At 43.8% G+C, this 61,032-nt stretch overlaps 4 protein-coding genes across 5 annotated transcripts in view; all 4 read right to left on the bottom strand.

Annotated features, from left to right (window-relative positions):
• Positions 1 to 11,588: 11,588 nt before the first annotated feature.
• On the bottom strand, positions 11,589 to 16,130 carry LOC121868570. The gene is made up of 2 exons (XM_042369322.1): positions 15,896 to 16,130; positions 11,589 to 13,111 (listed from the first exon to the last, which is right to left on the bottom strand). The coding sequence occupies exon 2, from the start codon at positions 13,108 to 13,110 to the stop codon at positions 11,905 to 11,907; it is 1,206 nt and encodes a 401-aa protein (XP_042225256.1). The 5' UTR covers position 13,111; positions 15,896 to 16,130; the 3' UTR covers positions 11,589 to 11,904.
• LOC121868566 (nuclear factor related to kappa-B-binding protein-like) lies at positions 13,278 to 40,473 on the bottom strand. Of its 2 annotated transcripts, XM_042369317.1 has the most exons (3): positions 40,376 to 40,473; positions 28,452 to 28,740; positions 13,278 to 14,333 (listed from the first exon to the last, which is right to left on the bottom strand). In XM_042369317.1, the coding sequence occupies exons 1-3, from the start codon at positions 40,456 to 40,458 to the stop codon at positions 13,470 to 13,472; spliced, it is 1,236 nt and encodes a 411-aa protein (XP_042225251.1). In that variant the 5' UTR covers positions 40,459 to 40,473; the 3' UTR covers positions 13,278 to 13,469. The 2 variants fall into 2 exon arrangements, with proteins under 2 accessions (XP_042225251.1, XP_042225250.1); XM_042369316.1 differs by lacking the exon at positions 13,278 to 14,333 and having other exon boundaries at positions 27,383 to 28,740.
• On the bottom strand, positions 25,731 to 30,056 carry LOC121868568. The gene is made up of 2 exons (XM_042369320.1): positions 29,997 to 30,056; positions 25,731 to 27,091 (listed from the first exon to the last, which is right to left on the bottom strand). Exon 2 carries the CDS (start codon positions 27,088 to 27,090, stop codon positions 25,882 to 25,884), a length of 1,209 nt encoding a protein of 402 aa, XP_042225254.1. The 5' UTR covers position 27,091; positions 29,997 to 30,056; the 3' UTR covers positions 25,731 to 25,881.
• A 15,431-nt stretch (positions 40,474 to 55,904) lies between the features above and the next one.
• Positions 55,905 to 61,032, bottom strand: part of LOC121868567 — a 5,799-nt gene continuing 671 nt past the window's right edge. Inside the window, exon 2 of the mRNA XM_042369319.1 lies at positions 55,905 to 57,316. Coding sequence (XP_042225253.1) covers positions 56,103 to 57,311 — 1,209 coding nt within the window. The 5' untranslated portion in view covers positions 57,312 to 57,316 and the 3' untranslated portion in view covers positions 55,905 to 56,102. The remainder of the gene's footprint in view (positions 57,317 to 61,032) is intronic.

Genomic DNA, 61,032 nt, shown 5'->3' with positions numbered 1-61,032 from the left:
ATATAGACCGGGTCCTCTGCCACGCCACATATAGACACACGCCAGGGTCCTCTTACTGCACGCCACATATAGACACACCATCCTCTTACTGCCACGCCACATATTACACGCCAGGGTCCTCTTACTGCCACGCCACATATAGACACACGCCAGGGTCACTCTTACTGCCACGCCACATATTATTACGCCTATGGCCAGCACCTTACACCAGACAGGTCCTCTTCTGCCACGCCACATATAGACACACGCCAGGTCCTCTTACTGCCGCCACATATAGACACACATAGGTCCTCTTACTGCCGCCACACACACGCTAGGGTTCCTCTTACTGCCAGCCACATACAGACACACGCTGGGTTCCTCTTACTGCCACGCCACATAGACACACGCACGCCACTGCCACGCCACATACAGACACACGCCAGGGTCCTCTTACTGCCACGCCACACATATAGCACACCCAGGGTCCTCTATCTGACCACGCCACATAGACACACGCCAGGGTCCTCTTACTGCCACGCCACATATAGACACACGGGGTCCTCTTACTGCCACGCCACATATAGACACACGCCAGGTTCCTCTTACTGCCACGCCACATATAGACCCACGCCAGGTTCCTCTGCCACCACATATAGACCCACGCCAGAACCTCTTACTGCCACGCCACATAGACACACGCCAGGGTCACTCTACTGCCACGCCACATAGGCACACTGCCAGGGTCCTCTTACTGCCACGCCGCACATATAGACCACGCCAGGTTCCTCTTACTGCCACCACATAGACACACGCCAGGGTCCTCTTACTGCCACGCCACATATAGACACACGCCAGGGTCCTCTTACTGCCGCGCCACATAGACACACGCCAGGGTCCTCTTACTGCCATCACCCACATATAGACACACGCCAGGGTCCCTCTTACTGCCACGCCACACAGACACACGCCAGGGTCCTCTTACTGCCACGCCACATATAGACCCACCCAGGGTCCTCTTACTGCCACGCCACATATAGACACACGCCAGGGTCCTCTTACTGCCACGCCACATATAGACCCACGCCAGGTTCCTCTTACTGCCACGCCACATATAGGACACACGCCAGGGTCCTCTTGCTGCCACGCCACATATAGACACGCCAGGGTCACTGCCGCGCCACACAGACAACACCAGGGTCCCTTATGCCACGCCACATATAGACACACGCCAGGGTCCTCTTACTGCCACGCCACATAGACACACGCCAGGGTCCTCTTACTGCCACACCATATAGACACACGCCAGGGTCCTCTTACTGCCACGCCACATATAGACACACGCAGGTTCCTCCTACGCCAGGATCCTCTTATCACATTCTCTGGGTCGACGCCTCAAGAGATCACCCCAACTCGTCTGTTTATGAAGTAAGGCGGTGGTTGTGCGAGTCACTCCCACCGCTTGAAGAATAATGAATGACGTAAACAACCCCTGATTAATAACAAAGACGTTTCAGTTAAGTTGATGCGGATGACTTTTTATGACGTCCAGTGGTTATTGAATAAGTTGTCCAGACCAACTGATGTACGATGACGCCAGGAGAAGTTATACGACGTTGCATCATATTATGGTAATGTGGTGAGGATAGTTTGTTTACGTGTGAGGAAAGTACGAGGGTGAAATTGATTTAATATATTAAGTGTACATACTGCACTTAAACTAACGTAACTTAACCTAACTTAACCTAACCTACACTAACCTAAATTTCACCTCACTTTACCTAACTGAACCTAACCGATTCTAACTTAACCGCACAGAGCCTAAGCTAACCATCCCTTAATGTAACCTAACCTAACCTAACCTAACCTAACCAAACATTCACCTAACGTTCCCTTCCATTACCTCACCTTCCTCTACAGTAAATAGGTCAGTCAACCTTTAGGTGGTCAGGTTATATTTCATCAAGTAAGTTTTTTGCCTGACGTCATAACCTGACTCGCTCCTAGCAGTTCTTTTTTTGCCGTTCCCTTTCCAGTCTGACACGGGAGGAGTGTCATGGCCATCTGACACTGGAGGAGTGTCATGGCCATCTGACACTGGAGGAGTGTCATGGCCATCTGACACTGGAGGAGTGTCATGGCCATCTGAAACTGGAGGAGTGTCATGGCCAACTGACATTGGGGATCAGTGAAATGGCCATCTGAGTCACCACACCACCAGATCACCACCACACCACCAGATCACCACACCACACCACACCACACCACACCATCAGATCATCAAACTACTATTAGTCTGTTCACTGTAAGCTTATAACAGAGGTCTAGGGTCAGTTAGTATCAAGGCTCTCTGATTGGCAGGCGGACGGACACAGGAAGAGCCATTACAATTCTTTAATATTTTATTTATCGTATTTATATTCTGATATTTTAAGGGATAATAATTGTTTGTGATGATCTCTGATAATCTCCACTTTCTCTCGTCAATCTCAATGTAATTTTTTTCCCGTTCACAAAAAATGCTTTTTTTTAAATTTGCTGAACAAACCACACCCAAAAACCTGCTTTGTGCTTACATACATGTGAACCTTGACCAGCGTGGTATATCAAGCATAAGCTACTGAGAAATGTAACAACACTTTCACCAACACTCATGAATGATAAAGAAAATGATGATGAGGGTAACGAGCTTATCAGTTTGATACTGTAACGTTTTGTAACATGTTAAATGCAGCTTGAAAACAGACGCACCACAAATACAAAAGTAATATTATTCTGAATATGATGTTATGGGGTTAAAATGAAGAAAAAATGTTCCCTATAAATTTACAATGACCAAATATTAGTTCCCTGGATGAGAAAACATAGGATTTGATGTTTGATTCATCTAAACATTCACATTACAAGCAAAGTTATGACCAAAAATGGTATATACCCATGTTTATGGTGGCCATCTTAGATTTCTTCAAATTTTGCAACATTCTCAATAGTGCAAAGGTGACATTCATCGGATGCTATACCAGGTGCCTCTTAAGATAAGTCTGTTAAAATACATTGGACTACCAACAACTAAAGGCTGCTGGTCGGGTTTTTTCATTAGAACCCTAAATACTTTATTATATTTTAGGACGTACAATATATAGTACAGGAACCTAAACTTCAGCAGGAATAGAATATGATCATTGCGAGAAACATTTATGTTAGTCAATAATCGTCTAAACATAAGATGATCTAACGTAAATTATTAAGTTATCGCTGAGTGTCTACTTCACCTGTCAGTGGCACTGGCACCACGTGGTTTTTGTTCTATTGTTTCAGTAACACCATGACACTCACTGTGGAAGTATGCCTGTTTCTCGTCGAGCACTGCATCAAGAATGCTTCCTTTAGCAAATGTCAACTCGCATTTCAAAGTCGTTTTGGTGTTTTCCCGTTTATTGCCCGTCCTAAAATATAATAATCATGTCGGGTTCTCGAATAAAACACGACCCTGTGTAACCTAACCATCATGACTAATACAAAATATAACTTAGTTTCAAATACTGTACTTACCACTGATGCTTCCGCCTCTATGTCATCCTCACTTGTCTTGGGGTTAAGTTTTAACCTGTGAAAACATAAACCAGGGTTAGAATCAAAGACATATTGTACCATACAGCAGTAAGGGCTGGCGTGTTACCAGTGAGGTGTGAGCGGTACCATACAGCAGTAAGGGCTGGCGTGTTACCAGTGAGGTGTGAGCGGCCTCTACCCCCTCCCCATAATTCATATCTAGCTCTTTCTTCTCCCTATTAATTAGTCCTGATGAAGAAAGATTTGGATCAGCCATTCTCATTAACTTCATCTCTTGCCCTCGGACCACCACGGACAGACACAATAAATGATGCTGGGTCGTTCCTGTTGGATCATCGTCACCTACAGGTCCAGCCGCATTACCTCCCGTACTTGCAGGCAGTGTGCCACCGATGACTTAAATAACATTGTCAGGAATCAAATATATTACATTTTAAATCAGGAATTCAGTAACCAAGACCTATCCAGGGGCAGACTGTGGGTCAGCCCAGGTCCCAGTAATGAGTTTTGTGAGGCTAAGACTTAAAAAATAAAGAGAAAAACAATGCACAAAAATAAATGGGATTTAGGGAAACTGAAAACAGGAGAGAATATGAAACTTAAACTGAAAACAGATTATTATTAGTGCTAGAAGACTTTGGCGAACATGAACCGGGACCCTCCCCCCCTTTTCATCAGAAAATTCTAGTACCTTTTCTTTAATGTAGTATTGTACTCAGACATTTTTGTATAGTAACAATTAATTATTATTGACTTCAGAATATCTCCTAATATCAAGTGCACATGGCTTCAAAATGGCCTCAGAATCCCATGATATTGGTCAAATTTAAAAAAAAATTCAGGGGGACTTACAGCGTCCCCCCCCCCTCCCTATAACCCCCAGCTGGGTAGGTTCACTGCGCTCGTCATGCTCACCACCCACAACTTCTTTTGATATTCCTGGATCCGCCCCTGAGATTAGCTACAGACAGTCTACTACAGGTCAAGGAAATTGTTGCTTACGTTACTGCCGAGTATAACGCCGCGTGTTGTCCAGTTTCTCACAGGTGCCATGACATCAGTACCCACTTGACGCGGTAGCATGGCCGGGCATTTACTTGAACAGCTAAACTCGAGGCCGCCTTCTACTAGAACCCCCAAGACGTGTATACGAGTTGTGAACTGAACACACACTTGAACCTTAAAATAAAGATAATTATACAAATATTTTGTTTCTAGAATTAACCAGGTATTGTATATATATATATATATATATATATATATATATATATATATATATATATATATGAGGTTCTAAGTTGCTTTCGTGTACCTCACACGAAAGCGCTAGAACTCTGTGTTTTCTTCTTGTTGTTATCAGCATATACCTAGGATCACGCGTACCTACAGTGATTTATTTATATATATATATATATATATATATATATATATATATATATATATATATATATATATATATATTTATATATATATATATATATTTTCTTACGGGGATTGTTAGCCCTGGACACAGTACACGACCCACATAGGGGGCTAGCACATAATACACACAATAATAATAATAATAATAATAATAATAATAATAATAATAATAAATTAAAAACATCAAGTGAGAAACGATATACGAACAGTATGTTGTGTTGTCAATACTGTAGTAGGAGAAACAATTGAGACGCTGCAAATATGTAAATGGGGCAGAACGTCAGATCATCAACCTGGGACTTGGTCACATATGGCAGCAGGGTCTACCATTAGCCAACACATTATGCTTCCAATATCTTCCCAGGCGGTAGTACCTCCCTGTTTGGTAGTTGCCTACTACCTATTTTTCATTTAATGTTTATATCACAATAAAAAATGATTTTTGACTTTGTTTAAACTTGTACTTTGTTTATAAACATTCAATTGGCCTTACCTTATAACTAAGGGCAAAAATAAACAAGAAAATAATGCGTGTTGCTCGACCAGCTCCTACAGGTCTCCAGTGTTCCTTCCCCCGTGTATCAGTGTTCCTCCGCCACGGGGTACGAGGCATAGGCATTTAACCTTAAAGATAAATTCGACACACTGTAAAAATTCTAAATCGAATAAATATTTCAACAATTACAGGTTTAAACCCAACCAATTTCTATATCTCGAGAAATTTATTTGGCGGCGGTAGTACTACTTGTCGCAGCGCATTAAGGCATTGTTAAAAAAAGTAGTCACACGTTTCTTCAGGAGCGCGGTAAATATAAATGACTGGATGTACCTATAATAGTGTTTGTGTACAAGCCTTTATGTTTAGTTAACAATACTAATATTTATGTGCTCAGTTTCATTAAATACAATGGACAGACAACCACAGGTGCCCTAGTTATGGTATCATGCATGTTTCAATGATGTGCCTTCTATAATAAATAACAGACTTAAATTGATTCCAACAATACAAAATAAATGACACGACAAATGTTTTAAATAATAATAAATAGCCATTAAAATAAATGAATTAATATTCTCGGAGAAATATATAGGTTTTAAATATATAGATTACTTTTCTGACGAGTCAATAGATAGCTTTAAGGCGGCGTCACAATAGCTCTTTTTGTGACCTGTTCTAACATAAATTGTCGTAAGATGGTAATTTTTTTCTGAGCGCCTTGTAATATATTCATAAGAGAACCAACCCGCCAGTCATTCCCCATTAGTCAATTGCAGTCCTAGTTGGCGCTACTATTGTAAGGGAAAAAAATATCACTAAAAATACAGTATATCCACTTAAGCAACATATTAAAATTTATAACTTTGAATATTTTAACAATAAAACTGAGTTATTTTACGTTGCTGGATATTTTAATTAATATAACTATCCTCATGACTATGGATCTTGACTTGACCAGCTCACACCAAGATGAAACAGTTGGTGTGAGCGAATGTTTTTTTGTCGGGTGGAAAGACAATTAGTGGAAAAAAAAAACATCAGAAAACCGGAGAGTTTATTCCGCATCAATAGTGTGTGACAGGATACGTTCAGAAAAATTTTAATTCTAAGGAAAATGGTAAAAGAAAATGACGATACTTGAAGAGAGGAGAGAGAAGTGACTGGTAATGGTGTGGATAGAAATTTGCTTTTAGAAAATTTGTGAAAAAACTCCATTAATATTTATTTGCACCAGAAATAAATAATAAGTCTAATGATTGTGTTTTAAGTCTTTGTGTCTGTAATATTGAAAATTGGAAACCTGTGGATAGCCAATGGACGAATATTAACCGTCAGTAATCATTGTAAGTGTTTTTAGTAGTTATTTAGCAGTAATAGTAACATTTATCTCATAATAATATATAAATTTTTTTCTTCTTATGACTGTTTCTGTTTATTAATACATTTATGGCCATAATTTCCTTTTTATGTTATCACACCCATAGTCTACAGTAAAGTAACTGTGAAATGAGTTTTGTTAAATAACATTCAATGACATTTGGTGATGTTTTGTATTTTACCAAAAGGAAAGATTTTGACACTATATTTTTCATGTTTAAGAAAGTGGTCTCGTGTAACGTGTATGTTAGATGAGGTAATTAGAAAGATCGTTAATTCCTACTACACGGACGATTACCTCCCACTTAGGTTAATTTGCATAAATGGGCCCTATCGCAGCCTAAATCGCGCAATATTTCGGTAACCGTTCGTTTCCGACGGAAGTGCCATAGAAGAAAAGTGACTTAGAATAGTCTGAACTATATGATTTTAATTAAAATCCGCAGCACACCACGATGTAGTATTTTTTCCATATATAAAAGACCTCGGTTGCCTGTGAAACCCTTCCACTGTATATGTGTAAATTTAATCCTAAATGTGAATGAAACTGAACTGGTGAGAGATAACCAACAAAAACACCACATTAACAGTTTCGGCAGCCTTCTGTCTACCGATTCAAGTGAGGCAAGATTTGTCAAGAACAGCGCAGTGCAAACTAAATGTACTTGGCAATAAGAAGTTCCGTGGCAGTAATTACAGTAACACATTATTCACTTACAATAAACCTGTGTATACTTTGTCTCTTGGTACATCTCTCTGTTTCTCGTACGTCTCCCACCATCTCTCACGTCTGTCACTATTTCTATTACGTCTCTTATTATTTCAAACTTTTTTCACTATCTCTCACACGTCTCATTGTCTCACACACGTCTCACTGTCTCTCACACGTCTCACTAGCTCTCACACGTCTCGTCATCTCACTCTCCTGTTCTCACTGTCACGTCTCCTCTCTCACATCTCCACTATCTCACACGTCTCATTATCTCACACACGTCTCACTGTCTCTCACACCTCTATCTCACACACGTCTCACTCTCTCACACACGTCTCACTGTCTCACACGTCTTCCCACTGTCTCTCACACGTCTCACTGTCTTCACACGTCTCACTATCTCACACACGTCTCACTGTCTCCCACATCGTCTCACTATCTTCACAAACGTCTCACTATCTCTCACACACGTCTCACTGTTCCCACACACGTCTCACTGTCTCACATCTCCACTGTCTCTCACACGTCTCACTATCTCTCTCTGGCTTACACCCGTCTCACTTGACTCTCACACACGTCTCACTGTCTCACACACAATCTCAATTATCTCACACACGTCTCATTGTCTCACACGTCTCCTCTCACTCACTATCTCATTATCTCACACACGTCTCACTGTCTCTCACATCTCTTATCTCTCACACGTCCCCACCATCTCACTATCTCTCAATATCTCACACACGTCTCCACTGTCTCCCCTCACACGTCCTTCACTATCCTCACACGTCTCACTATCTCACACACGTCCTGTCTGTCCTGCGCTCACCATACGTCTCCCATCTCTCTCACACGTCTCACTGTCTCACACACGTCTTCACTGTCTCACACATCTCACACTCTCACGTCCCACTTCATCTCTCACTCTCACTGTCCTCACTGTCTCCATCTCTCTCAGCACACACGTCTCATTCCTCCACCATCGTCTCCTGTCTCTCGTCTCACTATGTCTCACACACGTCTCACGTCTCACTGTCTCTCACACGTCCCACTATCTCCTCACACACGTCTCACTGTCTCTCTCACACGTCTCACTATCTCTCACACGTCTCACTGTCTCTCACACGTCTCACTGTCTCACACACGTCTCACTGTCTCACTCCTTCACTCTCTCTCACACGTCCCACTGTCTCTCACACGTCTCACTGTCTCTCACACGTCTCACTGTCTCACTCTCTCACACGTCTCACTGTCTCCTCACACGTCCTCATCTCCTCACACGTCCTTGTTCGCTCCACACGTCTCACTGTCTCTCACACGTCCTCACTATCTCTCACACGTCTCACTAGCTCTCACACGCTCACTGTCTCTCACATCGTCTCACCATCTCTCACACGTCTCTCACACTGCCCCACTGTCTCTCACACGTCTCACCATCTCACACACACGTCCACATCATCTCCTGTCTCATCTCACTATCTCTCACACGTCCACTGTCTCTCGCCGTCTCACTGTCTCACACGTCTCACTGTCTCACTGTCTCACGTCTCACTATCTCACACTGTCTCACACACGTCTCTGCAATCCTCTCACACGTCTCACTGCTTTCACATCTCACTATCTCTCACACACGTCTCACTAGCTCTCACACATTCCCCTCTCACCACGTCTCATTGTCTCACGTCTCATTGTCTCACACTCACGTCTCACTGTCTCACTATCTCCTACACACGTCTCATTGTCTCTCTCACACGTCTCACTATCTTCTCACTATCTCACACGTCTCACTATCTCTACACACGTCTCACTAGGCTCTCACACACTATCTCACTCGTCTCATCTCTCACACGTCTCACTTCTCTCTCACCGGGTCTCTACGTCTCACTCGCTCTCTCCACGTCTCACTATCTCTCACCACACGTCTCACTTCCCATTCACACACGTCTCACTGTCTCTCACACGTCTCACTCTATCTCACACACGTCTCACTGTCTCTCACAAACGTCTTACTATCTCTCACACACGTCTCATTGTCTCACACACGTCTCAATTTCCTCACACACGTCTCACACGTCTCACTGTCTCACACACGTCTCACCATGTCTCACACACACGTCTCACTATCTCTCACACACACTATCTCACACACACACGTCTCACTATCTCATCTCACTATCTCTCACACGTCTTCACTGTCTCACAAACGTTCCACTATCTCTCACACACGTCTCACTGTCTCACAAATGTCTCACTATCTCTCACACACGTCTCACTGTCTCACACACGTCTCACTATCTCTCACACACGTCTCACTGTCTCTCACACGTCTCACTATCTCTACACGTCTCAATTATCTCTCACTAACACGTCCTCATTTGTCTCTTTGACACGTCTCTTACTATCTCTATCTCTCACGCGTAAACCCACAAGCACGTCATAAAACATTGATGATTTTCTCCAAGATGGGAAAGTTCTTCTTGACTAATTGATGATGCAATGTTAGGTGAGTTGCCAAGGACCTGTTTATGAGTCTTGTTTGTTTGTTGGTGTTTGTGTATGTGTGTTGATGTTTGTAGATGTTTTGTTATTTTCTGTTTTTTGTTTGTTGTAGTGTGAGTATGTTTGTTTGTTTGTTTGTTTGTTTGTTTGATATAGTTTGTTGTGTATGTATGCTGATTTTTGTTTGTTTTGGTTTGTTGATGTTTGTGTGTGTGCTTGTTTACGAAGACGAGGGCTGACGAGACGAGGCAAATAACATATAAACAAGTCATTAGTTTTCTACAAGGTATAAAGTTATATATACAAATGGCTATATATATGGATCACTACTTGGCATTTAAATAACTTTATATAGCCATGTTAAATATATATTAATTATTAGTATACAGTATATAAATTGGTTTAGATTTCTGATGGCCAATATACCGCTATTTATATACAGTATATCTTAAGGTAATAAATATTCTAAATTTTCTTTGTTTAATTAGTTTTTATAAGACATCAATAACTATAATACCAGAAGCTCATTATAATAATACTGGTTTCTTCACTAAATAATTACGTCAAGTTATAAAATTTATTATTTATGTGGTAGAATTTATGGCTAACATGTGTATAATCTGACAGTTCCCCTGACATGATCTTGTACCGCTGACATACAAGACATCGTATATATACCTGACAGACTTGAGGCTCACTGCCACTTCTGACAGTTCCCCTGACATGATCTTGTACCGCTGACAGACTACGAGACATTGTAATAGGACCTGACAGTCTCCCCTGACATCCTGTTGTGCCTCTGACAGGTCAAAGGTCACAGAATAAAAGTCTCTTCACTCCAAGATAAGTCAGTTACTGATGGAGACTTGGTCACTTGTCAGCCTCCCTGTGAAAGATGTGATGCTATTTGATGTTATGTGATGCTATTTGACGTTATGTGGTGTTATCTGATATTATGTGATGTTATTTGAAGTTATTTGACGATATGTGATGTTATATGATTGCTATTTGACGATATGTGATGCTATTTGACGTTATGTGGTGTTATGTGATTGCTATTTGACGTTATGTGATGCTATTTAACGTTATGTGATGCTATTTGACGATATGTGATGTTATTGATTGCTGTTTGGCGTTATGTGATGTTATGTGATGCTATTTGACGTTATGTGATGCTATTTGACGTTATGCAATGCAATGTGACGTTATATTATGGATATTATGGGGCGTTATGGGATATATGAAGTTATGTCATGTTATCTGACGTTATGTTATGTGATGTGATGTGATGTTATGTTACGTGTGATGCTATGTGGTGTTATATGCCGCTCTGTGGTGTTACGATGTTATGTGATGCTTGTTGTGTGACGTTGTTGATGTTTAATGAAACGTTAACAACAGGTGTGTTTAAGGTGGCGTTAACAACAGGTGTGTTTAAGGTGGCGTTAACAACAGGTGTTTTTAAGGTGGCGTTAACAACAGGTGTGTTTAAGTGATAAGGAAAGACGTCAGGTTAAATAAAGACTTACAGACTGGATGAATATATAAATATTTTCTTCAAGACAAATGCAGTCATAAATACTATTAAAGAGACATGACGGGGATGGTTCTGTCTGTCTGTAGGAAGATATGCACAGTGTTTTTACTAATATATTCTAGACTTGTATCTGGACATGCACAGTCAACAGCAAACTGAGTCCATACTTAGTTTTCTCAGTAGTTTTATTGACTACAGGAAGGTGTACAAAATTAGTTCTCTTAGACACTAGGAAGGTGATCATATACTGTAGGTGATGGAGAGACAGTTTCTTAGGGGAGTACCACCTTCACCTCCAGGAGTCTTGAGTTAGCCCAAGGGGTTGAAGCCTCGGGAGGGCGAGGGGTAGTTGTAGCCGGTGTTACAGTCTGGCTGGTAGGTGCTGGTGGCCGTCACGGTGTTGTACTGCTGGTTGAACACTGTGGAGGTGACGTAGTTGGTCCTGTAGACCACGCTGGTCTGGTACTCGGTGCGGGTCTGACCCGGTAACTGCTGGGTGCGGACGGAGGTGCGGTACACTGTGGTGTACCTGGTCTCGGCGGGCAGGTTGACCACAGTTGGTACCACCTGTTGGCTGTAGATGGTTGTGGGCACCACCTGTGTTGACACCTGAGTGCTCACCACCTGCTGGGGGACGGTGACGGTCCTGGTGACGTACTGTGGCACCTGCTGTGTGCGGTAGACGGTGGTCACCTGCTGCTGTACCTGGGTGCGCGTCACGTACTGTGTCTGGGTGTTGGTGACCACCACCTCGGAGAAGATGGTAGTGGTGACGGGAACCACATTGGTGGAGGTGATGACCTGGGTCTGGCCTGGCTGTGTGACGGTCTGGGTGATGACGTTGGTCCTCACAACATTTTGTGTTTTTACCACGTCCTGGCCAGGTACTACCACGGTGGAGTAAATGGTGCTGTACTGAGTACTGTCCACGGTACGGGTCTGTCCAGGTAGCTGTTGGGTCCTGGTGACAAACTGTGTCTGGTAGACGGTGCTCACCACCTGCTGAGGAACCACCTGTGTAGAAACAACATTCCTGACAACAGTTGTTGGGACCTGCAGGATGCTGGTGGAGTATCTGGTCTGGTACTGTACCTGTGTCGTCACAGCTTGTTGTGTACGTGTGACGTAGTTGACTTGTGGTGGCAGAGTGACGACCTGTGTGCGGACGTTCTGCTCGGTGCGGGTCACAGTCACTGTCTGGTACTGGACGGAGGGCACCACCTGGGTGCGGACCACCTCAGAGTACACAGTGGTGTATACCTGCTGTGTGCGGACGGACGTCTGGGTGACGTATTGTACGTCGTTGTTGTAGACGGTGGAGGGGATGACCTGGGTGGAGTACTGGGTCTGTGTGCGGTAGATGGTGGAGGGCTGACATGGCTCAGGGCGGGGCGGCAGGTACCCTCCTAAGGATGACTGCAGGGACACTCTGTTACCAAGCACCTGACGCTGCTGACGGTCGAGGGACGCCCCCAGCGAGCACCCCACCAGCAGGGACAACACCAGTAACTTCATCCTGTGTGAGAAACATTAATTTAGTGTTGCATGAAATCTAAAAGTTACATGTAAATATGAATATTATATTCATATATTTTTAAGTAACAATGCTATTATCTGAATACTTACTTGAGAAAATCTTTTTGCAAGACTATGAATTATAATATTGGAAATGAAACAGAGAATATTATTTTTTGTGTATTTCTTCATTTACATAAATATCATATTTCTGTGTTGTGTATAAAGAACACAATGTTAACACAATGCTGCTGTAGTACATAAACTGAAATTAAATAATAATCCTCATGTTATATTAGCAATGTTGTAAGTTCAATTATGTCTGAAACCTAAAAGTTCTTGTACTACGAAGACGTTTCTTAGCTGAAGTTGAACGGCTTGGCTGGCTGCTGGTAGTTGTATCTGGTCTGGCCACAGGTGGCGGTGATGGTCTGTGTGACGGTCACCTGTCGTGGTTGGTTGACGGTCTGGTAGACCACTTCCTGTCGAGGTTGAGACCGAACCACCTGTTGGGTGATGACTCGGTCCTGGCCGGGCACTTGGACCACTGAGGTCTGCACTTGTTGCTGGGTTTGGACTACAGGGGCGGGGGTGACATACCGGGTCTGGACCACCGTCTGTACCTGAGTGAAGGGCTGAACCCTGGTCTCGTAACGGGTGGTGTAGATGGTGGTGGGCACCACCTGTGTTCGCACCACCTCCTGAGGGACCACCTGGGTCTGGACCTGTGTCTGGGTGACGACGTTGGTCCTGGTCACCACCTGTTCGCGAGTAACGTAAGTAGTTTGGTAACGCGTGTTGACGGAAGTGTATGGAATGACCTGCTGGCGCTGTACCACACTAGTTCTCACAACATCCTGTCCGCGGACGACACTCGTCTGCACCACCTGTTGTACGTTCGTCGAGGTAACGTAGCGAGTGTTACCTGGTTGCCGACGACTGACGACGGAGGTCTGAACGACGGTCTGGACGCGGGTCTGTACTACATCACGGCCTGGGACGGACACGACGCGGGTCTGTTGCTGTACCTGGGTCTGGTAGTTAGTGACGGGCTGCCTGACCGTCTGCACCTGTGTGCGAGTCACCTCCACAGGTACTACCTGTGTTTGTACCTGTGTGCGGGTGACGTAGCTGACCTGTGGCACGACGCGAGTTGAGGTAACATAACGAGTCTCCTCACGAGGTGGACTTGGCACAGTGTTTGTCACGACTCTGTCATTGACCACGTTGGTTGTACGCTGGATGATACTTGTTTCAATACGGGGTTGTGCTTTGACACTTGTGCTATAAATGGTTGTTGGCACGACCTGCTGCCTCAACAGTGTAGTGGTCCGGTACTGAGTGTCAACTCGATTCACGGTCTGGACGTTGACGGAGGTCTGGACGCGGGTGTCGTACACGACAGAGGTGACAGTTGGACAGACGGGATCTGGTGGAGGAGGCAAGTATCCTGCCTGAGGAGAGGCTGAGGCCAGGGCAGCCACCAGCAGCGTCGCCGTCAAACGCCACATCCTGCAAAGAGAAATTCCACAGGTTAGAACAGCGGTGATTGGAACCCCCGCGTCTCGGCAACTCATTTGGGAATAAAGTCCAATCACGCGCCGCTCCCTCTGTGCAATTTCTCTATGCTTTGTGGGCTGACCCGAGAGGACTTTATCGCCCAGATGAGCCGCGAACCGCTGACCTGGTTTTGTTGTTACCAATTCACTAATTTATATTTTTACCTGAGTTTCTGAGCTTATGGTAGACCCAACGGAGCTCGGCGTGCTCGTCTTGAGGTGGACTGTTACTGACGTTAATGTTTCGTCCATATACTGTTCGTATCACTAGAATTAACCAGGTTTATCGGAAACATGGTTATGGGAGCACAATACAACATATTTATTCTAATAATTAAAGTTTCTCTGCGTCATTATCTTTCAGATATAATATCTAAAATTAAGTGACAAAGTGAAAAGTAAGTCTAGTATAATTTTAACTTGACTTATCGACGTAGTGGCGCTTCTCACTTAACAGACAGTAACCAATCAACTTGCATGAATTGCGAGGGCTGCTCAGGACGCCACATGTGGATTGAACTTAGTAAATAATTGGACATCAATCACAAAGTTTTCATTCTCGTTTTGTTCCCAGTAGACTCTACGACACACCCTCGTAAGATGTATATTGACGTCATAGAACCTAGTAGATATATACCTGACAATCTTCATGGCCTCATTTCTCTCTCTACTCAAACTAACCCTTATTTCTGTCTCTCCTCTCTACTTATCTATCTCTCCTTCCTGGTGTACGATTCAAGGCTAAGAGGATGGCGCGAAACAGTTTTACACCCGTAGTGAATAATTTTATAGTTTGGGCCAGGTAATATGTGTTAACCTGAACAACACCAATGTGAAAAAAGAAGAGTATTACTTCTGTAGTCGAATGATTTTGAGTACGCACCTATAGACGCTTACACACACACACACGCACACACACACACACACACACACACACACACACATACTGAGAGTGAGTGCAACAGCAGCTATAAGGGACTCGTGTACACCCCTACTGTAAACAAGAGAACCACTTGATCGTAACACATTAACTCTCATTCATCTCTGTGTACACTCCGACTCTCACCTCACCATTCATCAGCACGAATATCCCTTTACTAATTTTCCTAACACAGCTTCATCATTTATTTCCTGTTGCCATGTTTTTCCAGACACTAGTGGACAACGAGTTCACAATACACCGTTCACAGTTAGGAGATGAAGAACAATAGGTCGAGATTACGTACCTTGTTTTCAAGAAGAGGGGCGAGATGGGGGTGGGTAGAAGAAGGAGGAGAAGAATATAGGGAGTTCTTCTCAATGGGGTATGCTGAGGAGTTATGTGGTCTTCCTCGAGCGTCACGGGGCTTATATATGGTGCAGCTCCTGGAGAAACTTCAACCTCCTTCACCACCACCCCCCCCCCCACTCCTCTAGAAGGTCGCCGGGAACAGAAAGGATAGCAAATAGTGTTAATCAAATCCTTGGTGAACCCTGAGAAGAGGCTGGTTAAACACGCCTCTGGTCTGAAAGTTGATAAAAGTCACTGCACTATTCTGTTCAGGCGCTGCTCGCTTGACCGGGCCTCTGTTGTGCCAGTCACATACACAAAGATTCGAACCTCGTAAGGGAAGATATGAGGCTGAATCTATCTTATATTCTTGTGTATAAAATTTAACATCCAAAATGGCTTCATAAATAGGTAGAAACATTTCTTTAACACCAATTAGGTCAAGTTAGGTTAGTGTAGATAAAGTTAGAGTAGGTTCAGTTAGGTTAGGTTAGATTAAGTTACGTTACGTCAAGTTAGGTTAGGTTAAGTTCGCATCTTGGATTTATTTCATAAAACTAATCACTTAGGATAAGTTCTATTCAAGTATCTATGTTAGATTTCTCAGGCTAATCTCTACTGAGGCTGAATCTCAGGTCAAGTTAGGTTAGTGTAGATAAAGTTAGAGTAGGTTCAGTTAGGTTAGGTTAGATTAAGTTACGTTACGTCAAGTTAGGTTAGGTTAAGTTCGCATCTTGGATTTATTTCATAAAACTAATCACTTAGGATATTTTTCAAGTATCTATTTAAATTCTCAGGCTAATACGGTTGCCATCTTCGTGTCGTGATGTAACAGACAGGTAGATACACCTTTAAGTTTCCTCTTAGGTGAATATTTTACCGTAAAAGTCTCTAGTGATCTGATTCTCTGCAATGTGTGTGTGTGTGTGTGTGTGTGTGTGTGTGGTTAGCGGGCGTGGTAGCACAGTTCCCTAATCACTTTCTTCCCTTAACTCACATTAAACACACCTGAGACAGTAAGACTCCTTATACGGGATCTAAAAGACACGAAGAAAGTCTTAGAAATATAAACAAAAGTATGATAAAGTATGTTAAGTATGTGACAGTACATGGAGAAGTATGCAGACACACAGACAGACAGGCAGGTAAGCAGACAGACAGGCAGACAGGGACATAGACACAGGCAGGTAGGCAGAGAGGTAGGCAGACGCTTGGAGTGAATGTTCTCAGCTTGACGATACAATTGAATGTGGAGCGATTGTCTTGTGTCAATATTGTGTGAGGGAGGGGATGGTGTGCTTCATCCAAGTACTTCAGCTACCCCAGGGTTATGAAGCATCGTTCACCATGTCTTAGTTTTAGGTGCTTCAATTACCAGGTTTATGAAGCACCGTTCACCATGTCTTAGTTTTAGGTGCTTCAATTACCAGGGTTATTAAACATCATTCACTAGGTCCTAGTTTTAGGTGCTTCAACGACCAGGGTTATTAAGCACCGTTCACTAGGTCTTGCCCTAAAAAAAAACCACTAAAAGAAACAGCTTTAAACTGATCACACACAGAGAGAGAGAGAGAGAGATGCTGTTACTATGTTACGGTGGCCGTGGTGTTACGAGCAAACCAAACACCGAAGATAGCTTACTCTTACATCATCTTGACGCAGATTAGCCGTCACGCTGCCTTGGCCTACCGTAGAAATCAAACAGAGAGAGAGAGAGAGAGAGAGAGAGAGAGAGAGAGAGAGAGAGAACAAAGGAAGAAGACCTACTGTGTCACTCAGAGATGTAAACAGAATGAAATGGAAAGAATACCACACAGGGTTTATCAAGACTGACTCACCATTACAGCTAAACTCATGGTACTGTAGTGTTGTATGCGTGTGAGTGAGAGAGATATTTACTGTCTCCAAGTGACTTTGAGAGATAGTAGCCAAGAGAGATAATTCCCAGAAAAAAAAATAATATCATCACGACGTCAGGGAATAAGTGAAAGTTGGTCTCATAGGCATAAGGGACAATGTTGGCAATAGCACCCTTTGACCCTAGTTAATAAGGGATGTCTTGTTTCACTTCCTAGGAATACCCGTTTAGAGACCATAGTTATTGAAGCACAGTTAATACATTATAACATCAACGATTGCAACATTCACTCGAGTGTCATCATAACCTCAAAAATCATCCACCGTGAACATTTATGATAACACTGACTCCTAAGATAACATAGTTCTTTGTTAATAGTTTAGAGTAATGACTTGTATCTCTCTCTCTGTCTCTCTCTCTCTCTCTTTATCTCTCTCTCTCTCTTAACTCTCTCTCTGATTCTCAAATTGCCTTTATTTCTGTCTGTCTGTCTGTCTGTCTGTCTATCTGTCTGTCTGTCTGTCTGTCTGTCTGTCTGTCTGTCTCTGCGGGGTAGGAAGGGGTAATCACGTTCCGTTATACAGAAGGCTGGAACTATAACTAGCCTATGTTAACTTAAACTAGCCCATACTAATCCGTACTAGCCCAGACTATCCCGTACTAGCCCAAACTATCCCACACTATCTACTATTTCTATCTGTTTGTTTTATTTTCTTTCCGTTTTTGTCTTTCTCAGTGTCTGTTTGTCTAACACACACACACACACACACACACACACATGAATAAGTAAGAGCACTGATATAACCCAGTTTGGTGAGTCAAAGATGATGAGTAAAGATGCGTAGGAATAAGTAAACAATGAGTAAAGGAAGAGAATGAGAGTAACCATGAATAAACGAGGGAATAAAAGCAGTAGATGTTGACATAGAGTAAACAGAGGAGATGACAAACACACACAAACACACATAGAGAGTGAAAGTCCTACTGGATGTTTAGAGGGAGAGTATGGGAGGAGGAAGAGGAATAACAGTATTATTATTATTATTATTATTGTTGTTGTTGTTGTTGTTGGTGTTGTTGTTATTGTTGTTGTCGTTGTTGTCGTTGTTGTTGTCGTTGTTGTTGTTGTTGGTGTTGTTGTTGTTGTTGTTGTTGTTGTTGTTATTTGTTTGTTGTTGTTGTTGTTGTTATTGTTGTTGCTGGTTGCTGTTGTTGCTGTTGTTGCTGGCGTTGTTGTTTGTTGCTTGTTGTTGTTGTTGGTTGCTGTTGTTGCTTGTTGCTGTTGGTGTTGCTTGCTTGTTGCTGATTATTGTCATTACTGGTCATTACCATTGTTGTTTGTTGTTGTTTTGGTGTTGTCGTTGTTGTTGCTCGTTGTTTGTTGTTTATGTTGTTGTTGTTGTTGTTGTTGTTTGCTTGGTGCTGGTTGTCGTTGTTGCTGTTGCTTGGTGCCACGGTTGTTGTTGTTGGTGTTTGCTGCTGTTTGCTTGTTGGTGCTTGCTGTTGTTGCTGTTGTTGCTCGTTGTTGCTGTTGTTTGCTGCTGCTGTTGCCGGTGCTGTTGTTTGCCTTGTTGTTGTTGCTGTTTGTCATTGCTTTGGTGCTGTTGTTGTTGTTCCTGTTGTCATTATTATCATTATTAAAGCCGTTAGTTCCAGGCTCATTAAACACTTTTCACCTAGTGTTAAGCCTACGTAAGAAGAGGTACAAAAAATACAATAAAACTACAATAAATACAAAAAGGAAATAAAAAATAATAAGTGTTTGTTTAAAAGGTTGTAAATAATGTTGTATTCGTGTAGTTTTAAATCTTCGCCTTTGTGCTTCTATTCTACCCTTGTGTCGTTACCAGAGTCAACAAGTGAAACATATTACAGACTCGAGAGTAAATTTATCCGTCAAACATATAGTGAACACGACGATGAGAGAGAGAGAGAGAGAGAGAGAGAGAGAGAGAGAGAGAGAGAGAGAGTATATTCCCTTGCTTTTAAAACAATGAACCAACAAACAAACTACATCAACAATAAACATCCTGCACCGAGTGAAGCGCCACCTTACGCTGACTAAATGGTGCCTCAAAATCATGACCTTGACCTGTTGGCGGCTTCTAAGGGTTGTTAATACGTTCATTACGTGGTGGAGAACCAAGTATACACACACACGCACGCACTCGCACGCAAGCACACACACACACACACACACAGTGACTGCCTGACCTATTAAAGGAATCTTACTCCAGACAGTTACCAATACTCACAAAAAATAACCGCACACTGGAATGGAAACCAACCACAGACCTAAGAGATCGCGAAGTTTAGACACCCCAGCGTATTTTATTATTGTTTTTTTACGGGGATTTGCCCACCCTGAACCCTCATTGACCCACATTAGGGGCTCTTAACCTAAACTCTAACCTAACCAAAACCCAACGTAACACTAACTTAACCTAACTACCCAGATAGGTTTATGGGTATTTCATCAGGTGTGATAAGCTGAGGCGTCTAATCTTCACGTGGAATGGTGAATGTAAACAAACCAACAATAGCAAAAAATTATCCTTAGTCAACCGGATTCGAAAGTGTGTTTGACTGAAGACAAGTGGTTCTAAATTTACATTCATCATGGTACAATAATAATAATAATAACACACAGAGGTCAGGTCAGATCAGCTCCGAGGTTACTGTCAGAGTTACCTGGATTTATAGGTTACTGGTCTGAGGAATATGGGTTTGATGATTTAAGTGCTCGTTGGTTCATAGATTCATTGGTTCAGTGTTCACATTTTCGAAGATTTATGTTCGGAAGTGGTTCCAAGCTTATGAAGGAGATATATTTAGACCTAACTCTAACCTAACCTATTAACCCAAAAGATAATAAATAAATTTATAACACAAATACTGAAGTTCCCTTTAAATAAATCTCATGATATTTATAAACACGAACTGGAAGTAGATAACCAACCAAGTTCCTGAGTCCAGTAAACCAGATATGACAAAAAGAAAAAGAGAAATAAAAAATAAATTAAATAAAAATCCTGCAGAATGTAAATGAAAGTCAGGGTTAAGTGAGTGAGAGGGTTGACTGCGTAACATTGAGAGTTGACTGTGCAACATGGAGGGTTGACTGTGCAATATGAGTTGATCAAATACTGAGAGACGTGGACTATGGTGCTGCTATTGAAATATACGGTAACAAACACGGGGTGGAAAGGGGTGAGAGGACGATGGAGGTGGGTCACTGTTACCAGTGTCAGGGGCCTGGGAGTGACACTTTTTTTAGAGGGGCAGCTGGAGGGACGGGGAGTGGCAGTTTACTGAAGGGGAATTAACTCAGCTGAGGGACTTCACTGACAGAGACTGGGGAATTATTTTACACTTACACCTGCACTTTAATCCTACACCTGTACTTCACACCTACACCTTACTTTACACCTGGACTTACACTTTTATATCTGATTAGCGTTTTGTGAGATTCTGCACCTTTAACTGATTATGAAGGACAGGTAAGTAAGGTAGTAGGTGTAGGTACAGTACACAGAGATAGGGAAGTGTAAACTGCTGAAAGGTGTTGGAAATAATATAATAGAATCCCTCTCTTGCTCATCATCATCATCATCATCATCATCATTATCTCTCCAACACTCCTCCAATGCTCATTCAATACCACAACACTCCTACTTCACCTCAGCAACTCATCCCCACCTCCCCAACACTCCTCCAACACCTCGCCAACACTATAGTTCGCCACCAAAACTCCCCAGACACCTTCCCGACATTCCTCCAACATGGCCTCAGCACCAGCGACCCTCCAACACTTTTTACTCGTCTCCAGCATGACGCGAGAGCCTCTTTAGACCGAGGTGAGGCAGCGGTCTGGTCACTTGACAGTACTGTAATTGGCAGGTTCTGTTTAAGTAAATGTTAATGACTTTGAGGAATGGACATGTCTGAGAGAGAGAGAGAGAGAGAGAGAGAGAGAGAGAGAGAGAGAGAGAGAGAGAGAGATTTTCAGGTCCCTTTTCGAATGGAGAATGTCAAGTCTACTTTAAAATCTGTTTAAGAGGCTTTGTGTATAAACACACACACACACACACACACACACACACACACACACACACACAAACACACACACACACACACACACTCACGCACACACTCACGCAAACACACACTCTTTTATCTATCTGTTTCTCTCTTAATTTCTTCCCTAGTCATAATCTCTCTCTCTCTCTCTGTTATGACTGCAACTTGTCCCTCATTGGTTAGTGAATCAGCCAGTCAGATGCCTCCGTGGTCGTCGCTCCACAGACAACATACCACTCATGTTGTTTAAGTACACGACAACAGGGGTCAGTGTAAGTGTAGACGTGAACACATGTGAATGACTATAATACATGATAAGACATAAGTTGTTTATAATGAATCTCTAGTGAGTTAATTATGTAATCAAGTTAATTGTGTTTGAATTTGTCTTTTTTTTACCTCTCCTTCTCTCTCTCTCTCTCTTTCATTCTTCCTCTTTCCCTTTCTTCCTTTCAATTTGACTCTCTTTCGTTTTATATCAAATTTATTTTCTTCTCTCTCTCTCTCCTCACAAGGTCCACACAGACACTAACCTAACCTAACCTAACCTAACCTAACCTAACCTAACCTAACCTCAAGCAATTATTTGTATTCTGGATACACTGAAGGGATTATCTGAGGATTAGTCCCAGATTATTTCACCTGAAGATTAGTTCCAAATTATTATATACACCCCTATATATATATATATATATATATATATATATATATATATATATATATATATATATATATATATATATATATATATATATATATATATATATATATATATATATATCATACCGGTGTACACAAGTTAAACACAATGGAGGTCTTTCTACTTTAATACGCAACATCTGCTGCTGTAAACATTCTCCAAAGCAGTTCCCACAATAACAAACTTCAAAGTGAATGTTGATGACTGGAGGCTGAACGGTGATGACCACGATCATCCCTGACTGTTGGTAGTAAAGAATGACTGTTGACTGTTGGCAGTAAAGAATGACTGTTGACTGTTGGCAGTAAGGAATGACTGTTGACTGTTGGTAGTAGAGAATAACTGTTGACTGTTGGTAGTAAAGAATGACTGTTGACTGTTGGCAGTAAAGAATGACTGAATGTGATAAGATAACATTTAATAGTGATGCACAGTTTTAATGGTGAGGATTGAGATGGGTGGGGGGGGTGATGAGGGTGAGGGGAGATGATGGTGAGATGAGGGGATGGTGAAGGGAGGTGAAGGTGAAGTGATGGTGAGGTGAAGATAAGGGTTAGTAAGGGTGAGGTGATGGTAGCACCAAGGAGCCTTATAGTGTCCCCCTGACAGGTAGTGACTGACAGCTCAAGTTACAGCTGTTTGTTTCTCCTCACCCGACAGGAGTTTGGGGTCGAGGTAGTCGACTGTCCACTCACACCCTTAGACCTGAAACTGTGACGGGTCGACCCTGGGCGTCCGTCACGAGGGCCTGGCGCCACTTATAACACCCTGGGTGTTCGTCACGAGGGCCTGGCGCCACTTATAACACCCTGGGTGTCCGTCACGAGGGCCTGGCGCCACTTATAACACCCTGGGTGTCCGTCACGAGGGCCTGGCGCCACTTATAACACCCTGGGTGTCCGTCACGAGGGCCTGGCGCCACTTATAACACCTGGGTGGCCGTCACGGTCTGGCGCCGCCATAACCCTGGGTGTCCGTCACGAGGCCTGGCGCCTTATAACACCCTGGATTGTCCGTCACGAGGCCTGGCGCCTTATAACACCCGGGTGTCACCGTCACGAGCCTGGCGCCACTTATAACACCTGGGTGTCCGTCACGAAGACCTGGCGCCATATAACACCCTGGGCGTCCGTCACGAGGGCCTGGCGCCGCCATAACACCCTGGGTGTCGTCACGAGGCCTGGCGCCACTTATAACACCCTGGGCGTCCGTCACGAGGGCCTGGCGCCACTTATAACACCCTGGGTGTCCGTCACGAGGGCCTGGTGCCACTTATAACACCCTGGGTGTCCGTCACGATGGCCTGGTGCCACTTATAACACCCTGGGTGTCCGTCACGAGGGCCTGGCGCCACTTATAACACCTAAAATCAGTGGCTCGCGCGCGCTCGCGCGTGTGTGTGTATAAAAACTTTATAACGTGCCTATGAGCCGTATAAGCCATCAGTAGCGTGTCATCCTCGAACCCCTGTACTTAAGCAACATTCAGACCTGTCACTCACACAAGCCACCGAAGAATTAAGACAACCCCACAGCGTCAAGTCAGGTGGAGGAGGCATGGGTATGACGAGGCTTGGAACCTTAACTAGGATATGGGAAGGGCTGTGATGACCAAGAAGGCGTGGGAGGGTAGAGAAGCGTGGGTGTTGGGAGGGGAGGGGAAGGGAGAAGTTAGACCGGGAAAAGTTCTCTCAGGGACTCGGTTACCCGCTAAACCTGTCAGTAGCGCCGGTCACCCAACTAAACCACTCAGTAGTTCCAGTCAACCAAAATATATACAGAGCCTCTCTCTCTCTCTCTCTCTCTCTCTCTCTCTCTCTCTCTCTCTCTCTCTCTCTATGAATAAACATGACATGGAATTAATGATGAAAGACTGTGTAATAATATTGCGAGTATTCTTCAAACCAAATGTAATACTTGGTGGGAAAATGATGGGGTAATGATGGGAGGTGTGCGTGAGTGTAGGGAAGTGTTCAGTACGCACAGAGAGACGAAGTGGAAGGACGGGACTGTTACATAAAAAGCATCCGTTAAGCGTAGGGGGGGCGAAGGCGTAGAAAGTGTTGGGCGAAGGTGTAGAAGTGTTGGGCAGGTGAAAGTGTTGGAGTGAAAGTGCATAGGGGGTGTTAGGCGAAGGTGTAGGGGGTGTTGGGTGAAGGTGTAGGGGGTGTTGAGAGCGAAAGAGTGTAGAAGTGTTGGGCAGAAAGGTGTAAAGTGTTAGGCAGAAAGAGTGTAAAGGCTATTAGGTAAAAGTGTAGGGGGGCTGTTGGGTGAAGGTGTGGGGGGTGTTGGGTGAAAGGTGTAGAAGTGTTGGGTGAAAGAGTGTAAAGTGTTAGGCAGAAAGGTGTAGGGTGTTGAGCAGGTGTAGGGGGTGTTGGGCAGAGTGTAGGGTGTTGAGCGAAGGTGTGAAGTGTTGGGTGAAGGTGTAGAAGTGTTAGGCAGTGTGAAGTGTAGGTGAAGAGTGTAGGGGGTGTTGGGCAGAAGGTGTAGGGGGTGTTGGGTGAAGGTGTAGGGGGTGTGGGCAGAAAGGTGTGGGGGGGTGTTGGGTGAAGAAGGTGTGGGGGTGTTAGGCAGAAAGGTGTAGGGGGTGTTAGGTGAAAGGTGTAGGGGGTGTTGGGCGAAGGTGTAGGAGGGTGTTAGGCAGGTGTAGGGGGTGTTGGGTGAAGGTGTAGAAGTGTTGGGTGAAGGTGTAGGGGGTGTTGGGTGAAGGTGTAGGGGGGGGTGTTGGGTGAAGGTGTAGGGGGGATAAATATTCATGTGTGGGAGGATATGTGTGTATGTGTGTGTAGGGAGGCAGTTAACGCGGACGGTGGAGGTGTACAATATGTCTGATGACCATTACATACCCGTCTCATACGTGAGGAACAACAGTCACTCAGTAATGTTTTGAGAGGAGTAAAAGTGGTTCAGCGAGACGCCATATGGTTAATTGGATAGCACAGAACAGTAGGTAGTTAATGAGGTAGTGGAAGAATCTGCAGGTATATCTTCATCTGTCGTGTTAATAGACCCAAGATGTCTCCCCCGCTGAGACACTTGAGATATTAATTATTGTTTTTTTTTACATGGAGAAAAAGATCCTCGGTCATTCTTAATGTTATTTTTACTGTTAGAATTTATTCATAGTTATAAGGTTGTTATATACACACTCATAGAAGATCTTTTGTGTTACGTGTATTAGTTAAATACATTACGAGTACAGAAGAAGTACAGTTGGAAACATCTCACATATCTTTACACTGTAATTAGTAAACATAAAAATTGTTCTTATATGGTGGTCTCATTAAACTGGATCTTAACATTACTTATTTTCCCAAGGCATTGAAGGCTTGAGAGGGCGAGGGGTAGTTGTAGCCGGTGTTACAGTCTGGCTGGTAGGTGCTGGTGGCCGTCACGGTGTTGTACTGCTGGTTGAACACTGTGGAGGTGACGTAGTTGGTCCTGTAGACCACGCTGGTCTGGTACTCGGTGCGGGTCTGACCCGGTAGCTGCTGGGTGCGGACGGAGGTGCGGTACACTGTGGTGTACCTGGTCTCGGCGGGCAGGTTGACCACAGTTGGTACCACCTGTTGGCTGTAGATGGTTGTGGGCACCACCTGTGTTGACACCTGAGTGCTCACCACCTGCTGGGGGACGGTGACGGTCCTGGTGACGTACTGTGGCACCTGCTGTGTGCGGTAGACGGTGGTCACCTGCTGCTGTACCTGGGTGCGCGTCACGTACTGTGTCTGGGTGTTGGTGACCACCACCTCGGAGAAGATGGTAGTGGTGACGGGAACCACATTGGTGGAGGTGATGACCTGGGTCTGGCCTGGCTGTGTGACGGTCTGGGTGATGACGTTGGTCCTCACAACATTTTGTGTTTTTACCACGTCCTGGCCAGGTACTACCACGGTGGAGTAAATGGTGCTGTACTGAGTACGGTCCACGGTACGGGTCTGTCCAGGTAGCTGTTGGGTCCTGGTGACAAACTGTGTCTGGTAGACGGTGCTCACCACCTGCTGAGGAACCACCTGTGTAGAAACAACATTCCTGACAACAGTTGTTGGGACCTGCAGGATGCTGGTGGAGTATCTGGTCTGGTACTGTACCTGTGTCGTCACAGCTTGTTGTGTACGTGTGACGTAGTTGACTTGTGGTGGCAGAGTGACGACCTGTGTGCGGACGTTCTGCTCGGTGCGGGTCACAGTCACTGTCTGGTACTGGACGGAGGGCACCACCTGGGTGCGGACCACCTCAGAGTACACAGTGGTGTATACCTGCTGTGTGCGGACGGACGTCTGGGTGACGTATTGTACGTCGTTGTTGTAGACGGTGGAGGGGATGACCTGGGTGGAGTACTGGGTCTGTGTGCGGTAGATGGTGGAGGGCTGACATGGCCCAGGGCGGGGCGGCAGGTACCCTCCTAAGGATGACTGTAGATCAAGTCCATTCCCAAAAATTTGCCGCCGCTGTCGATCCACAGAAGCTGCCAGTGAACAGCCCACCAACAGGGACAGCAAGAGCCCTCTCATCCTGGCGGAGACAGTGTCGTTAGTACACAATTGAAATTATTCCCTAAAATGCACAAATACAGTACACACGGCCATACTCCCACATGCACAATGTGTACTGTATGTGTGAGCGTGGCTGTGTATGTATGTTAAACATATGCTTACAACCGCACTCACACATGCACACAAACAAGCTTATACATGCACACAAATAAACTCATACAGGCACACAAACACACAACTAGAGGCGATAGACGCTCACCTGTCTTGTTGCCTCAGTGGTTTAGTTCCGTGGGTTCAATTGAGAGAAAAATATGTAGTTAGTTTATTTTTTTCACTTACATAAATACAAAAGTAAAGAGATTGATGGAGAGAGGTTTTGCGGTCCATTTTGTTTCCTTAATATTATATAGACTGTGTAATAATATAAGTGAATATGCTTTAAACTGTTTTGTCTCTTATTTGTAAAGTTAACGATTACTATCATCAGGTTTTCATGTTTGGGTATTTGACTATTTGCCAGGGAAGTTGAACGGTGTAGCTGGCCGCTGGTAGTTGTATCCGGTCTTGCCACAAGTGGCGGTGATGGTCTGTGTCACGGTCACCTGCTGGGGTTGGTTGACGGTCTGGTAGACCACTTCCTGTCGAGGTTGAGTCTGAACCACCTGTTTTGTGATGACTCGGTTCTGACCGGGCACTTGGACCACTGAGGTCTGCACTTGTTGCTGGGTTTTGACTACAGGGGCGGGGGTGACATACCGGGTCTGGACCACCGTCTGTACCTGAGTGAAGGGCTGAACCCTGGTCTCGTAACGGGTGGTGTAGATGGTGGTGGGCACCACCTGTGTTCGCACCACCTCCTGAGGGACCACCTGGGTCTGGACCTGTGTCTGGGTGACGACGTTGGTCCTGGTCACCACCTGTTCGCGAGTAACGTAAGTAGTTTGGTAACGCGTGTTGACGGACGTGTAGGGAATGACCTGCTGGCGCTGTACCACACTAGTTCTCACAACATCCTGTCCGCGGACGACACTCGTCTGCACCACCTGTTGTACGTTCGTCGAGGTAACGTAGCGAGTGTTACCTGGCTGCCGACGACTGACGACGGAGGTCTGAACGATGGTCTGGACGCGGGTCTGTACTACGTCACGGCCTGGGACGGACACGACGCGGGTCTGTTGCTGTACCTGGGTCTGGTAGTTAGTGACGGGCTGCCTGACCGTCTGCACCTGTGTGCGAGTCACCTCCACAGGTACTACCTGTGTTTGTACCTGTGTGCGGGTGACGTAGCTGACCTGTGGCACGACGCGAGTTGAGGTAACATAACGAGTCTCCTCACGAGGTGGACTTGGCACAGTGTTTGTCACGACTCTGTCATTGACCACGTTGGTTGTACGCTGGACCACGCTGGTCTGGTACTGGACCTGTGTTTGGACACGAGTCTGGTAGACTGTAGTTGGCACCACCTGTTGTCTGACTTGTGTTGTGGTGATGTACTGTGTGTTGACCTGGTTGACGGTCTGGACGTTGACGGAGGTCTGGACGCGGGTGTCGTACACGACAGAGGTGACAGCTGGACAGACGGGATCTGGTCGAGGAGGCAAGTATCCTGCCTGAGGAGAGGCTGAGGCCAGGGCAGCCACCAGCAGCGTCGCCGTCAAACGCCACATCCTGCAAAGAGAAATTCCACAGGTTAGAACAGCGGTGATTGGAACCCCCGCGTCTCGGCAACTCATTTGGGAATAAAGTCCAATCACGCGCCGCTCCCTCTGTGCAATTTCTCTATGCTTTGTGGGCTGACCCGAGAGGACTTTATCGCCCAGATGAGCCGCGAGCCGCTGACCTGGTCGAAGTTATTTTCAACAAACATAAACTAACAAAATCATCCTATAATGGTGTAAATACTGTGTTGGTGTCCCGGTAAGTATAAATATAGAGTCCCCTCCCTTCCCCTCACCGGCCACTGGTGGGGTCATGGCAGCAGTAATTCAACCTCTGCCTCTTAGCTGTCTGTTGTCAGTTCAAGATATGAGTCAATTGTTCCCCTACCTCCTCCAGTATTCATATTATATTAGGTGAGTTATATCCTAGTAAGATATATATTTATCTTTGCTTATATATCACAAAATAAACTTTCAAGAGAAGAAAATATTCAGAGATGTAATTCTTACTTGAAAATAGGAAAGTACTATATTATTTAGATGCGCGAATTAGGTGAGTAAATTAACACTGCGGCGGTTTTATATTAAATTAAACTGGACTTAGGAGGGAAATAATTAAACATAGAATTTGAAATAAGAGTTTTGGATGAGCGGAGCAAATTACCATATACCATCATTAACTCGTACTCGTTGGGAAGCTATAGACTGGACAGATACACGAGTGATATGGCCTGGGTGGAACTTCCTTCATTCTTATGTTCGTGTGGTGAGAATGATGTTAACCTTCGACCTCACAAAATTCTGGGGACTCAGGACAATGTAGTGTATCATCCTCACTTCCGCGTCTCTTAACACACTCCTCAAACATAATGACAATTAAGTAATTTAAAAGCAGAACATGTCACTGATAAACAAAACTTGAGCAATTAGTGTCTTTCTTATAGTGCCGGACGGAGAGAATCACTGGTAGAGGTCATGCAGTGAGATATGGAGGGGGTCACTATTAGGTCAGGCACGAGGGAGTGAAAGTTATTCCAGGGGACAGGAAGCTACACCATAACTGCACCAGTATCACTTGTCATTTCACTCTGACATTAAGTTAAATCACAGAAAAACCTCACTCGCTGTAACGCAGGAATTCGTCTCACAAACACATTTTAATCCACGATTCGTCAAAAGTTCTCCAAATGGCCCCTCCCTTACACCCTTCTCGTAGGCGTTAAGACAACATGCAGCGCTTTACCCTGAAGGTGACAAGACACCAACCTTGTATTTCAGCTGAGAAGAGCAATGGGTTGAAGTTATCTGTGGCAGGAGTAGAGGAAGTGTGGGAGACGCTCTGGGACAAGGAGTATATATACACCCGCGGCCCCCCGGAGAATGGCTGGTGGGGAAGGACGCGTGCCGGGGGAGGCGGAAGAAGAAGAATAGGAGGAGGCAGAGTAGGAGGAGCGAGCGCTGCACCGTCATGGACTACAGCCCGGGTATGGTATCCATTTCTCACCCGAGCTGAAGGTGTGTATTTACCCTGACAACTCCAAGACGTTAAGAAGGATACGACTCCTACAACCACCTCAGAGGGCTCTTGACGACGTTCATAACTGGATGTTATTGTCGTTAGTTAATGTGGTAGTAATTGTTCTAGTTAGTGAAGAGAGTACTGTTATCGAACACTTGTACTGGAAAGAGAGAAAGAGAGAGAGAGAAAGAGAGAGAGAGAGAGAGAGAGGAGTCATGAGTTGGGCATCTCTCCCTGGCAAGCAAAACGCTCAATAAAATGTTGAAGGATGGCAGTCATGACTGGACTCTTCCCCCAACTGGTTATCTAAAGGCTTTAAAACTCGTGCACATCGTCTTGACGAGGACCCAGAGAAAGTAACACGGGGAGCTTTTACATTGAATATTATATGAGAGTTTTGTACTGTAGTTACTTTTTCTTCAGCAACATTTCATTTTAAAGTATTAAAAAGAAAGTGTCTGCTTTCTCTGTTTATGGGTAAATATGGCGTACTTTCTCCTGTCGAGTCTACTTTCTTCTTCTGCTTGTAGTTAACTGTACTTTCTCCTGTATAAGAAGAAATCTGAAAATACTAAAATCTCTATCATTGTAAATCTAGCACCCACACACACACATGTAACTACCGTCTCCATTCCCAGGTGCTTAACTACGCTACCTGCTGCTTGAGTGGTCGCTTGTTCAGCCAATCAGAAATCGAGGGAGACCAGTAACATCAAGGTCTTCCTCTGCTACTCCGGTAAGTGTGAGTGTTTGAGGGCGTCTCATTGTTGCTGCATTATCGCTTTTTTAGTGATTGAATGGGTAGAGGAGGAGATCTGTTTGGTGTGTGTGTGTGTGTGTGTATGTGTGTGTGTGTGTGTGTGTGTTTGCATATGTGTGTGTTTATGAGCGTGTGTATATTTATGTGCGTGTGTTGTGTATTTATGTGTTTCTATATTTTTCCTTCACTTCCTCACTCCTTCCCTATTTTCCTTTACTCCCTGTTTCTCCTTCCTTCACTCCCTCTCTTTCTCCTTCCTTCTCTCCCTCCATCTCCTTCTTTCATTCCCTTCCTCTCCTTCCCTCTCTCTCCCTTCTCCTTTCTTCACCCCCTGTCTCTCCCTCTCTCTCACCCCTTCCCTCACTCTCTCTCTCTTTCCCTCCCTCCTTTTTTAGTGAAATTTTGTGCCCTAAATGTTTCCCCAAATGTAAAAAAAAAAAAAAATAATTATTGCTGCGTTCCTTATTTTTTCCTTCTAATTTTCTTGTATTTATCCTAATTATCTTTATATTCGTGTTCATTATTTCTTCTTTCTTTTATCTCTTATTTACCTGGGTTCAGTTTTCACCCGGTGCGTTCACTCGTTTTTTTATGCGCGTTCTGTTATTTTGACCAACATTCTATCAACATCCACGTTCACTAATTTTTCACTTCTCTTCTTACGTTCATCACAACAACAACAAAATAAACACGTTCTTTTCAATTATAGGGTTAGGACGTTCTCACGGCGTTCACTGCACGGGAACAATAAGACTGTTGGCGTTCATTTCGTTATTATGTGTCACTTAGTTCAACCCTTTGCTCCCTTAAACCGGCGGTATCTTCCTGAGTTCTACCCAGGGAGATTATATGTTTATGTTCACCCTGTTTGTTTGTTTTGAATGTTTGTTTGTTTGTAGGCCCTCACCGATTTGCCTGACCGTTCTCCCTTACCTGTTCTTCCTGTTCGTTCTCCCTGGCTATTCTCCCTGACCGTTCTCACTTACCGTTCTTCCTGTTCGTTCTCCCTGACCGTTCTCACTTACCGCTCTCCCTGACCGTTCTCACTAACCGTTCTTCCTGTTCGTTCTCCCTGACTGTTCTCCCTCACCGCTCTCCCTGACCGTTCTCCCTAACCGTTCTCCCTGACCGTTTTCCCTGACCGTTCTCCCTAACCGTTCTCACTGACCTTCCTCCCTGACCGTCCTCCCTGACCGTCCTCCCTGACCGTCTTCCTCGATGACATACATCCTGGCGTTAATCTCCCTCCAACATGTGGTGTCGTTCAGTACATTCACCTGCCTCATGAAGCATAATTTTCACTCTTACGTCACACAGGTAAAGCAGTACCCACCTGTTGTCTCTTATGTCACACAGGTAAAGCAGTACACACCTGTTGTCTCTTATGTCACACAGGTAAAGTAGTACACACCTGTTGTCTCTTATGTCAGAGGTAAAGTAGTACACACCTGTTGTCTCTTATGTCACACAGGTAAAGCAGTACACACCTGTTGTCTCTTATGTCACACAGGTAAAGTAGTACACACCTGTTGTCTCTTACGTCACACAGGTAAAGCAGTACACACCTGTTGTCTCTTATGTCACACAGGTAAAGCAGTACACACCTGTTGTCTCTTATGTCACACAGGTAAAGTAGTACACACCTGTTGTCTCTTATGTCAGAGGTAAAGTAGTACACACCTGTTGTCTCTTATGTCACACAGGTAAAGCAGTACACACCTGTTGTCTCTTATGTCACACAGGTAAAGTAGTACACACCTGTTGTCTCTTACGTCACACAGGTAAAGCAGTACACACCTGTTGTCTCTTATGTCACACAGGTAAAGTAGTACACACCTGTTGTCTCTTATGTCACACAGGTAAAGTAGTACACACCTGTTGTCTCTTATGTCAGAGGTAAAGTAGTACACACCTGTTGTCTCTTATGTCACACAGGTAAAGCAGTACACACCTGTTGTCTCTTATGTCACAGGTAAAGTAGTACACACCTGTTGTCTCTTATGTCACACAGGTAAAGCAGTACACACCTGTTGTCTCTTATGTCACACAGGTAAAGTAGTACACACCTGTTGTCTCTTGCTTTAAACTTCCGGAAATATTGTATTGTATTAACTAGAAACATTGTGTTGTATCCTTCAGAAACATTAGCTAACCAGGCAACACCTAAAAATAAATTCGTCTATGGAACACTATGAAAGCCAGTCCATAATCTCTCTCACTCCTCCCAACCATAGTCACAACACACGTCATTCCCTATCATGCCCCTTCCACGTCATTCCCTATCATGCCCCTTCCATCCTGTACACAGTTTATCCAGGGTGTGATAAAGCAACTTGTAGTAGTGGTGGTAGTTGTGGTAATATCACCCTTTAGAGGAGAAAAAAAAAAGGTTCACTTATTTGACTTGAAGATTAAACACCATAAAGCAACTTAGGTGAAGGCTGGGGGGTAAGGCTACAGGCAAGGTTAGGTTAGGTTAGGTTAGGTTAGGTTAGGTTAGGTTAGGTTAGGTTAGGTTAGGGTAGGTTAGGTTAGGTTAGGTTAGGTTAGGTTAGGTTAGGTTAAGTTTAGCACAGGTTATAGGGTGAAGTTAGGTTGGTCTAGGTAGATTAGCATTAAGATGGTTGACCTTCAGGTGAAATAAACAGAAGAGGACACGACCTCTATTCTCGCCTTCATAAGGGAACAAGGCGACCTCAGGTGTGTTTATTACAGGCTCTTCAACAAGTAACTTACACAACCTACAGGATAGAATAACAATACCTGTGTTTACGAGAAATCACAAGTAACTTATTCATCTATTTTTTTGTAATTCCATTCTCGATGTTCGTTATACTGTGTGTGTGTGTGTGTGTGTGTGTGTGTGTGTGTGTGTGTGTGTGTGTGTGTGTGTGTGTGTGTGTGTGTGTGTGTGTGTGTGTGTGTGTGTGTGTGTGTGTGTGTGTTATTTCCTTCTGTTATTGATTCTTCCTGTTCCTTTCTACATTCTTTTCTTGCGTCATTCTCCCGGACCATTTCCTCCCTTTCTTGTGGCTTCCGTTTTCCTCATTCCATCCCACGTACAACTGGAGGTGCAGGTGATATAAATTATATACTATACCTTAAAAATTGCCTGGGATCACTCGGGTTGGGTATATACCCGTACTGTATAACCTTCTTTGTCACAGTTGCCTCCTGACACGGATAACTTACCTTCAGCAATGGTCGTGTCGATAACCTAATCAGAAAAAGATTTTTGATGTGTACACAGTGGGTGTATGCACAGAAAATGGGTGTGTACACAGTTGGTGTATATACAGACAGTAGGTGTGTACATAGTGGGTGTATACGCAGACAGTGGGTGTGGACATAGTGGATGTATCAGACAAACAAAAGATGTATACCAGACAGTGGGTGGTTGTGTACACAAACCAATGGTGGTCACTATGTAAACACTGGGAGAGAGGGCAAGACGAAGGTGGTATAGTAATTCCCAAGGTTTACACTATAGACCTGGGTGACTCCCACAGGTGACCAAGACCTCTGTACCTCCACCTGGCTCTGTTGGCTGATTGGTTACAATGGGGAATTGGATACATGGATGATTGTGGTTATCAGCATATATATATATATATATATATATATATATATATATATATATATATATATATATATATATATATATATATATATATATATATATATATCTTTCGTCTTTATTCAAGACATCTTCAGAGGCAACTGAAGATGTCTTGAATAAAACAACTAAGATGCTCCGTTGTTCCCTATTATTTATCAAGTATTTATCCACATTTTCATTGTGGATCTACATGAAAATATATATATATATATATATATATATATATATATATATATATATATATATATATATATATATATATATATATATATATATAGAATGGAATTGAGTATATGGATAATTGGGTGTATGGATGATTGGATATGGATGCTTGGTTGCATGGGTGATGAATGGTTGGACCTCAGATACAGACATTCACTTGTTTGTGTCAGCTGAAGGTGTTTGCTTACGTCTTCACTCTCAGGTGTAAGGGAGGCTACCTGCTGGGACCTCCTCTGTTGCTGCCGTGTGTTAGTGGGGGAGCTTGTGCCTTAACATTTGAGTAACTAGAACATGTAGACTATTTGTATTGACTTCAATGTGCACATACACATACTTTTGTCCTGACCACCAAAGGGTCGAGACCTATTCGGAGCTGCTTCGGCGGCCGCCTAGTAGCCTGTTGGTATAATAATAATAATAATAATAATAATAATAATAATAATAATAATAATAATAATAAACGGTTTATTGAAAAAGTTTGCAGCCCGAAGGCTGAAAATATACATTGGACATAAATGACTTATTACATACATTGGTGGTTTAACAAAAGCCTTCATTAGAAAGGTGAAGGAACATACAGTGAACATACAGATTAATGTTTACACACGTAGATCATGTGAGCTGAGGTGTTGAACAGCAGACACGTAGTGTAGTAACTCCCTCACAGATGACGTTACGAAGGGCCTGATGATGTAGTAATTCCCTTACAGATGGTGTATGAGGGGCCTGATGTGGTGTGATACTTCCCTCACAGATGGTGTATGAGGGGCCTGATGTGGTGTAGTACTTCCCTCACAGATGGTGTGAGGGGCCTGATGTGGTGTAGTACTTCCCTCACAGATGGTGTATGAGGGGCCTGATGTGGTGTAGTAACTTCCCTCACAGATGGTGTATGAGGGGCCTGATGTGGTGTAGTACTTCCCTCACAGATGGTGTATGAGGGGCCTGATGTGGTGTAGTAATTCCCTCACAGATGCTGTTATGAGGGGCCTGATGTGGTGTAGTAATTCCCTCACAGATGGTGTTATAAGGGGCATCACATGGCGTAGTAATTCCCTCACGGATAGTGTTATGAGGGGCATCATGTGAACGAGTTACTGCAGCACGTGAGGTCCTTCTGTCAACACCTGTGGACGAGTTACTGCAGCACGTGAGGTCCTTTTGTCAACACCTGTGGACCAGTTACTGCAGCACGTGAGGTCCTTCTGTCAACACCTGTGGACCAGTTACTGCAGCACGTGAGGTCCTTTTGTCAACACCACCAGCTGACGAGTTACTGCAGCACGTGAGGTCCTTCTGTAAACACCTGTGAACTAGTTACTGCAGCACGTGGCCTTGGTGACCTCACACAGTAAGGCAAGAGACTAGCCCGGGCCATCAACTGTAAACTATAATAATTTGTTTGTTCAGTTCATGTTCCTTCTCCTTTCAGTAATGAAAGCTTTTGTTAAACGACCCACCCACCCCATGTCTTTATATGTAATAAGTCATTTTTATCTAATGTATATTTTCAGCATTTGGTCTGCTGAAGTTTTTCAATAAACCGTTAATTATTTTTAGTAGTAGTAGGTAATAGGTAGTAGTCAGCTGTCAAGGGGGTTACTACCGCCTGGGAAGTTATTGGAAGCATAATGTATTGTCAGCATGCTCTCCTCGCAAGCGAGCTGACCCGGGTTTGATCCCCGGTCAGGGTGAAACTATGGGCAAGTTTGTTTACGCCATTTGCCTCTGTCTACCCAGCAGTAATTGGGGACCTGGATGTTAATCGATTTGCGGATCGTGTTCTGGGGTAATGGTTAGCCAGTGAGGTTGGCGAGTTGTCCGGTCTTCTCGGACTATTCCTTGACACTGGGTCATGCAACTCGTTAACTTAGGGTGAGGTTGTTGTGTTGGCGACAGCTTCTACACTTTAAACAAAGTCACGCCTCGGTGGCCCTTGGGCCGTCCATCCTCGTACACGAGGGGCATCAATCATATATTTATTATCAATGTAGATGTATGTATTTCTATTTTATATTTTAAGTAAAAATAACAGAATAGTAACATTTGTCGTAGTATTTATTAAATATAATTATAATAAAATGTTTGGTTGTATCCTCATTCGCTTAATATAAGACAAATAGTATTAGCAGCTTCTCTTAAGTCTGTTGTCTTGCTGTTGGTCAGTGATGAAGTGATACAGTACAGGTTTTGTTTCACTGTAGATGGCACGTCCCGAGTTAGCGCCCGTAGGCGTTGAAAGTTTTGGCAGGTTCCTTGTAGTTGTAGCCGGTGTTGGCAGTCTGCCGGTAGGTGCTGGTGGCCGTCACGGTGTTGTACTGCTGGTTGAACACTGTGGAGGACGTAGTTGGTCCTGTAGACCACGCTGGTCTGGCACTCAGTGGTCTGACCCGGTAGCTGCGGACGTAGGTGCTGTACACTGTGGTGTACCTGGTCCTTGCGGGCAGGTTGACCACAGCCGGTACCACCTGTTGGCTGTAGATGGTTGTGGGGCACCACCTGTAAGCGACACCCCGAGTGCTCACCACCTGCTGGGGGACGGCAGGACGGTCCTGGTGACGTACCGGCACCTGCTGTGTGCGGTAGACGGTGGTCACCTGCTGCTCAGCCTGGGTGCGCGTCATTACGTACTGTGTCTGGTGTTGGTGACCACCACCGAGAAGATGGTAGTGACGGAACCATTGCGGAGGTGATGACCTGGGTCTTGGCTCATTGTGTGACGGTTCCGGTGATGTGACGTTGGTCCTCACAACATTTTGTTTTTACCACGTCCTGGCCAGGTACTACCACGGTGGAGCAATGGTGCTGTACTGAGTACTGGTCCACGTACGGGTCTGTCCAGGTAGCTGTTGGGTCCTGGTGACAAACTGTGTCTGGTAGACGGTGCTCACCACCTGCCGAGGAACCACCTGTGTAGAAACAACATTCCTGACAACAGTTGCTGGGACCTGCAGGATGCTGGTGAGCATCTGGTCTGGTACGACCTGTGTCGTCACAGGCTTATTGTACGTGACGTAGTTGACTTGTAGCAGAGTGACGACCTGTGTGTGACGTTCTGGTTGGGTGCGGGTCACAGGTCACTGGCAATCTGGTACTGACGGAGGCACCACTCCGTGCGGACCACCTCAGAGTACACATAAGTGGTGTATACCCGCTGTGTGCGGACGGACGTCTGGGTGACGTATTGCACGTCGTTGTTGTTGGTAGACGGTGGAGGGATGAGACCTGGGTGGAGTACTGGGTCTGTAAGGTAGATGTGAGGCCGACAGTAGTCGCGTTGTGGTAAAGGTACCCGTTCTGAGACGATTGAGATTCAGTCTATTTTCCCACACCTGCCGCCGCCGCTGTCGATCTAGCGAGACCCTATATGCGCCCACTCAGCAGAGTCAATAGCACCACCTTCTATTTTGCTGTGAAAAGTTAGATGATAAGGGACATTATAAACAGGAACTTTTATAAAGACTCTTCAATAACATGATTATTGTAACAACAACCGAAGTTGAGACTTACCAAGAGTAGCGTCTAGGGCGGTGATACAGGTTTATCAGAAAAAGATCATGTTATTTTAAGTAAGTTATATTTAACATATAAATACAAATCTGTACAAAGTACCGGCAAGATGGTTCACAAGAGGCACAAGATGTGGCCGCCTGCCTCACTACCACAAATAATAACGTCAACTTTCGTTATGTTAAGATTATTAAGTTTTTGTCGTCGTTTAGGAAACATGATAATCTAGACCTCAAATAACACCCTACTTCTTATCCTCTGATATTAAAAGGTCTCATTGGCTGCTGGTAGTTGTATCCGGTCTTGCCACAGGTGGCGGTGATGGTCTGTGTGACGGTCACCTGTCGTGGTTGGTTGACGGTCTGGTAGACCACCTGCTGTTGTTGTTGAGTTCGAACAACTTATGTTTTGTGATAACCGGTTCTGACTGGCACTTGGACCACTGGAGGGTCTGCACTTGTTGCTGGGTTTTGACTATGTGGGCGGGGGGTGACATACTGGTCTGACCACCGTCTGGTACCTGGAGTGAAGGGCTGAACCCCTGGTCTCGTAACGGTGGTGTAGATGGTGGTGGGCACTACCTGTGTTCGCACCACCTCCTGAGGGACCACCTGGGTTCACCCAGTTCGCGACGATGCTTGGTCCTGGTCACCACCTGTTCGCGAGAGCAACGTAAGTAGTCGGTAACGCGTGTTGACGAAGTAGGGAAATGATTGCTGGCGCTGTACGTAGGGAGGCAGAAACATTTTGCCTCGGACATAGCTGGTCTGACCTGTTGCCGACTGCGTCGAGGTAACGGTGGAAGCGAGTGTGTTACCTGTCCCTGACGGGCGGACGACGGAGGCAGCGTCTGAACGACGGTCTGGACGCGGGTCTGTACCACGTCACGGCTCTGGGACGACACGCCGACGCAACGTTGCTGCGCCCGGCCCGAGGTTATGACGGTCTGCTCGGACCGCACCTGTAAGCCACCTTACAGGTACTACCTGTGTTTGTACCTGTGTGCGGGTGACGTGAAGGACCGGTGGCACGACGCGAGTTGAGGTAAACATAACGAGTCTCCCCACGAGGTGGATTTGGCACAGTGTTTGGTTACGACTTGTCATTGACCACGTTGGTTGTACGCTGACCACGCTGGTCTGGTACTGACCTGTAAGCTTGGACACGAGTCCGGTAGACCGTGCTGGCACCACCTGTTGTCTGACTTGTGTTGTGGATGTACTGTGTGTTGACTCAAGGACGGTCTGACGTTGACGGAGGTCTGACGCGGTGCCGTACACGACAGAGGTGACAGCTGACAGACGGGATTTGGTCGAGGCAAGTAACCTCCTGAGGAGAGAGGCTGAGGCCAGGCAGCCACCAGCAGCGTCGTTAGTCAAACGCCACATCCTGCAAAGAAATTCCATTAAAGAACAGTGTGATTGAACCCCTTGCGCTCGGCAACTTTACATTTGGGAATAAAGTCCAATCACGCCGCCCCCAGTAACGTTCTATGCTTTGTAATGACCCGGAGAGGACTTTATCGCCCAGATGAGCCGCGAGGCGCTGACCCGTCACCGAATTATTATACACACACAAACACACACACACACACACACACACACACACACACTCACACACAGCGTTGGTGATGGTACGACACAGTGAAACAATTCTTTGTCTCTCCACTTTTAATGAGCACCACAGCTCTGAACTTATAAACTTAACCCGTGGAGGTGGAGGTGGACATCCAACTTGGTATTTTCCAACGCCGTTTTCATTAAGTTCCAACTTGGACTTTACCATCAGAGTGCTGAAGCTTATGACTGAATATATATATTATCGTCTCAAATCCTAATAAATACCCCAAGTATTCATTTTGCTGAATAAGAATTTTTCACAGGATAAGGTCCGTATTAGGCGAGAATACCGAACTAGGAGTGAAGTCAGTACTCGGCGAGAGTACCGTACTGGGCGGGAGGTCCGTACTGGGCGGGAGGTCCGTACCGGGAGTGAGATAGACTGTTGGCACCTACCTTGTGTACAGTAGGTCGGAGGGAAGATAGGTGAGTGGTCGCTGTGGGGAGTGACGCTGGTCTGACGATTTACCGTTCACCATTAAGTATTTATACTGACGCGGACGCGGCGGGAGAAGGGGCGTGGAGAAGGACGTTTGTGGGAGGGACGGAGCGGGGGGAGAGAGGACGGAGGAGGGAAGGGAGAGTGAGGGGAGGGGCGAAAGAGAGAGACCCTGTCAACAACTACGGCTCTTGTCGGTGGTCCTTCGCTCTGCTGGCTGGGTTTTGATCCTCTTTTATAAAGGTCATCTCTGGCTTCCCGATTGCACTGAGTCAGTCCTCACCTCGGCGCTTCAACTCTGTTTCCCCAATTAACTGGTTTGAAGTCATCGCCAGACGCCCAAAATCGCCAGGCATCCACTGTTGTTAAACGACCACCAGCGTCAGGTGATTACCATCGCAAGGTGTCCACCCTCGTTAGGCGTCCACCCTCGTTAGGCGTCCATCATCGCCAGGCGTCCACCATCGCCAGGCGTTCACCGTGGCCTGGCGGTCTCATCCTTGGTGGCCTCTATTCAGCAAGACGATGTCTATTAAGAGTTTTGGGTGATGAATGGGAGACTCACCTGGCTAAGATGTCTTTAATGGTGAGGTCATACCTGGATTAACTCTTTACGGACGATGAGTTAAGCCATGATCCTTTGAGGAGGATGCCTTAAAACTTAAGCCCTCGTCCTCAGAGGGTTATAACTTAAACCCTCGTCCTCAGAGAGTTATAACTTAAACCCTCGTCCTCAGAGAGTTATAACTTAAACCCTCGTCCTCAGAGAATTATAACTTAAACCCTCGTCCTCAGAGAGTTATAACTTAAACCCTCGTCCTCAGAGAGTTATAACTTAAACCCTCGTCCTCAGAGAGTTATAACTTAAACCCGTCCTCAGAGAGTTATAACTTAAACCCTCGTCCTCGAAATTATAACTTAAACCCTCGTCCTCAGGAGTTATAACTTAACCCTCGCCCTCAGAGTTATAACTTAAACCCTCGTCCTCAGAGAGTTATAACTTAAACCCTCGTCCTCAGAGAGTTATAACTTAAACCCTCGTCCTCAGAGGTTATAACAAACCTCGCCCTCAGAGAGTTATAATTTAACCCTCGTCCCCGAGAGTTATAACTTAAACCTCGTCCTCAGAGAGTTATAACTTAAACCTCGTCCTCAGAGTTATAACTAAACCCTCGTCCTCAGAGAGTTATAACAAACCCTCGCCCTCAGAGAGTTATAACTTAAACCCTCGCCCTCAGAGAGTTATAACTTAAACCTCGTCCTCAGAGTTATAACTTAAACCCTCGTCCTCGAAGTTATAACTTAAACCCTCGTCCTCAGAGAGTTATAACTTAAACCCTCGTCCTCAGAGGTTATAACAAACCCTCGTCCTCAGAGAGTTATAACAAACCCTCGTCCTCAGAGAGTTATAACTTAACCCCTCGTCCTCAGAGAGTTATAACTTAAACCCTCGTCCTCAGAGAGTTATAACTAACCTCGTCCTCAGAGTTATAACTTAAACCCTCGTCCTTAGAGAGCTATAACTTAAACCCTCGACCTCAAAGGAATTATTAAACTTAAAATCGTCGACCTTTTAATATCCTTCAGTATATCACCTTACCTACATACGAGTAATTCGATACACTGAGCTGAAAATATCATGATTATGTCACTCACTATTGTGGCTTAATTCAGTGTTGTGTAATCAATAATTCCATCTACAGTATTACCGTAATTAAAGAGTATCTAAATTAATTATCTCTTTCATAACCCTGAATTAACCTGCCTGGAAATTGTGATGGTGAATTTGGTGAAAGTATGAAGTCACGTGTGTGTATATGTGTGTGTGTGTGTAGAAGCTCACATGTAATTATATATGTGCGTGGTTGTTTGTATGTACGTGCGTGAATGCAAATATACTTACATAATCCTTTGTACGGGTTTGGGTGTACTGTGTGTTATTATTTAAGTGTGTACAAGTGTTCATCCGTGCACTTATTACATCCACACTTACAATACCTATAAGTGGTTCACCATCTTAAAGTGTCTTATTGCTTCGAGAATTAAGTGTGTCCGCGTCAATCTCTCTTTGCTCTTTCTGCTCTCAATCTATCTGTACATTATCTGTTTTCTTGTTTATCGCTTTATTTAGGCCTCTCTCACCTCTTGACCCTGGTATCACCTGTACTCTACACTACAGGTAACTTGACCCTCAGTTCCCACGCTTTACGGCCTAATGAAACTCACACGTACTCACCTGGTTTAAGACTCGCGTTATAACCAAACCGCATTGATTGCGATATTGTAATTCTCGTGCTATAGCGAATTTAGATAATTAATATACCATCTTTAAATCCCTCGCTATAACGAACCATAAATTATATACCGTACCTGATGCCACTCGCTATAACAAATCTCAATAATTGTAATACCGTATATCAAGGTTCACACTATAACGAACCATATTATGATGCATCATTCTCTTAAGCCTCTGATTTAGCGACCCAACAACTAGACTGCTAACGAGCCTGACCTAACACATGACTGGTTGAACTACACATCGACCTAACCTAACCTAACCTAACCTAACCTAACCTAACCTAACCTAACCTAACAAGACACTGCAACACAACCCTCATCTATCTTTAACCGCATGACGTCACTGATCCTTCAACCAATCAGAACCTGGCTGACGTTCTCCCCCAAGCCAGGTCTGATTTTCCCCCATTAGTTAGGAGAATGACTTAGGAGTTTATGATGGATGTATGTTAGGTAGGAGAATGATTTAGGAATGTATGGAAGATGGTTATAGGAATGTGATAGCCCAACATGAAGGTTAACATACACGTGATGGTGATAACAATATTATAGGAAGTTTTTTTTAAAGCTAATTAGCAATGTCTTGAAGGTGAGTTGGAGACACACCTGGCCATGAGGAGGAGTGTTGTTATTATTATTATTATTATTATTATTATTATTATTATTATTATTATTATTATTATTATTATTATTATTATTATTATTATTATTATTATTATTATTATTATTGTTATTATTATTATTATTATTATTATTATTATTATTATTATTATTATTATTATTATTATTATTATTATTATTATTATCATTATTATTATTGCTATTATTATTATCATCGTCATCATCATATCATCATCATCATCATCATCATCATCATCATCTACATTATATTATTTTCTTTTCTTGTGTTGTTATCAAATCTTCAGTTAGGTCTTTTCACCAGTTCACTCTTCCTTTCACTTATTATCCTTCTATAGACAGGCCGAGCGATAGAGAAAGTGAACGACCTATTAGAACTGCTACAGATTAAATTAATGTCAAGGTAAACTGCCCTGGTCGAGTGAGCATGATGAGACCTGGCGAGAAACATGACTCTTCACCTTCTCTGTTTTATGTATCGTAAAAGTGATGATATGGTGATAGGAAAGTGATGACATGAATATGGAAGTAGTGACTCGGCCTGAAAGTGATGAGACACAATGTAACATGAAAATGAGATCAGTCATAAGCAGGACTCTACGAACATGACTGAAGTACTGCCTATAATGCTCTCAGGTTAATTATGGACAGGTAAATTATAGACAGGTGGATAATTGACAGGTTAATTGAGGCAAGTGAAATTATAGACAGGTGAATTAATAGATAGGTAAATTATAGACAGGTCGATAATTGACAGGTTAATTAAGGCAGGTGAAATAATAGTCAGAACCAGAAAGACAGGTTAATTAATGCCAGATATGACTTGATTATAGGTAGGTTTATTATAATGACGTGAATAAGAGACAGGTGATATGTAGAAAGGTAAATTATAGAGATAATTAATAAACAAATTCGTTGAAGCCAGATTTAGTATAGCCAAGAGGCTTATGAAATCACACACACACACACACACACACACACACACACACACACACACACACACACACACACACACACATATACAGTACACAGACACGCTAACATTCAATCGTACTGGGAACCAATTTTCGCTCTAGTACACAGGTGGACATCGGTCTCGCCAGGTAACCGTGGGATAGTCGGGGCTACAGTACCTATGAAATTTGTACATGACGGTGACGAGGGAAGTTAGTGGACGTCAGTTACCTCATAAGACTTAGCTAAGATCCGGTACTGGTAGCTGAGGTTTTACTCCAGTAGTGTGTGGGTGAAGTCTTACTCCAGTAGTGTGTATAAGACCTGATTGCCATGGTGTTTAAAGACCCTGGCAACGTTGAAGGTAATGTTAAAGACCTTAATTTAAAGACCTAATTTACCCCAAGCTTGATCTATCTTATCCCAATCTAACCTAACTCAACTTAACCAAATTCGATCTAACCTAATTCAACCTAACTTAATCTAAACCACGTTATCTTGGTCATATACATACAGTATATAATTCTCTTGTTAGTCGTGAATCATGAATCTCCATAAACGTCATATGTACTTCCTTCAGTGAATACATATTACCTATTCGCTTTCTCATATGCATATGTTTAGACACAAGTACTAGAAGTAATGTCAACTTGTGTTAGTTAATAGCGTGTTTAGCTTAACTTAATGTGAGTTAACCTTTCTTTATGTGTGTGAAATGTTTAAGACAACTTATTTATTATTACGTATTTCTCTTTAATATTGTTCATATAGTTTGGTAAATATTTAAGCTTGAAATAATAATTGAAAAAAAATCGATGTAAATTTGAAACATGAAGGCTGTCAACTGTTCCAGGTTCCTCTGTGTTTACTAAAGTGTGGCTCTTCATTCATGGCTGCCAGCTGTACCAATAGTTATGTTTGTTTACCTTACACACTCGTCTTCACTCAAGGAATTTTAGATAATTTATTTAGCCATCTGTACACACTAGATTAACCTTGATAATAAGATTAGTCACCTTTTAGTATTCTTAAAGGTATATTGTTCTTATTATATACGTATATTCTCAGGTATATCAACATGAATACCTTAATATGTTAGACTATACCGGATAATAACTGTGATATCCTATAATAACTATATATTGTCGTATAAACTCTGTGGTGACATTAATTTTTCTGGGTAAATATACAGTATACACCTCATACATACATCCGTAGATAACATGTATATGCGTTTATGTATCGCATTAGTCAACACTGTGATATACCGATTTTCCTGAACTCAAATGTATACCTCAATTATGTATCTTATATATATATATGTATATAGGGAATACTCCTCCCCGACACATATGATCGAGCAATAACGGGCTGGGGGGGCTGGGGGAGGGCTGGGAGGCTGGGGGAGGGGCTGGGGGAGGGCTGGGGGAGGGGCTGGGGAGGGCTGGGGGAGGGGATAAAACTAATAGATGATAAAAAGACTATGTTAATGTACACCACAAAGATGCCGGAAAACCTTCTTTTTGAAGTGAGACATTGTCAGAGGATGGAGCACAGAAGAAGGCAGAGCATTCCATTGTCTGGCTGTGTGAGGAATGAAGGAACTACCATAACGGGTTATTCTAGTTTTAAAAAACTAGTGTGACCGACTTCCACAGAAATGGCGGGCACCGCGGGCAAGACGAGTAAGCGAGCCCACTGCCTCGTCGGCGGTACACAGAATGCCAAAGCCACCGAACATTGCCCTTTTAAAGTACCTGTAAAAGAGAGAGAGAGTGAAGCAACATTGTGGAGAAGAGAAAGGGAAGAAAGATTAGTGACGAAATGCCTTTGATTCCACCCTATCTAACAGTTGGACAGAAGAAGAGCCACCCAGATATGAGAGCAGTACTCCAAGTTAGGGCAAATGAATCCCTTATATATTTGAAGCAACTGCTCATGAGTGAAGTAGCTCACATCTGTACAGCATTCCCAGCTTTCGGAGGGCAGCTTTAGCAATGTTGAGGATGCATCATGTGCACGTTTAATTATCATGTTAACTAGATATTATCTATGGTATCTCTCATGACCCAATCATTTTTGTATATTTCTGTCGTATATACATCTTGTAACTACCAATTCTTTTTATAACAATAATGTATATATATATATACTGTATATACCACAGATACGCCTGTTTACACGTAGATAATGCTGGTACTGTGTATATACCTAGCGATAAATACCAAGTAATTATCCGTGAGATTTAATATATTCTTTGGTTATACCTGACCTAATCTCTCGTAAATCAGAAAACGGAGAGACCTTGAGTGAAAGTAAAAGTTTGAAGTTTTTCTTATCAGTAAATTCAGTAAACAAACATAAATATTGTTTTTGTTAACCAAAGTGTCAATTAAAATTCAAGGTATCTTAATAAGTTCCATTTATAAGTTGTTTTTTCGACTGGGTTCTTTGTCGTCATAGGCTAAGACGGTCCAATTTAAACACAGGTGCCTGAGGGGGTGCTGAACGTCACAGTAAACTCTAAGGGAACACAACACCACGCCTCGTCCTGCTGGTCTAGTTGTCTGAGAAAGATCAGATGGGTTCCATGTACTAATTTGGCCCCCGTTTCTTAACCCCTTCACAGCGGGAGGTTACCCTAAGCTGAATAAAATCGCAAGTGCGTGAAATGCGGCGAAAGGGTTATTGGGTCTTCGTGTCCTAATGAGTCCCCGTGTCCTAATGCCCCCACCCCCGTATCCTAGTGGGTGGTCCTAATGGCCTCCGTGTCCTAATGGGCCTTAAATCATCTACTTTTCCTTTCAACTTGAAGTGAACCGAGATAGAAGACGTCTCAAGTCCAGGTGACTATCTCCAAGGTGCTCTGAGTAATTAACACACCTTACCATTGTTTACCTTCCTCGTCTGCCCAGTTCATGTCCTCTGTCACTGCTCTTTCTGTTGCCTCTTGGTTTGTTTACTATCAGATCTGTTGACAGTTGAAGTAATTGATATGTTCTTTTTTTTTCAGTATTCTAGTACGATGATTTAACATTTGATCCCTTGAGTACGATGATTTATCCCCTTGAGTACGACTATTTATCCTCTTGAGTACAATAAATTAACACCTTAAGTACGATAATTTTACCCTTTAGGAACTACGATTTGTCCCCCCCCCTTATTAAATACGAGGTTTAACCACTTGAGTATAATGACGAGGCAGACAGAGATTTAAGTCATTGTACTGGAGGGATCGTACCTGTCATCACCTGCTTATTAATTTCAGACAGTGACCCGAGAGTGAGGTGCTGTGGGTCACTAAGAATGTATGTAAACTGGGGCGGCATGAAAGTGTGTGTGTGTGTGTTTTTATACGACTTGCCCCATCCTAGACGAGAGAGAAAGAAAACGCATTTGACAAAAAAACTGCAACCTTACTCAGTGGATTACGTAACCAAATTATACAGGTCTACATATAAGGTGATTATCAGGTAAACATCCTGCCTGCAATGCCCTAGAGGTGAGGGCTTACTTCCTGGAGATTACGTTGCCCTCCCACTGTATTCGCAACCAAGCGTAACCCCAGTGAGTGGAAAGTGAAAGTGATGGAAGAAACATCTCAGAAAACGGAGGTGTTTCAGATTTTGGAGGGGGAACTCCTTAGATTTGGTTGACGTGTTGTGAGGGTTGGAATTGAATCAATGGGGGATTTTCTTCTGATTGGGTAGAGGTATTAATGGGTTGTAGTCCTAATGGGCCCCAGTAATAACGGGTTTATGGTTTAATGGACCCCAGAAATAATAGATTTGTTTTGCAATGGGACGTTTTGATCCATTCTTTCATATTTTTCTCATCTACATCTTTTCACGTTATTTATTTTCCATCTTCACTATATATTTCCTTCCATAATTATCAGTCACTCTTCTTCCTTTCTTACTATATACATCTGAGTAATTTATATGAAAAATATTAAACAGTTTATATAAAATAACTATAGTGTTAATATTTTTTTCCAAATCTGATAATTTATATAATCGTTAATATACACACAAAATTTATATAGTATGACCTATGATAATTTATTTAAAACGTACAATGTAGATCTTATATTCACGCGATTTATATATAACGTTATTGACAGTTTATATAAAGAAAAGTTTTAATTTAATATACATAAGATTCAGAGGCGATAATGTGTCATATAAACACACACAATTTATTCATATATACATGTAGTGAGTTTGATGACCGGTTATGCTAATAGAGGGAAGAAATATGATTAATATAGAGTTATACTAGATTATTGATTATGATTATAGTGATGTATATTATAATTATATACATTAGTGATTGTGATTATAGAGATGATCGGTAATATTTATTTATTTTAGTTTTTATCTGGATATTTTGGTTTGTGGAGAGACAGGGGGGGGGGGCATTATCTCACTCTTAGTAACGGGTAATCTCTCATCACAGACTCCGGGGTTAACTCGCTCTGTGGTGGCAAAAAACATGTCGATAATACTACTACACGGTATTATATTATGTGTGAGATCTTGCAGTAGTTGGTACCTTAGTGTTGGTACCTTAGTGTTGGTACCTTAGTGTTGGTACCTTAGTGTTGGTACCTTAGTGTTGGTACCTTAGTGTTGGTACCTTAGTGTTGGTACCTTAGTGTTGGTACCTTAGTGTTGGTACCTTAGTGTTGGTACCTTAGTATTGGTACCTACTGTTGCCAGCAGACTTGTATAAAGAGCCAGTACTGTTCTGTAACTCTCAAAACTCACTAACGATCACATAAAGGAAGTTGTGGAAGCAGCTTTTACTAAATTTTGACCAGATTTCACCAAATTACAGAGGCCATTCTGTCTCGAGTTTCATATGAGTCTTAGCAACAATTTCCTTTTGTATTGTTGAATATGAAACAATTTTATGTTGCATTAATTATTGCCACCCACTTGTTGTGTACACCAATACTTGTCTCAATATATGGCATACTTCTATAGTTCTTAATGGACAATTTTATGTTTTATTTTTCTGAATTTAATATATATTACCGTACATAATTACACTGTGTGGTGGCTGCGGTACGTGTTTGTAATGTGGTTAATTACTATAGAAAGTTCGCTCATCCCTGTGTTTAAACCATCGTCCTCAAAGAGTTATGATTTAAACCCTCGTCTTCAAAAGAACATAATGCTCGCTCTTTCAGGGTATATCGCTAGAGGAAGCCATCATAACTAATTGTAAATACCGATTAAATTAAATAGAATAATAATTTCTTTAAACAAATGGTGATGTGAGTCTGTTCAGGTGCGTTGTAAAACAGTCAAACAAATTATCGATCTTTTTAACATTGTTGTAAATGGCGAAACAATTGTAAATGCAAGACGCGTTATAAAATGATAAACGTAAGTCAGATGACGGACTGAAATTGTTAATGAGATGATTGTAAGTCGTTATAAGTGAGAAGAGATGACACACTGCAGGCGGTGAGTGTTAACTACTGAAGACCCTCGCTGTGAAACTATCAACAATTTCACAAGAGGCGCTGAGGTGAATCAACATACAAGTGTCATATATCACTTTATGTTTAAGGTTTAGTGTTTCCTAGATGATTGAACGTTATGCACAGGTGATGACAAACGTTCTGGTGTGGAACATTATTCTTCAGATACTTTAAAGTGTGGGATTTTAACATATATATATATACTCTGATTTTTCTTTCGCTTTTTATATTTATTTATTTATTTTCGGGTTATTGTGGTATATACAGCAGATGGCGTAGATGACCCGCCAGTGGCTGTTAGATATCGCCACTGTTGAGGGAATTTTGGTCACAACTGTACATGCTAAAGACACCCACGTCTCTCATTTGGGTTTTATCAAAGTAATAATTGTTTTGTAAGATGAAGGAAAGTACTGTTGCTACCCCTGTAACTATTTACTACCAAAGAAAACAATACGAAAGACCAGGTAAGGAAAACACTGCGACTTGCCTACAGGTGTTGTCCTGAAAACTTATGAGTATTTCGTTACTAAAATCTACATATAATTATATAAGCTGACAGACACATAGTGACGCTGTGTTTTTACCGCAGAGGTGAGACTTCTTCAGGACGCATCAGGTCATAAATAATTTTATCATCATTATTATTTTTTTTAAGCGAGGCCATACTCACTGGGTCATGGAGAGTCTCTTTGTAGCTTCAATTTACCTGTTTTTATTTTGTTTATTAATCATTACATTAAGTAAAGATATATTGTCAATATTTCTCTGTTGTTTTCATTGACCCAATGTAAGAGGCGCTACGTACTGAAGGTCACACTGTATCAAGTGCTTCTGCTGGAGTAATCTGCCTCGGCTTAGTCTTTTAGTGCAGCACTTGAGGAAAAACCATTCATGATGATGTTGATGATGGTGATGATGGTGATGATGGTGATGATGGTGATGATACAGAGTTGTGTTGTGTTGGGGAGGTACAGTGTGACCATATCGAGCTGAGTCTCTCCTGGTCGAGCTGCTGGTGACGCCCGCTCTACCTCATCGCTGTCCCCATTCATTATACAGAAATCTGAAATTTTTTGCAACAGTTATGACACAGATAATTTTTTAAAGATGGCCTGTTGAGCGGAGAGTAGTAGAGAAATATATCATTGTCAAAAGAACTTCTTGTGCTTAGATGCTTGAAGATCAGTTCCCATACATCAGTTTCCTCCATGACAGTGAACAAGGCCAGGGTGCGGGGGGAGGTGGGGGAGGTGGGGACTTTAACAGGTCTATATATGATCATGTGAATAGCAATGTTTGAGCAATATTTTTATTCTTCGTGTATAATTTTTCAACATTCAGTTAAAGGAGTAGTTAGATCACATCCTCTCTTACATAGTCATCACCCGAGAGGTTAATATTAGTCTCCGGGATGACGACAGCTACTCATATATGGTCTCTTTCGCTCCTCTACTTGACAGGGTTCCAACATACCGGAGGTGTATTGTATGTGACTTGCTATATTTTTTCATGCCTGTGTTCAGTTGCAGTGTTACAATTTTTTAGATGACTGGCCCTTAGTGGTGATTTGTTGAGGCACAGTGAGAGGGCATTATTCACCTCACTTCTGCCGGCGGAAAGTATTGACTGGGGGTTGTTTTACCAGTAAATGAAGGCAGCTTGTTTACCTTAGAGAAGTACGTCGATTTCTTAGCTGATGTGGCCGAGGGTGTCGATGTAGGTTTTTGTGATGACACCTCTCAGGATACCCCACTCGGCACTCGGAATCAGGTTATTTGTTGTCGGGTTATTTTATCAGCCCATCGTCTAGCTGTTCTCTGAAAGCATGTGTTACTGCTGGATCCTTCAGTCGATTGGTTTTGAAACCGCTTCTGGAGGCTTGTTGCTTTCGCTTTTTTTGACACAACGTAAAGGGAGAGTTTGGCTGTGACGAGCCGATGATCAGTGTCACAGTGGTCTGAGCCACGCATGGCTCGAGTAATGAGGACAGTCAGCGATCTCTTTCTCTGGCAGTAATGTAGTCAATGTGATGCCAATCTTTGGATTGTGGGTGTTGCCAAGATCCCTTGAACTTGTCGGCCTGCCTAAACAAGGTGTTGGTGATAGTGAGGTTGTGTGCAGCACACTTGCTGAGGAGGAGTAGGCAGTTGGGATTACACTTGCATAGTCAATTCTCCCAATGGTTCCCTGTCATATGTCAGCATCTCTGCCAATTATGGCATTGAAGTCACCTAGGAGCACAACCTTATTTTCTCTGGGGATAGAAGTTAGCACGCTCTTAAGGTCGGCATAAGAGGCCTCCTTGATGTCATCCTCTGCATCCAGTGTTGGGGAGTATGCATTGATGAAGAAGGCATGACGTGAGTGATTCAGTGGGCCTCTGAGCATCATGAGACGCTCGTTGATCTCAACAGGCCTGTGTAGGATGGATTGGTGACTGGCAAAACCAACTCCGTAAATGCAATTTCTCTCCACAGCACAGCTTACCCTTCCAGAAGAAGGTATAGCTGCCCCCCTCCTTCTTGTGAGTCGACCTTCGTCTGGGAGCCGGGACTCACTAATGGCTGGTTTGTCGATGTTATACCTAGACAGTTCTTTTGCCACGCTCATTTGTGCCAGTATCCAGAAGGGTCCTGACATTCCATCCATAAGAGGTTTCATAGTTTGTTTTTGCCTCGTTCTCTTGTGATGTTTTTGACTGTATAAGGATCACGTTACTTGGTGCGGTTGCCCAGTCAGGTTGACTCTTTAGGCAGGCTATGTTTAAACACCTTTTCTAGTTCCCTCCCCATGTGGGGTCAGCAGAGCGGCTCCTCGAAAGGGCTGCTCAGTCTCACAGACAGGACCGGATTGCACTGCTGCCTAAATCCCAGTGTATAAACGACCATCTTATCTATGCCGCCCATGTGCAGAGTTGTGACTAGAGACTCCCAGCAGTCATCTCTGCCTGTCCCCGTCTGTCGCCAGAGGACTTTTGGGAGTATAAGGGTTCTGATGATGATGAAATGTATCATGAGCTGGATGATGACTGTGCGTGAGTTTATCTACGCGGTGAGGATGTAGCGCAGGCTGCAACCACGCATCTTAGCTCTCCGTTCCTGATTCAGGTCGTAGATAGCTGCAACAACGAGGAAAGGGAGAGTTGCAATGGACTGCCGATAGCTCAGTTTATTGGGTTTCGTCTTACTAGCCTGTACAGTGTCCATCTTGTACTGTCTTCATATGGTGTTGTAATCGTTGGGTTCCCATGTTGGTTATCTCTTCCGCTTATTCCGTCATTCGCGTTTTAATGGATCTTTATATTTATGTGTTACCCAGAGCAGTTGACTGCAGGGGTAAATCCATTATCTTCCCACAGACGATTTTCTGTCTAGGGTTTCTCCAATGGCCCTTCACTGAAAGATTGTGATCACACAGCGATGGTAGGCACCCACCCACCCACCCACCCACCTACCCACCTGCCTGCCCCAACCTGCCTGCCCACTCATAGTGTATCACACACACACACACACACACACACACACACACACAGGAGACACCACCATTGAAGGTACTACCACAGGAGGCACTACCACAATACCACATCCTCTCTCTTCTCTCTGACCTAAAATAGGAAATAAATATAAAAGCACCAAAAACTCAATATTGAAAAATAAAATAAAATTAAATACATAAGTAAGTACATGAAGTTCCTTGCGAGAAAAAAAAATACATTGGACATGAAAACATTGATTTATTAATTGTTAACCTTTAGTCCATTTAACTACGAAGAGCAAGAACCGCTAAGATCCTGGCGGTGAATAAATAAACAATAACAAACACCAGCAAGAACATCACATATATACCAGTAATGGGGTGGAGGAGGTCAAGGGTGCTTAGGGCAGGTTGTGTACAGTATAGTGTATACAGTATAGGACATGTATACAGTGAGGGCATGTATACAGTGTGAGGCATATCAGTGTGAGGCATGTATACAGTGTGAGACATGTATACAGTGTGAGGCATGTATACAGTGTGAACATATATACAGTGTGAGGCATGTATACAGTGTGAGACATGTATACAGTGTGAGGCATGTATACAGTGTAGAGGCATGTATACAGTGTGAGACATGTATACAGTGTGAGGCATGTATACAGTATGAGACATGTATACAGTGTGAGACAGTATACAGTGTGAGGCATGTATACAGTGTGAGGCATGTATACAGTGTGAAGACATGTATACAGTGAGGCATGTATACAGTGTGAGACATGTATACAGTATGAGACATGTATAGTGTGAAATGTATAATATAAGTGTCAGTGTGAGGTGTATACATAGAGGAAGACTGAGAAACATGGAGAGAGAGAGAGAAGAGAGAGAGAGAGAGAGAGAGAGCATTTTACATCATCATCATTTGTGTGGGAAGGAAGGTGAAGTGTGGTGTATCATTGGTGATGGTCTTGGTGACGTGACCACAATGTAACCCTCTCGTGGCTGTTACTATATTTATCTCTCTCCTCCTCCTCTCTTTCTACTTGTTTTTACTCTCTCTCTCTCTCTTTACTTTCCTCATATATATATTTTTTTTATTTTTTTATTCTATTTGTTGTAGTCTTAGTTCTTTATTTTCCTTCTTTTTTTCTTTCCTTTCTATCTCTTTCTCTTATTCGTTTATTTGATTTCTGTTTCAAAATCTCTCTAATCATCTGTGAGTTTATTTTTCTTTGTCTCTCATTTATTATGTTTCTTTACCGGTTTCTCTCTCCGTATTAGTCTTTGTCACTTTCATTTTCACCTGTTCTCCTTCTCTCGTCTCTCTCTGTTTCTTTCTTAATCTTATTTCGTGTTTGTCTTAATTTTTTCTTTATATTTTTTTTATTTATTTTTTTCAATATTTTATTCCTTTGTCTATTTTCTCTTTTATTTTTGTATCATGTTACTCATAATTGAATCTCTCTCTCTCTCTCTCTCTCTCTCTCTCTCTCCCTCTCATGAAAATTGAAGAAGCAGGTTATTGCACTGGGAAAGGCAAAATGAATACAAAGTCCCAGTGTCACACCCTAAATATTGGAACAAACTGGTTTTACTTTCACAAAGGCCAAACTCTTTTAACAGTGAGTGTGTAGCCTATTGTAGCTATAACTCTTACTCCTGTGCTGGTCTTGAGAGTTGGAGCATCACATTTCATAACTTATATATTTTCTTTTATTAATATTTAAGTCATGTAAATGTGTTGATATTGATGCTTTTTGTTCATATTTGTGTATATGTTTGTGTGTGTTTGTCATTTTCCACAAGATGCAAAGAAAACGAAGTTCCGGTAGAAAATGGAGACGTTCTGATAGGTAAAGGGAAGACTATTATATAATGTATATTATTTTTATGACTGCATTATCGTGTTCGTGATAACGCTATATAGTGGAATAATAATTTGTTAGTGATCGGTGTTGTGGAACTTCTTTAGGACACAATAACAATATTTGTCACTCACGAAATTAATGAAAATTTGTGAAAGTAAATATAATTAGTGAAATGAAATGATTACCGGGTGAAAACAAAGATGATCCGAGAAAATAATGACCCTCCGCCAAATTAAGACTCATCTGTGCCTGTATAGAGCGTTCGCCGACTTAAGAACCATCAGTGAATCAAAAACATTAAGATCTTCAATTCTCTTTCTGAAATTACACCCTCGTATCTATACAAGCCTTTCACCACCTCAAGGCTGACAGGAGGTCGATGGTACGGTATAGTGTGTGTGTGCGTGTGTTCAAATACCTCTTAATATGAGAACTCTCTTTCATAAATTCTCACCAAACGTGTTTTACAGATTGTCCAGACCCCAGAGTTTGCTGACAGTTGCAAGGGGCGGGGATATAATTGGAACCTGACGTTATTACCTGATGAGTTTAACACAGTCTACAACTTAATTAAGGGATTACACGATGTACTACAGGTATTGGACCTTTGGCTTTTGTTATAAATCCCTTCCTCCCTAGAAGAAAAAGAGAGAGACTAACTCTGCCATGTTCAGTAAAATATGTTCATTACTGTCTCTCTGTTGTTATAAGATGAACATGAAGCTGCTTCAGGATACTCAAGAGTGAGTTGAGGCATCAGAATCATCCGTTTTATTCAAAGACAACAATAATTTTTAAATAGTGATATTCTCTCAACTTGTATGAACGAAACGTTAAATATAACTGCACGTTTTACTGACACTTCATTCGCTTACAAATATTAACATGGCTACCCACATGGAGGATATTGTCAACAAGTTTATCATTCTCCCCCTAGTTGTGATATTGGTAAGACTAACGACCATAGGGGTCGAATGGTCGGGCAGGTTCCTTGTAGTTGTAGCCGGTGTTACAGTCTGGCTGGTAGGTCCTGGTGGCCGTCACGGTGTTGTACTGCTGGTTGAACACTGTGGAGGTGACGTAGTTGGTCCTGTAGACCACGCTGGTCTGGTACTCGGTGCGGGTCTGACCCGGTAGCTGCTGGGTGCGGACGGAGGTGCGGTACACTGTGGTGTACCTGGTCTCGGCGGGCAGGTTGACCACAGTTGGTACCACCTGTTGGCTGTAGATGGTTGTGGGCACCACCTGTGTTGACACCTGAGTGCTCACCACCTGCTGGGGGACGGTGACGGTCCTGGTGACGTACTGTGGCACCTGCTGTGTGCGGTAGACGGTGGTCACCTGCTGCTGTACCTGGGTGCGCGTCACGTACTGTGTCTGGGTGTTGGTGACCACCACCTCGGAGAAGATGGTAGTGGTGACGGGAACCACATTGGTGGAGGTGATGACCTGGGTCTGGCCTGGCTGTGTGACGGTCTGGGTGATGACGTTGGTCCTCACAACATTTTGTGTTTTTACCACGTCCTGGCCAGGTACTACCACGGTGGAGTAAATGGTGCTGTACTGAGTACGGTCCACGGTACGGGTCTGTCCAGGTAGCTGTTGGGTCCTGGTGACAAACTGTGTCTGGTAGACGGTGCTCACCACCTGCTGAGGAACCACCTGTGTAGAAACAACATTCCTGACAACAGTTGTTGGGACCTGCAGGATGCTGGTGGAGTATCTGGTCTGGTACTGTACCTGTGTCGTCACAGCTTGTTGTGTACGTGTGACGTAGTTGACTTGTGGTGGCAGAGTGACGACCTGTGTGCGGACGTTCTGCTCGGTGCGGGTCACAGTCACTGTCTGGTACTGGACGGAGGGCACCACCTGGGTGCGGACCACCTCAGAGTACACAGTGGTGTATACCTGCTGTGTGCGGACGGACGTCTGGGTGACGTATTGTACGTCGTTGTTGTAGACGGTGGAGGGGATGACCTGGGTGGAGTACTGGGTCTGTGTGCGGTAGATGGTGGAGGGCCGACAGTAGTCGCGTTGTGGTGGCAGGTACCCGTTCTGAGACGACTGTAATCCAATGCCGTTTCCTAAAAGCTCTCGACGAGGTCTGTCCACAGCGCTTCCTTGGGAGAAGCCCAGCAGCAGGAGCAGGAACAGCGGCCACATTGTGTCTGGTGAAATATATAGTCAGATTAATTCAGATATAAGTAGGTGATGTTATAACACAGCTTGTTGAACGAGAGTAAACAATTTATACTTACACTCGGGGAGGTGACTGGCTCAGGGAATGTCGGTAAAACACAACAGTTTCGTTACCAAGTTTTAATGAACTTCAGTACATGTCAGTAGTGGGACAACCTGTCTTCACATAAACTCAAAAGATAAAAACAAACAAATTCTCTTTTAATTTTTCTCCGTTTTTGTAGATGAATTTAAACTAAATTCAAAATAACATAAATTAGATCTCAACCATATGACTTATTTTAGATTATTTGCCGTAGTTGAAGGGGGTGGCGGGAGTGTTGTAGTTGTATCCGGTCTTGCCACAGGTGGCGGTGATGGTCTGTGTGACGGTCACCTGTCGTGGTTGGTTGACGGTCTGGTAGACCACCTGCTGTTGTTGTTGAGTTCGAACTACTTGTTTTGTGATGACTCGGTTCTGACCGGGCACTTGGACCACTGAGGTCTGCACTTGTTGCTGGGTTTTGACTACAGGGGCGGGGGTGACATACCGGGTCTGGACCACCGTCTGTACCTGAGTGAAGGGCTGAACCCTGGTCTCGTAACGGGTGGTGTAGATGGTGGTGGGCACCACCTGTGTTCGCACCACCTCCTGAGGGACCACCTGGGTCTGGACCTGTGTCTGGGTGACGACGTTGGTCCTGGTCACCACCTGTTCTCGAGTAACGTAAGTAGTTTGGTAACGCGTGTTGACGGAAGTGTAGGGAATGACCTGCTGGCGCTGTACGTAGGAGGTACTGTAAACATTTTGGCCTCGGACATAGCTGGTCTGGACCTGCTGCCGGTACTGCGTCGAGGTAACGTAGCGAGTGTTACCTGGTCCCTGGCGCCTCACAACGGAGGTCTGGTACTGTGTTTGATAGCGGGTCTGTACTATGTCGGGGCCTGGGATGGAGACCACGCGGGTCTGCTGCACCACCTGAGTGAAGTAACTGACCACAGGTTGGTATATTGTCTGAATCTGTGTGCGGGTTACCTCTACAGGCACCACCTGGGTCTGGACTTGGGTGCGGGTCACATAACTAACTTGCGGTACGACGCGAGTTGATGTAACGTAAATGGTCTGCTGGATGGGTGGGCTTGGAACCGTCTGAGTCACTACTCTGTCAATATAAAGGACCGACGTTTGCTGGACCACACTGGTCTGGTACCGAACCTGAGTAACAACTCGAGTCTGGTAGAATGTAGTTGGCACCACCTGTTGTCTGACTTGTGTTGTGGTGATGTACTGTGTGTTGACCTGGTTGACGGTCTGGACGTAGACGGAGGTCTGGACGCGGGTGTCGTACACGACAGAGGTGACAGGTGGACAGACGGGATCTGGTCGAGGAGGCAAGTATCCTCCCTGAGGAGTTGCTGAGGCCAGGGCAGCCACCAGCAGCGTCGCCGTCAAACGCCACATCCTGCAAAGAGAAATTCCACAGGTTAGAACAGCGGTGATTGGAACCCCCGCGTCTCGGCAACTCATTTGGGAATAAAGTCCAATCACGCGCCGCTCCCTCTGTGCAATTTCTCTATGCTTTGTGGGCTGACCCGAGGACTTTATCGCCCAGATGAGCCGCGAGGCGCTGACCTGGTTGTTGCTTGCTCAAGAGCACTTTTACCTAACGCATCGTGCAGCTTCCCTCGTGCACCTCGCCCTCGTGCACCTTAACCTCGTGCACCTCACCCTCGTGCACCTCCCCTCGTGCACCTCACTCTCGTGCACCTTACTCTCGTGCACCCCCCTCGTGCACCTCCCCTCGTGGACCTCACCCTCGTGCACCTCACCCTCGTGCACCTCACCCTCGTGCACCTCACGCTCGTGCACCTTCCCTCGTGCACCTCACCCTCGTGCACCTCCCCTCGTGCACCTCCCCTCGTGAACCTCATACTAGTGCACCTCACCCCCGTGAACCTCATACTAGTGCACCTCCCCTCGTGCACCTCCCCTCGTGCACCCCATACTCGTGCACCTCCCCTCGTGCACCTCCCCTCGTGCACACTGCGAGTCAGCATGAGGGATGCTTGGCTGTCATGTCTACTCGGTAGCACACATCTTCCTAACTGATGTAAATACTGGACACACCCCAGAGTCTCACAACACCTGCACTCACAACACCTGTACTCATAACACCAGTACTCATGAAACCTGTACTCATAACACCTGTACCCATAACACCTGTACCCATAACACCAGTACTCATGACACCTGTACTCATAACACCTGTACTCATAACACCTGTACTCACAACACCTGTACTCATAACACCTCTACTCATAACTACGTGATAAAGACGATGAAATACACAACCAAAATAAATCACCTCGTAGAAAGAAAAAAAAATCAATTAAACGAAAATTACCAATAGAGGAAAATTTCTCGTGGCTAAAAGTGTTGGAAAAGTTGATCTTCGCGTCTGTGTTGTTTTGTCGTTTATCCAGGGGGGGCGTTGATCCTACCAGCTACACCCTCCCCATAGGGTTTTAGGAGGGTGAGAGGAGGGTGGGAAGGTGGGTGGGGTTGGGTGGGAGGTGGGTGGGAGGAAAGGCCATGTGGGAGAGTATTAAAAGCAAAAATACAAAAATAAGTTTGGGGAGATGGGACGTGGGGAGGGGGAGACGTGAGGAAGGGAAGGAGAGAAAGGGAAATGCAGAGAAGGGAGGAGAGAAGGGGAGATGACGGGAGGGGAGGGAGACGTGAGCAAAGGGGGGCGTGGGGAGGAAGGGATTAAATAGAAAGAGAGAAATGAATGGAAATGGAAAGGTTGTAGATAGGGTGACGAATAACGATAATCACCGATAGATAAACTTAGGAATGACACAAATAGCGATAGATAGAGTTAGGAATGACACAGATAGCGATAGATAAAGTAAGGAATGACACAGATAGCGATAGATAGAGTTAGGAATGACACAGATAGCGATAGATAGAGTTAGGAATGACACAGATAGCGATAGATAAAGTTAGGAATGACACAGATAGCGATAGATAGAGTTAGGAATGACACAGATAGCGATAGATAAAGTTAGGAATGAGACAGGGGGGAAGGGGGGGTTGTATGCTGTAATGAGAACACTGCTGGATAACATCTACTGAAGTATTACCAAGACGTGATAAGTAAGACGCATAGGTACAGTTTAACAGTGTGTGTGTGTGTGTGTGTGTGTGTGTGTGTGTGTGTTGGGTGGATGTGTGTGCGCATGGCAGAGAGAATGCGTGTGTGAGAGGAGGTTTTCGACGGTGGAATCCCGGGGAAAAGTTGCTGAGGTCATGCCAGTGGAAGGCTCCCTCCCTGACACGTGTAATGAATATATATATAACGATCAAAGTGTTATTGAGAACGGATTGCGCCTTTGCATACGTACCCATTTAGAGATCCGCAACGTCGTGGTTACGCATTTTTATATACACGAAGATAAAGAAACATTTAGACTGAGGCGACATAAGCACTGAGATAGGCTTTGATAATGTAATATGTAGGCCTACTGTAATTGAGATACGCTTCTACTGTACACTAAATAAAGCATCTAGACCAAAATGCACATTTAGGAAGATACGCATTTAAACAGAGGTATGGTGGAGATGTGTGGGGAATATTCACCCACTTGGTTTTATTCTTTAAATGATAACAAAATAATCTCCAAACACTTGGTTGTGGATGAG

This window comes from Homarus americanus, unplaced genomic scaffold (assembly GCF_018991925.1).
Source record: "Homarus americanus isolate GMGI-L3 unplaced genomic scaffold, GMGI_Hamer_2.0 scaffold59495, whole genome shotgun sequence".
NCBI classification, from domain to species: domain Eukaryota; kingdom Metazoa; phylum Arthropoda; class Malacostraca; order Decapoda; family Nephropidae; genus Homarus; species Homarus americanus.
The sequence above is the reverse complement of the archived record's forward strand: the minus strand, read 5'-3'. Positions and strand labels throughout refer to the sequence as shown.

Coding starts and splice junctions, on each gene's coding strand:
- LOC121868568 (XM_042369320.1), bottom strand. CDS start 27,090: ATGAGAGGGCTCTTGCTGTCCCTGTTGGTGGGCTGTTCACTGGCAGCT.
- LOC121868566 (XM_042369316.1), bottom strand. CDS start 40,458: ATGGTGAACGGTAAATCGTCAGACCAGCGTCACTCCCCACAGCGACCA. Junction 28,741..40,375: donor TCCGACCTACTGTACACAAG/GTAGGTGCCAAC, acceptor TTCTCTTTGCAG/GATGTGGCGTTTGACGGCGA.
- LOC121868570 (XM_042369322.1), bottom strand. CDS start 13,110: ATGAAGTTACTGGTGTTGTCCCTGCTGGTGGGGTGCTCGCTGGGGGCG.